Source organism: Dipodomys merriami, unplaced genomic scaffold (assembly GCF_024711535.1).
Source record: "Dipodomys merriami isolate MVZ:Mamm:240054 unplaced genomic scaffold, mDipMer1.0.p SCAF_113, whole genome shotgun sequence".
Lineage (NCBI taxonomy): Eukaryota > Metazoa > Chordata > Mammalia > Rodentia > Heteromyidae > Dipodomys > Dipodomys merriami.
The window spans coordinates 2746395-2818483 of record NW_027202416.1 but is presented as its reverse complement, the minus strand read 5'-3'; the positions used below and the strand labels follow the sequence as shown (position 1 = coordinate 2818483).

The 72089-nt window shown below is 36.1% G+C and overlaps 2 pseudogenes; one reads left to right on the top strand and one right to left on the bottom strand.

Moving 5' to 3' along the window:
- Positions 1 to 30246: 30246 nt before the first annotated feature.
- Positions 30247 to 30343, bottom strand: LOC138822633 (U6 spliceosomal RNA; annotated as a pseudogene).
- A 17314-nt stretch (positions 30344 to 47657) lies between these two features.
- LOC138822638 (U6 spliceosomal RNA) lies at positions 47658 to 47756 on the top strand (annotated as a pseudogene).
- The last annotated feature ends 24333 nt before the right edge of the window (positions 47757 to 72089 follow it).

Sequence of the window (72089 nt, the reverse complement as noted above, 5' to 3'; positions counted from 1 at the left end):
CCAGGGTTCACAGCTTCCCCTTCCCCAGGGAAAGCCAGGAAGCTCAGCTGGGCCTGCAGGTGCTCCTCCTGTGGACTGGTCACTTCCAGGCACTTGAAACTGTCCTGCCACTTTGGGGGCACCACCTAGTCCCTCCATTTGGTCGGACCCTGCACTTGTTTCAGCTGCTCCAACTGCTGGGTCTGCTTCTGCAGGTTCTACAGCAGGACCTACTACTTGGAGCAAAGCTGCTCATTTGAAGTGATGTGCTGCTCGCAGGTGGCTCTGAGCTCCTGCAGCTAGGCCAGGGACTGCTCCTGCTGCCCCTGCAGCTCACGAGCTGCTTGGCCTTCTCTCTCAGCCACCTCTTTCCATTCCTCTATCTTCTCCTCTGAGCAGTCCAGCTGTTCCCGCAGATGATTCTTCACCTGCTGCACTGAGTCCACGATGCTGGTGAGCTCCTTTTTCTCACTGCTCACCCTGCAGATAGCATCCCGCAGCAAGGCCAGCTGTTCCTCCAGCTGTGGGTTGCACACACATGCATATCGTGGGGTCTCGGGGATCTCCTGCCGATCTTTGATTTTCTCCTCTAGTCTTCCCAGTTGCTCCTGCTGCTCCGCAATCTGGAAATGGAGACTCTGATTTTCCTGGACCTATATGTGAAGTTGTTTCTCCAGGTTTTTCAACCCCATCTGCGTGCAGTAGGCATGGGCCTGCAATTGCTGTTCCTCCTGAGATGGACCCTTGGGGGGCCATGGTTCTGCCAGCTTCGTTCTCAGTTCCCCCAACTATTCTCTAGGTGCAGCACCTACCTCGATCCTCACTCCTTCTCCTCTGTCAGTTGGTTTACGTGCTCAGTCAGCCACCAGGCCACCTCCTTCGGCATGGAACTCTCAATGCTCAGGTTCTGGGAGAAGGTGTCTGTCTCCAGATTTGCTGTGGTCACCATTCAGCTCAGGTTGTCCTGTAGCCTCTTTAGTACATCACACCTCTGCAGCACTTGTTGGAACTTGCAGATTCTGTTCTTCCTGTTGCTCCTCTATGTCCAGAGTGCTTCCAGCTTCTCCGAAAACTCTGTGTTCACTTGCTCCAGGTCATAGAAACTTCTGGTCTTTTCCTTGAGCTGAAGTGTTACATCCTTCAGCTGTTCAAACAACATTTCAGTATCCTTCTGTAAGTAGTAACCACAGAAGCCACCATCTCCAGCTCCCCCATGCACTGCTCTGCAGCCTGTAGGCAGCTGGTGAGAGCTTCGTGCTTCATTTCTCTGTCATCGGCCGCGAGCTGCATGTGGGCTGGTGCCGATTGTAAATCACTTTCTGCTAAAACCAACCACTGTATGGGTAGCTTGTGGATGTCTAGCTCTGTTCTCGGTGCTTTGTGAACTTGGGCTACCTTCTCCTTCTCTTTCGCTTGTCAATCCTGCAGGTCTTTCTTTTCCTGCTTCAGTGGTTGGATCTCGGCACAGAACACCTGGTTTCTTCTTTTGCTGCAGTCCAGGGAAGGCACCACATGTCGGTAGCACCTCTGCAGATTCTTGGTGGTATCTGGACCCTTGACACTCTGGACCCTGGTGGCTGTGACTGTGTCCAAAGGCAGGGGAGGCCTGTGGTAAGCATCACCTTTGGCCAGACCCTCCATTGAATCACCCTCCCCAGTGGTGTTTGTGTTTGGAATCCTTCCCTTTTTTGTATTCTTTGTTTTCTTGAATGTTGAAGGTCTGACGTGAGGATTCTTCTGCTGGTGTTCTGGCAGTAGTTTGTTGCCCGCAGCTCTGACTGAGAGTCTTGTTGTTTCAGACATCTGAGTGCTTTGATGGGAAAGATGGCCTGGCCACATTCCCAGGCTCTGGGAAATCCTCTATTCTCCCACTCACTTAATAGGTTGCCAATTTTCTATTTTACTCCAAATTCGCCTCTAGACTCTTGCTTACCACTCAGTTACCTCTACCTTCCGCAACTTCTGGTAGTGGTGTCAACCAACAGACAGCCGGATGGCTACACAGATTGTTGTGTATGTCTGTTTGTTGCCAGTCCCGGACATTGAACTGAGGACCTAGGCACAGTACGTGAGCTGCTTTTGCTCAAAGATACCCCTCTACCACTGGAGCCACATGGCTCTACTTCTGGATTTGTTGAAACTGAAGTTGGACAGGCGTCTCAAGTACTTTCCAGCCTAGGGTGAATTTTACCATGAATCTCCTTTCACAGCTTTGCAAGTATCATGGAGGACTGCTGAGAGCCACTGGTGCCTACTTAATCATTGGTCTTGCTGATATTCTTGGACAGACCAGTGAATTCCCTACCTTCGGGTTTAAGTGGTGGGAGCTAGAGCCCACAATTCGAATCCTGGTCCTTCCACCTCCAAATGGCAGGAAATGCTAAGAAAATCATTTTTTCCAGAAAAGGTGCCATAAAAATCTTTCTTTTTTTATTTTAATTTTAATTGTTTGTGAACATACTGTAGAGAGGGGTTACAATTACATGGGCAAGATAATGAGTACATTTCTTATAACGAATTGCAGCCTCCTCCTTTGTTTACCCTTCACATCCCTTCCCAGCCTTTCCACCACCCCCATTGCCAATCCTCCCCAACTCCCCCTCATCAAAGTTGTAAAGTTTGTTTTCGACATGAAAACTTGTACTTCTCATTGTTGCAACAAGTCCACCTGTATCCTTAAACAACTTGGTTTTCCCCATCTCCAGAAATTATACCTACATCAAATATAGTGAAAGCAGGGGTTATAGAGTGGGGGAGGGACATACAAAGAAACAAAGAAATAATCTTATAAATGTGTTAGAAACAAATGCATGAAAGAAAAAAAACATTAAAATACAAATCTAAGAGTTCATTTTCCTAACATCACATTATTTAACCTTTTCTCCTTGACTCATACATATACTACATATTACAAATAAGGTAAACCATGGTAACTATGTTTCTTTGGGCTTGGCTTACTTCACTTAATATAATTTTTTCCAAGTCTTTCCATTTCCTAACTAATGGGGCAATGCCATTCTTTCTGATGGAGGCATAGAATTCCATTGTGTATATATACCACATTTTCTGAATCCATTCATCTACTGAGGAGCATCTGGTTTGGTTCCAGATCTTAGCTATGGTAAATAATGCTGCAATACACATAGTTGTGCTGGTACATTTAGTTTGGTCTTGTTTGTAAACATTTGGGTAAATGCCCAAAAGTGGGATTGCTGGGTCGTATGGGAGCTCTATGTGAAGTCTTTAGAGGAAACCCCATTCTGCTTTCCAAAGTGGTTGAACAAGTTTACACTCCTACCAACAATGCAGTAAGGTTCCCTTCTGTCCACATCCCCTCCAGCATCTGCTGTTGTTAGAGATCTTGATTTTTGCCATTCTAACTGGGGTGAGGTGGTATCTCAACGTTGATTTGATTTGCATTTCTTTTATGGCTAGGGAGGTTGAGCATTTCTTCGTGTGTCTATTGGCCAACCTTCTTTCTTCTTTAGAGAAGTTTCTCTTTAAGTCTTTAACCCACTTATTTATTGGGCAGTTGTTTCTTTGAGGATTTGTTGTTGGAGGATTTAATTTTTTGAGTTCCCAGTATATTTTAGATATGAGACCCTTGTCCGTTGTATGGCTAGTGAAGATCTTCTCCCAATCCGTAGGCTTTTTATTGATCTTGCTAGCTATAACCTTTGCCATGCAGAAGCTCTGAAACTTCATACAATCCCATTTGTCCAACTTTTCTTTTATTTGTTGTGTTTCCCGGTCTCTATTAAGAAAATGTCGGCCTGGGCCAAGGAGACCTAGGGTTTCTCCTATCCCATCCTGTCGTGTTTTCAGAGTGTCTGCTTTGACTCCGAGGGCTTTGATCCATTTGGAGTTGATTCTGGTGCAAGGTGATGTATAAGGATCTAGCTTTAGTTTTCTATAAGTAGTTAACCAATTTTTACAGCACCATTTACTGAAAAGGCTGTCTTTCTTCCATTCTATTTTTTAACACCCTTATCAAAGATTAGATGGCTATAAGTCTGTAGGTTCATTTCTGGGTTTTCAAATAAATTCCATTGGTCCTGAGGTCTGTTCTTATGCGAGTACCAAGCTGTTTTGATTACCATGGCTTTATAGTAGAGTTTGAAATTTGATATTGCTACTCCTCGAGCAGTGTTCTTGCCGTTGAGTAGCATTTTAGCTGTTCGGGGTCTTTTATTGTTCCTTATGAATTTTTGGATTGCCTCTTCTATTTCCTTAAAGAATGAGGTTGGAATTTTTATAGGTATCACATTGAATTTGTACATAGCCTTGGGAAGTATTGCCATTTTCATGATGTTAATCTTTCCAATCCAGGATCATGTGAGGTTTTGCCATTTTCTAAGTTCTGTTTTGATTTCCTTTTTCAAGATTTTAAAGTTTTCGTCATAGAGGTCCTTCACTTGTTTGGTAAAGTTAATTCCTAGGTATTTTATTTTTTGTGGGGCTATTACAAATGGAGTTGCTTTCTTAATTTCAGCCCCACTTTTCTCATTGATGGCATACAGAAAAGCCATTGATTTGGGGGGTTAATTTTATACCCTGCTACTTTGCCAAAGTTTTGAATCAGCTTGAGTCATTTGGGAGTGGAGTCTTTGGGATTCTTTAAATACAAGATCATGTCATCTGCAAAGAGGGAGAGTTTTATTTCTTCTTTCCCTATTTGGATCCCCTTTATGTTTGCATCTTGTCTTATTGCTGTAGCTAGGCATTCTAATACTAGATTGAAGAGAAGTGGAGAGAGGGACATCCTTGTCTTGTTCCTGAGTTAAGAGGAAATTGTTTTAATTTTTCAACATTAAGTATAATACTGGCTGTAGGTTTGTCATATACAGCCTTTATTGTATTGAGGAATGTTCCATGGATTCTTAATTTTTCCAAAACCTTCATCATAAAGAGGTGTTAGATCTTGTCTAATGCTTTTTCTGCATCTATTGAGATAACCATGTGGTTCTTATTCTTGCTCTTGTTTATGTGATGAATAATATTAATTGACTTGCATATATTGAACCAGCTTTGCATCCCTGAAATGAATCCTGTTTGATCGTGGTGTATGATTTTTTGGATGAATTGTTGAAGTCGATTGGCCATAATTTTGTTGTGAATTTTTGCATCAGTGTTCATCAAATAAATGGGTCTATAATTCAATTTCTTGGATGAGTCCCTGCCTGTTTTTTGGATGAGGGTTATGATGTCTTCATAGAATGTGTTCAGTAGTGAACTTTCTCTTTCATTTTCATTGAAGACATGGAGGAGTATTGGTGTGAGCTCTGCTTTGAAGGCCTTGTAGAATTCAGCTTTAAAACCATCTGGTCCTGGACTTTTCTTAGCTGGAAGGTCTCTTATTGCAGTTTCTATTTCAATGCTTGATATGGGCCTGTTAAGGTGGTTTAACTCATCTTGGTTTAGTTTTGGCATGTCAGTATTTGCTAGAAAAATGTCCATTTCTGTCAAGTTCTCAAACTTATTAGCATAAAGTTTTGAGAAGTATTCCCTTATAATGTTCTTAATCTTGGTTGTCTCCATGGTCATGTTTCCATTCTCATCTCTGAGTTTATTTATTTGGGTGCATTCTCTTCTTTATCTGATAAGATTTTCTAAGTTTCTGTCAATTTGTTGATTTTTTCGAAGAAACAACTCTTTGTTTTTTGATTCTCTCTATAGTTTTTTTTGGATTCTAATTCATTTAATTCTGATAAGTCAGAATTAATTAATTAATTAATTTCCATCTACTGGATTGGGTTTTATCTTGCTGCTCTTTTTCAAGGAGGTTTAGATGTGTCATTAAATTGTTGGTTTCAGATCTCCCCAATTTGTTGATGTAGGAGCTCAGAGCTATAAACTTGGCTCTGAGTACTGCCTTTGCTGTGTCCCAGAGGGGCTGGAAAATTTTGTGCTCATTTTTGTTGAATAGCATGAACATTTGAATTGCCTTTTAATCTCTTCCACTCATGATTCACCAGTGTGTTGTTCACCCTCCATGTGTTACTGGACTTTTTTGGTGGCTTTTGGTGTTGAGTTCTAATTTTATTCCCTTGTGGTCCGAGAGAATGCAAGGTATAACTTCAATGTTTCTGAATTTAGACAAGTTTGCTTTGTGGCCTAAAATGTTGTCTAATTTAGAAAATGTTCTATGTGCTGCTGAGAAAAACGTCTGTTCTGATGTTGCTGGGTAAAATATTCGGTAGATGTCTGTTAAATCTAGTTGATCTATGCAGATGTTTAGATCTGCGGTTTCTCTGTTGAGTTTTTGCTGAGTTGATCTCTCTAGTGGGAAGAGTGGTGTGCTAAAATCCCCAACAATTAATGTCTTTGGATCTATGTGGGATTTGAGGGAAAGTAGTGTTTCTTGGATAAATTTGAGTGCTTCATTGTTTGGGGAACAGATATTTAGAATGGTAATATCCTGCTGAAGGAGAGATCCCTTAATTAGTATGCTCCTGAAGGCAGCAGACAGAAGGATGTTGTTTTTTTTATTCCACTAGACAGTCTATGTGGCTTAATTGGAGAGTTAATTCCATTAATGTTGATAGATAGGATTGAGTGGTATTTGGGAGTTCCTGCCATGTTATCCACCTTCTTGGGGGTTTCAAAAACTGGGTTCTTCCTATGGTTCTTGGATTCTCAGTTTGGGTGCAGTTTCTTAGTGTTTATTGTGGTCTTGTTGGTTTTCTATATGCAGGACATCTTTAAGAATCTTTTGTAGGGCTGGTTTGGTGGCGATGGATTGTTTCAATGTTTCTTTGTTATGGAAGTTTTTTATTTGGCCTTCAGTTATGAAGGAGAGTTCAGCTGGGTACAGTATTCTTGCTTGATAGTTGTTTGATTTTTAGGGCATGGCATACATCATATCAGACTCTTGTTGGATTGTCTCTGCTGAGAAATGTGAGGTGATTCTAATTGCTTTCCCTTTTTTGGTGATTAATCTTTTCTCCTTGATAGCTTTAATGATCTTTTCCTTGGTCTGAATTGATCCTGTGTGGATTATAATGTGATGGTGGGATGTCCTATTCTAGTCTGGTCTATTTGGAATTCTAAAAGCTTCTTGTATCTGAATAGGTCTATCTTTTTGCGTGTTTGGGAAGTTCTCTTCTAGGATTCTGTTAAACAAATTTCCTAGACCATTAACTTCTGTTTCTAGGTTCTCCTCTGCAACCATTTTCCTTAGATTAGGCCTTCAGATGGTGTCTTCCAAGTTTTGGATAGATCTATCATATTTCTTGGACTTGTCTTGGATGGTTTTATATTCTTTCTCTATAATACCTAGTATTTCTTCAATGCCCGAGATTCGATCTTCTGCGTGGTCTAACCTGCTGTCAAAACTTTCTACTTTGTATTTTATTTCTTTTCCTTCTAATTGGGCAGCTTTGATGGCTTTAAATTCTTTGTTGAAGCATTGTTTTAGATCTTGTATGAACTTCTTCACTTCCTTAATTTGGTGTTCACTGTTTATTCTCAAATCACTTACTTGATGGGCTATGGTTATCTCGTGCTCCCATTCCTTCTGTTGGGTCCATTCAGCATTCCCTTTGTGGTTTCCCTGACTTCCTTCAACTCTTTGTTAATGGATCCCTTGAATGCCTTTAGTGATCTTTGTGTATTCTCATCCTGTACTCTCAATTCCTGTATTACTCTTTCCTTAGGTTCCTCCCACTCCCATTCATGCCATTCCTATAGTTCTCTTTGAGTGTTCTCAGCCTGTTAACGCCATTCCTGCCTTTCTATTTGAGTATTCTCAAGCTTCTCATGCAAATCCTTTATCAGTTTTTGAGTAGCTTCCTCACGTTCATGATATTCTTGTATAAACCTTTGGATTGCCTTCTCTCTCTCCCTATCACGCTCATACAGAGTCCTTTGTAGGTTTTCAAACTTTTCCTGCATTGACCTTTTGTTTGCTTTCTCTCTCTCCCTATCACGCTCATACAGGGTCCTTTGTATGTTTTCAAACTTTTCATTTATCATGTTTGCCAGCAGTGTTTGTAGAGCTATTTGGGAACTCTCCTCTGGATTATTCATTATCTGTTCTGTCTCCTGCTTATCATGAGTGGGAGTTGAGATACCCGGACTTGACATTTTTCTTCTGTTTTTCTGGCTTACTCTGCAGATTTGGGATAAAAATAGCACCAGTTTTGTGCTAGAACACTAACTTAAGGCAAGCATCAACCAAAATCTGTATTTGCACGGTCAATAGTCTGCAGATACAATCTAGTTCAACAGATAAATTTATTCAACATCAGACAACTATATATTACTGGGCTATGAACCGCAAAGATGAATTTGGAAAACCAGAAATTATTAGGGTTAGGGAGAAATGTGGGTTAAAAATAGGAATAGAGTGATGTGGGAAGGCACAGGTAGAGTTAACTAAGTCCTAATCTCAAAGCAGGAAATAGGTTGGATAAGATGAAAGGAGAGAGAGAGAGAAAAAGAAGAAAGAGAAAGAAAAAAGAAAAGAGACCAGAAAAATAGAAAATAATAATTAATAATACTATGCATATCGAAAACAAACTATTCAGAGGAGAACATGAACATAATGGGAGAAGGGAAGGGATATAAAGGACATGTGAAAAAATTAAAAATAAAAATACTTAAAATATTATATAGGTATAAAAAGTTAGTACTGCTATTAGGCAATTTAAGTCTCAGAGGTTTTGAATTGAGTAATAAATTTGTGGGTTAAGTGTGTACTCAATGGGGGATAAGGTCTAATAATCAACTACGGGTTTATCTGAGCATGTGCAGGACAACAATTAAGTCACATAAAGAAGAACGAAAGAGAAGAAAAGGTGAAAAGAATAAGAAAGGAAGAAAAAAACAGAAGTCCAGTAGAGCTAAACAAAAAACAAAAAGAAAATTAAAAAAAGAAAGAAAACAAAGAAAGAAAAACACAAACACATATGTATCCCTGAAATAAAAATTATAAGAGGAAAATAAAGTTACTAGAAAACAATATTTTTCAAAAAAGGTAAAAATTATAGATTAAAAATTTTTAGAAAAGAAAAAAAATTTATAAAAAGTACCAAAAAGAAGAAGAAGAAGAAGAAGAAGAAGAAGAAGAAGAAGAAGAAGAAGAAGAAGAAGAAGAAGAAGAAGAAGAAGAAGAAGAAATAGTTCTTTAATTTTTTTGGGGAGGGGTGGGAAAAATCTTGTATCTCCCTTGTGTCCTTAATCAGCCTCTTGTTGTATTCTCTGGTCTGCTTTTGGTCCTGTGGCTTGGTTGGTTTCTTAAGTCAGTTTGTTCGAACAGGCAGAAAAATGCTCTGCTTTAACCAGTGTTTTGTGATCGTCCTCCCAGGGTAGCTCAATGGGAGTAGGATCTGCTTTGAGTATTACAAAAGAGGGAAATAGCTTTTTCCTCAAGTTTGGAGATACTGTGATGAGGGTAGGTTCTGAGTAGAGTTGAGGCACTTCAACAAACAGTAGCTTTTCCGGGGGATAGTTTGTGAGAAACTTACAGAGCCCAGCATAGAGCCATTCTCAGGGTTTCGGTTTACTTAATTTCAATTGATTGTCGAGGCTGCTAAAGGGAGGGACAGCTTCTGGATCTGATAACCCAGAGAAGAAAGCCACTCCTAGCTCTGCCACCCGAGCTGAGTGACTTTTGCCTGGGTGTAGCTGAGTCTGGCAGGTCAGGTTAAGTTCTTGTGACCTGCTAAATGACTCTAGTTTTATTCAAAGGCCTGAGTTGGAGCTAGCAGCTCCGTTGAGCTTTGTCGGTATCCAATATGGAGATCTCCGGTACTGGGGGGTGGGAGGGGTAGCCTTCCCTCCTCTGCTCCCTGAGAAGGAGTGAGGACGTCAGGCTTCTACTTACGCCGAGTCTTGGTTCCTGGGTTGTCTCTGGTCCGCAAACTGCAGGATGAAGATATCCCAAGGAACTCATTTTTATCCATATGAATACCAATGGAATGTGATGTATGTCATGATTGAATGGGCAATTCTTGAATGATTCTACGATAAAATTATATACAATTATATTCTAGGATACTGATTGATATTAATCAATACTTTATGAAGTGTTTAAAAAATTACTTTCATTAAAAGGAGAAATAATGAAATACCTAAGAATTGGTTGTCACATAGCATAGAGATGCCATTTTTTTCTGCCAGGACTGGGATTGCAACTCATGGTCTGGGTAACTCTGTTGCACTGTGTAGGAATGGGAAGCTTGCTTTCTTGAAGTCAAGAAATTTAAGTCTGTTCTTTACGCCTGAAATCGATCCCCACCACTAGCAAACATCCTATTTGTGTACATTTTAAATATATGATTTATATTTACATACATATATTGACTCCATATTGCATTCAGTGTAGTTATTCATTTTACCTTTTGTTTTGTTCATGTAGTAACCAGTTATTTTATTGAATAGTATGGCACACAGAATATTGATTACATTGATTACATAGGATATAGGACTGCATATGTATTCCACTTCATACCTGACACGCAGTATGTTCACAGAAAGGAAAACAAGTGTCACCATCTGTTTTTTACTCCACAATTCATTGTTTGGGAGTGCAGGCATATGAACTCATGGCCTACAGGGTCAAATTCATGAATGATTGAGTGTCAACATGCCATCCTGGGACAAACTGAGCTGACAGGCATTTCCCAGGACCTGAGATTGAGCCCCTTTGGTTGACAAAATAAGAACAGATTGGCACGCACATCGTAGTATGCTAATAAAAATATATATATTTATAGTGTGCCAGAGGTGTCTATCCATTATTCAGTAATATAGACCACATTCCTAACAATTCTTGGGTATTTATTATGCTTCCATATAATTAATATTATTGTTTTCATCCTTAATAAACTATTAATTAAATCAATGTCCTGAAATTATTGCGTCCCTGTAAGAAATACAAACAAGACCACACTAAAGCTCCCAGCACGCCTTTGTTTATTGCATCATTATTTACCATAGCTAAGATATGGAACCAACCCAGATGCCCCTCAGTAGATGAATAGATCAAGAAAATGTGGTATATATACATAATGGAATTCTATTCCTCCATCAGAAAGAATGACATTGCCCCATTTGTTCGGAAATGGAAAGACTTGGAAAAAATATAGTAAGTTAAATAAGCCATACCCAAAGAAACCTAGCTCCCATGGTCTTTATTTGCAGTAACTAGAATATGTCTGAGTCAAGCAGAATAGGTCAGATAAGTTGATATTAGGGAAATGAACCCTAAGATATGTATTCAAATGTTTTTTTTTTCTTTCATGGGCTTGTTTCTAATACATTTATAAGATTATTTCTTTGTTGCTTTGTATGTCCCTCCCCCATGGTATAACCCCTGCTTTAACTGTATTGATGTTGGTATAATTTCTGGAGGGGAAGGGCAAAAACAAATCGTTTAAATAGGGATACAGGTGGACTCATTGCAACAATAAGATGTACAAGTCATTATGTCGAAATCGAACTTTGCAACTTTGGTTGGGTGAGGAGGATTGGGTGGAGGCGTTGGGGGAGGATGGGAAGGGATGGATAGGAGAAACAAAGTAGGAGGCTAAAATGCTTGACAAGAAATGTACTCATTGTCTTGCACAGGTAATTTTAAGCCCTCTGTACAGTATTTTCACAAGAAAAAATAATAAATTTTAAAAAAGAAAAAAATCATGAAGATGTCATGATCTTGTATTAAATGGACTCCACTCCCAAGTTACTTGAGCTGATATGAAACTTTGGCTAAGTAGCAGAATATAATTTTGTCTCAATAAAACCAACCAAGAAAGGAATAAAAAATAAACAAGAAAGAAAGACACAGTTGGAAATTTGGGCTAATTTTGTCATTATGTTTTGAGAATTCAAGTTTCCTATAGAAATGCAACTCAAATATAATCCTCATTTGTGTTTTAAATGTTGTCTTAATTACATAACATTTCTAGTTGCAAAAGAGCTCATGATTCCCAACCAAAAATTTGAAAATGTAAGCATCATTCTGTTAGATTCCAAAGAAATGATGAAGAATTACAAAAGTCAAAGCCTGGAGAAATAGGAAAGTTCATTTAATATAGGACATTGTAGACTTGCCTAAATTAGAATTAGATTTAAAATAGATAATTTTTGTTTGTAATTTAATATTCTATAGGATACTTCAAAATTCTTTTCAAATAAAAGATTTAATTTACAAATTCACAAATGATTCTGGCATTGTAATTGACTAGAGTAGTCTTTCAAGTGAGGTATAATAAGAACTTAGTTAATAGATAATTCCAACAGTTCATTTGTAAAATGATGATGTGAATAATCTAGACAAATTGTCAACAAATTGATGATATTAATTCATAAATATAGGAAAAGAGCAATCTTTTGAGACTTTGGTGTAACATCGTATGAAGAGAGTAATTATGTGACATTTTTTTCTACCTTTACATAGCACAGGAAGTAATTTCTTAATTATGTACCTCTGTATACAATGAGAAAAGTGCTGTGTTTGAGGGGTTTTTAAATTTTGTTTTTGTTGTTTGGTTTGTCCTAGGGCTTAACCCCTGGCTTGGGCACTGTCCCTGAGCCTGTTTTTGCTCAAGGCTACTGCTCTACCACTTGAACCTCAGTGCCACTTTGGTCTGGCTTTTCCTTATGAGTTTATTGGAGATAAGAATCCAAGGAACTTTCCTGCCTGGGTGGGCTTTCAACCATAATCTTCAAATCTTAATATTAAGATATACAGATCTCCTGAATATCTATGATAGATAATATATATATATATATATAGTAAAATAAATATAAAATAAAAATAAAAATAAATTCTATTTGCAAGTGTTCTGATCTCAAGAATACCACTGTTGGGAAAATGATGTAGCAAAGTTAAGTGTATTATTCTTTCCACAATAGGAAGGGCATCACATTAGCAAAAGTGTAGTATTTTTTTCACAATATTGATAAACTAGTCATGATGTGAATTTAGGGAATTTTAATGTGCACCTTACAAGTTGGAAACTGTTGGGCTAGGATGACTTTATGGCATAAAAACTTGGGATTGATTGTCATAGAAATAATAGTTAATCTGATGAACAAAAGTTTACTCTTACAGAATTTTTATTGGAAGTGGCACTGTGGCTCAAGTGGTAGAGAGTTCACCTTGAGCTGCAGAGTGCAGGGACAGTGCCCAAGCCCAGATTTCAAGCCCCACGACTTACCATAAAAAAAAGAAATTAATTATTATAGTTACTTCATAGTTTTATCCTCTACAAGAATGTGTCTATTTTTTCTGTTGACTTTTAAATATGTAATGCCTCATTGAAAACTGCATCTATTGCAGAATTAAATAAAGTACAAACAGGTACTCTTTTGAATGTCTCTGGTATGGCATGTTCAGAATTTGAAAATGAGTAGTTAGTAGTCATAGGAATGTTGATGAACAGATATATTCTCTCCTCTTAACAATTAGTAAGTTTTCAAAGTTAGGAGTTTCCATAGAATTGAACGGTTTTCTGTTTTAATATGAGACAAAACTAAAAATAATGTTTTATTCCAAATAATGCCAAGTATATTCTGAAAATATTGTATAGTTTGATAACATTCCAATTGATGTCTGATAAAGAAACAGGTAATTCAAATTAGCAACCAAAATGTTCATTTTTAAAGGTAATAAACATAAAATAATATTTACTATACCAATACAGTGAAATTATATTTTATGTAGCTCATTTTTTAGCTTAATTTTATTGTCAAGGTGATATATAGACGGGGTTGCAGTAATTGTAAGCTATTGAATATATAACATGTCGAAATTTTTACCCCCTCCCTCATTTTTCTCACACTTTTCCTTCATCCCAATACCACTCACAAATTGTAATGTAAATTTCCAACATATTGTCCTGTGACTATTGCTATTGCATTGGTTTGCCTTTTGTCCTTAGTCTCGCCATTTTATTGTTCTGCTTCCCTTGCCAAATGAAGATAAATATATATACAATACAATTGTATTGTATTTGGATATTGAATCCAAATACAACAATGGACAAACCATAGGGGAAAACACAAAAGAAAAAAGAAATCACATAGTACATTAAAAACAACAACCACAAAGAAAAACCTCTCAGCATCATTTTATATGATCATTTATACATAGCTATTGATTCATTCTGCTCATCTGCTAAGACTATCAGATATTTCCTAGTTATTACAAATGAGGGAAACCATAAAATCTGTTTCTTTGTTTCTTGCTTATTTTTTTAGTAGGATTTTTCCATGTCTTTCCATTTCCTTATGAATAGAAAGCATAGAAGTACACCGTACATATATAACCATATTTTGGCAATTTATTCATCCACTGAGTAGCATATTGTTTTAAAACATGATTGCATGTAAGTATCACTTAATGCCATTCAAAAATGACAGCTGCTGCCTCAACAGATATACTAATATCATGATTTCTAGGTAAGATAGTATTTTATGGAGGTACAAATGTTGAGATATAGGATGAGCCTGATGTATATCTTGCACGAATTAGCCAGGAAGATATCCAATATCATGTAGGATAAAAATGGTAGTGAAAAAATGTTTCCCTTGAGAAAGATATAGGAGGCTGTCAGAAGTATGAAGTAGTTCAGATAAATTTGAAGAATTTAGAAATGCAAGCTCAATTATGTCTCTTGAAATAATAATTATGTAAATTGAAGGGCAAAAAAATGGTAAGAGAATAAAATAAATGACAGCAGATCATTATCCCAAGTTAGAGTACAAAAAGACATAATCTATAACTTCCAAGTTAAAGAGATACCAATATAATATGTCCCACTTAATTTAGGTACATGCAAAATATTTACTTGGCTTTTCCCTACTTAAATGCTCCAAAATAAATGAACACTTACAAGAAAAGTTATGTTATTGCCATTGTTTCAACACTAACTGTGATCAGCCCTCTTTTTCTCACTTTGCACTTGGTAAATTGATGATGTTGTGGCTGATTAGAGTCAGAATTAGGGGCTTCTACTTGTACAATTATCCCAGAACAGTTTAAAGCAGTTTTCCGCCCAAGATATCCAACTACATTGTCTGAACCTGTACTTTGAACAGACCCTCACACCTGAGCACATTATTTGAAATTATACTTTAGCTTTTCTTGGCAAATTCTACTTTGTGCCTTTGTCTTCTTTGCACATTCCTTTTGAGTTCATAGTTGATCTATTTCCATTTCATCTGTACAAACTGCTAAGAACATTGTTCAACTACCACTTCTTGTTTGTACACGCCCAGTCTAGAAGGTACTTTGTCCATGTTAAGCAATACGGTAATATTCACTCTCTGAGGAGAAAAGTTCCACAAAATAACCCTATGCCCACATTAAAGAATGTAGAATTTAAAGCATTTTGAGACAGTGATATTAGAATTGACAGGCTCCTTAGGGACATTTTCATGGAGTTCATTAGTTTACCCAGGAGAAATTTAAATATCCACAAAATTTGGAGCTAATTAGTAAGCATCCAAATTAACATTAGATCCTAGATGTTGTGTTAATACAAGTCACGATTGTCTTATTGTTAAATCAGAATTCTTCATTACTTGACAATGTGTATGAGAAAGTGAAAGAAAAGCATTAAAGCAAAAGGTCTTATCTTGTTAGGCATTTAATCATAGTGGTGAGAGTAATGTCTGAATTTTTCCATTCAATAAAAGCTTGAAGTTTATAAGAACATTTTCCTACATATAAGAATTTGTGTCAGGTTGGTTGACAGTGTTATTTCAGCATGGAGATATACCTAACAAGATTTAGATTTCGATAGTGTATATGGCAATTATGATGTGTCAATTGCTATTGAGGCATTTTCTATTCTAAAGAGAAATCAATTCCAGGAGTCTTCAGTCACATCATTAAAGCTGTATGTTCAACCTAATACTTGGTGTTTTTTTCCTACATTTATAATGAGTAGGCTGATAAGATATCCAAACATATCTAAATATATTTCAATAAAATCCCAAACTGATATGCATAGATGGGTCACTAATTGGAACTGTAGGAGAAATTAGGCTTTTTTGTGCTGTAGTTCAATCTATAATCTCCTAGCTAAATAAAGTTTTCAAAAATATTCACATAATACCACTAAGAAAAGTTCATGACAGTTATATCTGTATAATATTTCTAAGGTCAGGATTAAAGCATTTGTTCCCAACATTTAGAATCAACAGGATCTGTTGAATTAATCTATCCAGAATTTTGTCCTCATATTCACATCTCAACATTTTATCAATATAACTTTCACCAAAACACTGTTCTTATTGAACTTGTCTATGCCCTTTTACTTTTCAAATCCAAATAGTAGGTTTCCTTCAATATCTTCCTGAAAATTCTTTCCTTCCTTTTCTTCTGTAAATCTGTGTTTATTCCTTTTTTGTTTCCTTATTTATCACTTTCCTCCAATCTTTTCCACTCTGGTACTCACATTCTTCACACTTTCCTCAGAACATTCCTTTTCCTCTTCCCTTTAATAATGTCCCTGATTTTATTATTTTTCATATTCATTGTTATGAATATTTTGATGATGTCCAAACAGACCTATCTTTGCATCTGTTTAACATAAATCTTAGAACTATCAGAGAGTTTTTTCCTCTAAATCCATCTTTATCACCAAGATAAATCGATCTAAATCCATCCTTATCACCAAGAATGTAACTAACAGAGTTAGGAGACAGAGATGTGGAAAAACTTTAGATTTCCTCTTACTCTACCTCCATCCATTAGATAAGATGAATGACCAAGATTTTCTCAGTTTCTGTCACTAATGTAATTTCTATGTACTTCTTTTTATGACCCTGACACACCAGCCTATTGCAAATACTCATCACCAGTCACTCAGTCCTAAAACAACTGTTTACTAAGTATGCATTTCTCCCTAGTCTTTTCATATTGGTCCTCTCCATCACCCAATGAGTCTCCTTGTAAGCACACAGAGCGAAGAACTCAGACAAAAATTCTAGTACCATTAATTACTCACAACATTGAATGTTGGTCTTACATTTAATGGATGTAATCTGCCAGAAATATTGAAGAATATATTTGTTGACTTCTAGAGCAAGGAAAAAGAAAGTAAACAGTCCTTACATTTTCAACCTTAGCTTACAAATAAGGAAAGAGTCAAATTCAGTTTGTTGTTATAAAGTCAGAAATAGTTTCATGCAGAAATAAAAATGAATTTTAACTCCTGGCTCTGCAACTTGTGTCCTTTTATGGTAACTGCAGATATGTAAGTAGTATTATGTAAATTGTGTCATGTATTTACAACTGTAATGAAGAACATACTCTTAATATATCATTTGAAAACATTGGTTATTGAATGGTATCTATATGAGAATGTTATTTGAACTAATCATCACACTAAGTTGAAACCTACATCTTAGTCCATCAAAATGTGGAAATAAATGATTTTATTTATAAGAAAATAATACCACCAAGAACAGTGAGTGTATATACATTAGAAAGACTGCTGGAATAACATTAGGGTTTTTACTGTCTGTACCTGTTTATGTGATTGTAATTCTTGATATTCAAACTCTCCTTTTGTTATTCTGTTTTGTTTGGTTTGGTTTGGTTCGTCATGGGGCCTGGACTCTTGGCCTGGCATTGTCCCTCAGCTCTTCAGCTTAATGCACTCTACCACTTGAGCCACAGTGACACTTCCCACTTTTTCTGCTTATGTGGTTCTGAGGAATCAAACCCAGAGCCTCATGTAGACAAGGCCAGCACACTGCCACTGAGCCACCTTCCCAGCCCTCCTCCTCTTATTCTTATTGTATGTAATCCCACGCTGTTTATAACTATGCATTCAATGTGGGAAATCCAGCTTCAAAGATATCTACGTATTTTTTTTTCCTTTTCAATCACAACATCGTCATTATCAGGCTACACTGTGGTCATCAGCCTCCCCATCAAAATTATTATTAGCAACATAAGTGCTAATTATTGAATGTTGGATATGTGTCTATGATTTTATTATTTGTCTTTTGATTAATAATTTTAATGTTACCACTGTGCATGAATCCATATTGAAATTTTGAACAAATAAAAAAAACCCTAAACCATATCAGGTAGTTTGACTATGTGCTTATAACAAATTATGGAATAGATTTTTTGAAGCATTGCAATTTCCTAATCAGTATGAATTAACTTCTTCTCTTCCCCTAACTACAGAACCTTTTCAAGTAATATACTGTAAATGTTACTATAATATCATGTGTATATCTAAAATTCCCTTGAAAGTAATAAACTCTACTTTCTATTGAAATATTAGTTATTTTATTCTAGGAAACTTTTAGAAAAATAGACTGTATATCTTTGAAATGAAAAACGTCAAAAATAGTGTAGCATAAAATTTTTAGAGCGAATCTGTCTTCTCTCTCTTTCTCTGTCTATATCTGTCTTCTCTCTCTATATATAAATGTTATGTGTAGAATAGTATATTTTTAGAGATTATTTGTCCTCAGAAATATATACATATATCTAAATTTATGTGTAGAATGATATATATTATAGTGAAACAAGTATCTCAAAATATAATTAAAATTAAAAAAAAAAAAACTTCATGAAATCAAGTGCCGGTAACTCACCCTTATAATAAGAGCTATTCTGGGTGCTGAGATCTTAGAATTGTTTCCGAAACTAGCCCAGACAGAAAATTACTTGTTAGATTCTTATCTTCAATTAACCACTAAAAACAACACCTACAACAAAAAATGTAGCACATTAATTTCACAAAAGCATCTTTTAACCGCTGTGAACATTTCTTAGAAACATGAATACATACCCCTGGAAAATGTTAAGTAAAAATGTATAGAACATTTACGTCCATGTTAAAGACATGATTATTTAGATTGTTTAAAATATTTAGGTAATGATTAGAAGTTAAGAATAATGATAGATACGTCATATATTGGGACTGATTTTTTTATTCTATTTTACAATAGTAATAAAATGATATTTATAATGATTATATAAAATTACTCTTGCTTGGTATTTGAATTATCATAAGTGATAAATATTGTTAAATGATTTCCAAAGCAAAGGAGTGTCAATACTTTTTTTTAAATTTAATTTAATTTTATTTGTGAACATACTGTTCAGAGGGGTTACAATTACATGGGCAGGATAATGCACACATTTCTTACCAAGCATTGCAGCCTCCTCCTTTGGTTTACCCTTCACATCCCTTCCCAGCTTCCCCCCTCCCCCCCAATCCCAATCCTTCTCCTTCCCCCCCACCCCCTCCTGCAAAGACGTTGTAAAGCTCGTTTTGTACATGACAATTTGTACTTCTCATTGTTGCAACAGGTCCACTTGAATCCTTAAACAACTGGTTTTCCCCCATCTCCTCCATAAGTTATACTGACATCAAATATAGTGAAAGCAGGGGTTATACTGTGGGGGAGGGACATACAAAGCAATTGAGAAAATGATTTCAAGGCTGGTTCACTCTAAGTCTATATTTGTTTTCTTGTTCTAGTTTTCCTATGTTAGTAGAAATTAAAATTCCAAAAATTTAATGGACATTGGCATTTAGGAATATCTTCACATACACTAATATTGGAGTCCCTTCAGTGGAATTATTTTATTTCATTTGTTACTTTCACAAATAAATCAAGATGATTGTGTATTTTGTTATTTTCACTGCTTTTGGCTCTTATCTTGAGAATACGTTTTTCCTAGAAAACTAGAGATAAGTAATTGGATTGAGCATGTAACATATGACTTTCATAAAATGCAGATGCATAGATTTGTGTCTTTTGTCATTTGCTAAAAGTTTCTTCCAGAAAAGTTTCTCAATTACTTAGAAGTTTTACCCCTTCCCCTCCACAATTATACTGACATCAAATACAGTGAAAGCAGGGGTTATACTGTGGGGGAGGGACATACAAAGCAACAAAAAAAATCATAAATGTGTTAGAAACAATCGCATGAAAGAAAAGAAAACATTTGAATACCTACCTTCGGGTTCATTTCCCTAACATCAACTTATCTGACCTTTTCTGCTTGAATCAGACATATACTAGATATTGCAAATAAGGGAAACCATGGGAAAACAATAGGGATACAGGTGGACTCATTTCAACAATGAGATGTACAAGTCGTTATGTCGAAAAATGAACTTTACAACTTTGGCGGGGGAGCAGGGAGGATTTGGTGGGGGACAGGGGGAGGATGGGAAGGGATGGGAAGGGGAAACAAAGGGGGAGGCTACAATGCTTGATAAGAAATGTACTCATTATCTTGCCCATGTAATTGTAACCCATCTGTACAGTATTTTCACAATAAAAATAATAAAAAATTACTTAGAATTGATGCATAATTCCTAGGTATTCCAGTTATCACATATACTTTTGGATTGAGTTATCTCTGTATAAACCCAAACGGACAAAATACCCTCAAAATAAACAGAAATCACATCTTTGTTTTAAATGCAGTAGTTTACAATGAGTTTTTAGCCAACACCAAAACATCTTTTTAGTTATTCTGCATTTTGTGTGAAGAAGTTTAACAATAGTTTTTTTTTTCCTGACTTGCAATTCACTTACAATATATTATCTCCTTTTATTGTATACATTTTAGTGCTTTGGAAGTGAATTGTGCCTTCATAGGTTTTCAAAGCCCGATTTTCACAAACTTGCATTCCTTCAAATAGAAATGCTTTATATTTTAGAACAGACATTAAAAATAGATATAAAATTCAGTTACAGGAATTTGCCAAGCATACATCCTCTGTAGTGTGTCTTTTCAAAAACTTTTTTTGCGGATCATTTCCAGGGTCTCACACATACTATTCAAGTTCACTGTCAATTAACTACATTCTCTATCCAAAAAAGTTTTTTTACTTCTGTTTAATACATTCATAGAAGTGTAATGCCTGGATCCTATAAAATTCTCTTTCACCTTTTGAAGACTTGAAATCTTATTTGCTAAAATGATTGTAGTATTATACAAATCGATCACTATCAGAAGTATATCAATTTCTCCACAAATGCATTGCTATATTTTGTGTCCTCTTTTAATATTATGGACTTATTAGTGAGTTTTTATTATTTCTTAGACACTAAAAAGGAGCTTATTTCATATGCCCCTCCTATTGACTATTAATCTGCATATGTTATTTAATAAAATATACTATTCAGGAAAAAAATTATAGAATTAGAAGATATAAAAATAATTAAGTTTCAGGGGCTGGGAAGGTGGCTCAGTGGTAGAGCGATGCCTTGCATGCCTGAGGCCCTGGGTTCAATTCCTTAGCATCACATAAGCAAAAAAAAAGCAGGAAGTTGCTCTGTGGCTCAAGTGGTAGATTGCTAGCCTTGAGCTGAAGAGCTGAAGGACAGCGCCCAGGCCCAGAGTTCAGGCCCCACAACCGGACCCCTCCCAAAAAACACTTAAGTTTCAGAATCACTGTAGCATTAATATTGTAGCATTAACAAATATATGCCCTCTATCTGTTGGATATGGTTTCGTTTCTGTTATAGTGTCCTTGGAATTATGAAAGGTTATCACTTGATATAATCCAGTTCTTGCTTCTCTTTAGCTACTAATGTTTTCCATGTCAAATTTTTAGAAACCTTTACTAATCCGATGTCATGAATTTTTACATTTATGTTTTACAGGTTTTTACATCTCACATTTAGTTTGATAATCATTCTTTGTAAGGTTTGAGGTAGGCCAGGTGCTGGTGGCTCAAGCCTGTAATCCTAGCTACTGAGGAGGCTGAGATCTGAGGATGGTGGTTTAAAGCTATCCTGGGCAGGAAAGTCCATGAGACTCTTATCTCCAATAAACCACTAGAAAACTGGCAGTTTTGCTGTTGCTCAAGCGGTAGAGTGCTCACCTTGAGCTGAAGAGCACATGGACAACTCCCAAGCCCAGAGTTCAAACCCCATGACCGACATACATACACACAAAAAAAGGATTGAGGTAATATTCTAAGATCATTCTTTAAATCTAGAGAGGCAATAGTGCCAATACAACCATATAAGATTCTGTTTTTATTTCATAAAGTCTCATGGCATCCTTTTCAAAATCTGTGGAACATAAAACTAAGAATTAATTTTTGAAAAATCTGTTACCTTCTTCTATGCGTCTGTTCTTATAATAGAACTAGGTTATCTTCACTAAACATGGTAATACAATTCAAAGCTTGTATGAAGGCTCAAGCTACACCATTTTACAAGATTGTTATGAATTCCTTGAATTTACATACGGGATTATTGAGCAGGTGGACCAATATACTCCAGAGATATCTGGATGTTTGATAGTCACTCATAATTTGCACCTTGTGGAAACACAAACCCCTGATATTATATATAGATAAATGTCTTTAGAGATTGCTCAAACAACTAAAATTAATTTAGGAATGAGTTAAGATTTAGATAACATTATAGCATAATAAAGCTGAATGATAACGACTTGAGCTGTACTGCAGAAGAGAGAGAGATAGGGAAGAATGGTGGATCACATAGGAGCTGTATGTCATTGGTATTGTTTCAAAAAACAGAAAGATTTCAGAGAAGAGAAGGAGAAAAATAAAGTGTCCTGAATCAAGTTTCTTTTTAATCCACCTGATAGTTTGGACTGAAAGTCAGATAACATGGAAAAAATAAAATAGAAAACAAAGCATTGTATAGAGCTGTTACAATGTAAAAAAGTTGTAATAGGAATATAATTCATTTCCAAAGAAATAAGAGAAAGAATAAAACTAACAATTGCTAATGTGGATAGAAGATGGATCACATTTTATCATATATAATTTTGGAAAAGCATACTAGGAATGAAAATTTTAAAAAGTCATAACTTAAAACACAATTTGTATTATAACTAGACAGTATAGTTCAGTAATAAAACTTTGGCCTAACATATGTGAAGCAATTGTGTGATCTCCCAAGCATTACAAAGTACACACAAAGCACACACACACAAAACCCACATAAACACACACACACACATAGCACATACACACATTTGGAATATTGTTATTATCATATTAAACAGGGAAAATTATCACAAACAGTAAAAGTATTTTAATATATGAAATCATAATATTGCTCATACTATTAAAAGTTTAGTAGAAATAAAACAGTCACAAGATACTTGGATTCTTATAGATTAAGTAAATTTAAAATTAAGAAATAAAAGACATGAGAAATTTGCAAACAAGTTTTAAATAATAAACATTTTGAAACATGTATACTTTTATTTTGATAAAAGATTGATGTTACTGGTGTTTTAACTCAAGATTTAGTATATGATAACCAGGTGCTCTATATCTTGCTAGGCATGGCTATATCTCTAATCATTTCACTCTGGAAATTTTATAAGGTCTCAAAGTTTCCCAGTCTTTCCCAAATTACAAACCCTATTTACACTTCCCACCATAGTTAGTAAAAGGAAACCACAAATCACTATGCCCAGCTCAGTTTTTTTTTTTTTTTTTTTTTTTGGTCGGCCGTGGGGCTTGAACTCTGGGCCTGGGCGCTGTCCCTCAGCTCTTCAGCTCAAGGCGAGCGCTCTACCATTTGAGCTACAGCACCACTTCTGGTTTTCTGGTGGTTTTTATTGGAGATAGGAGTCTCACGGTCTCTTCGTGCCCGGGCTGGCTTTGAACCGAGATCCTCAGATCTCAGCCTCCTGCGTAGCTAGGATTACAGGCGTGAGCCACCAGCGCCCGGCTTCCAGCTCAGTTTTTTTTTTTTAATTCAACTATAAATATTTCCAAAAAGTGACCATGTAATGCAGCCTTTTTTAATAAAGTATGTGCTTCTTGAAAATACAGTATTCATTACCTGAACAAATATGTTTAGAACTTTAAGAAATTAAATTTATTTAAATTCATCAACCATATAAAATTTAAGAAAATATTTTTAAATATTCACATGTTAACTGTTTTGAAAGCAAAAAATATATCTCTGAATAATTTACATATGTTAAAATTATGCAAAACTAAATTAACTAATCCTATAACTCTGAAAAAAGAATAAACCTAAAGAAACAAAAGAAAATAATTAAATTCAAAATTTAGAAAATAAAATGAAGTGTACTCTTTAGTTGACTTAAATAACTGTAAGCCCTCTGTATATCAAGTTTATAATAAAAAATGCATGAAGAAAGAAAAGTACCCATTGGTCAATATCAACAGGAAAAGCATCAGTAGTTTTTTTTTTTGAGTGTGCAAAAAAATCAATGGAAGTGATAAATATGTTCCTTCCATAATAAATGTACTCATTACTTTATTTAGATAACTGTATCCCCTCTGTAAATTACCTTTACAATAAAATTAAATTGAAATTAAAAATAAACTAAATAATATACCAATTAAGAATTCATAGAGAGCTAAGAAGGTGGCTCAGTGGTAGAACTTTTGCTTTGCATGTTTGAGGCCCTGGGTTCAATTCCTCAGCATCACATAAACAGAAAAAAAAACTGGAAGTGGCACTGTGGATCAAGTGGTCGAGTGCTAGCCTTGAACTAGCCTTGAGGAACAGCGCCCAGGCCCAGAATTCAGGTCCCATGATCCGACACCCCCCCCCAAAAAAAAACAGAATTACTAGAAACCATTGGTTTAAAACTTTTTAAAAAACTGCCCTAAGTACCCAAGTAATATAATTTGATGATACTATTTAAATACTTCGACTTCAGCAGAGAAGCCAAAAGTTTAAAAACTGTTACATAGTAAATTAATAAATCTGAATATATTACTATTAATAATAATCATAAGATGAACTTATAGTAGTAGCCAAATAGGTAAGAAATGAGGCAATTTGCCATTCGTTGGATTTAATATGTGAGAAAGAATTTTCTAGGTTTCTTAAAATATATAATCAGTTTAATGAAGAAACTATTCTGTCACATCATATGATAATTAGATGAAGCTGATATTAGAGCAAAGAGCAGATTGTACTAAGTTTTTGCATGTTAAAGTATATGCTTATTTTGGTTGTGGGAAATTGTGTTCAATTTGGGTATTGTTTTTGTAGAGTGGTGTCATATCATTGGTTAATTTTAGGATATGGGTTCCCTTTCAAAAGAACATGCATCTGATCTGAATTTTTAGCCTTCCCATTATCAAGGGTATAAGGGGTGCACACCAAATTGTCTTGCTTCCTAACTTGGCTGGCCTGGATTCGGCAGCCCTTCCAATCTTAACATGTAGATAGTGCAGGATGGTGGAAATGATCCAATGCACCAAACTATATATTGAGAAGGAAGTCCACTAAACTTTTGGCCTGGGTTCTGTTCTCAAGCCTCCTCAGTAGTTAAGAGTTCAGATGGGAGCCCCTGGTGCCAAGCAATAAGAGTATTTCTTAAAGCAACTAGACATATATATGACTTAGGCATGTGAACACCTCAGGACAAGAATAAAAAAGCAGTGAAGTATAGAGGACAGGCCCAATTTTAACTAGCTACTTGGAGGCTGAGTAAGATTAGCTAGCTACTCTGGAGGCTGAGATATGAAGACCACTATTCAAAGCCAGTCCAATCATGAAAATACATGCGATTATCTCCAAAAAACCAGAAGTGGAAGAATGCCTCAAGTGGTAAACCACTATCCTTGGACACAGAATCTTAGGGATGATGAATGAATAAATTAGAACTTGCACATGAGCATGCGTGTATACACGTGCATGTACACACACACACACACACACACACACACACACACACACACACACACATGAGTATTTCAATGCGAAGTTCGTTTTTTACCTTGCTGTACCCTATTTCCCTGTATTAGTTTACAAATTAACAAAATCAGCTAAGCATCTATTTACATAGAACTCATCACGTTTCTCTAAAGTCAACTCTCTTTTTAGAAGCATGCTTTTATTTGACCCATATGTAAACTATTCAGGAGTTTGATTCTTCTCCCTCAATTCTGTAGAATTAGATGGTTGTTTAGCTTCCCCCTAGAAATACAATTTTGTGAAATCTTGCATCAAGCAACGTATTTCTTTCACTAGAACGCAAGCCTCTGTCAAACAATTAATAATAGGTTTTTCTTCTCTTTGCTTGCATCTGTAGTTTTATTATCTTCATAGATTTTATGATGATCTGTCTGTGCATGGCAAAGACTGCTGTGAAAATAAAAAAACCCATCGCAGCACTTATCATTTATGTACCATCCATAGATATGAAGATGTTTAAATATTACTGAAATTGCTTTGTAATAAATCATGTTCACCTTGACTATCATGAAAAAGAAGAATTGGTTTCTCAGCACTTTAGGTAAGAACTTGATTGAAAGAAACAAAAGGACAAGTGAGGAACAACTCAACACATACATTCAAATGAAACAACACAACCCAAGAAAACAAATTAATTTAGTAGTCAAGAACCTGCAGGAAATGCAAAGACTTAAAACAACATCAGCTATCACAAACTTATGAAAATCCTGACTACATGGGAGTCTACTCTTGAGGATAGAGGTTAAAGCCCAGACTGGACAGAAAAATCAGTACACAATGCCATGCACCTGTTATTCTAAATTCCAGGAAGAATAACATAACATGGACTGAGCCCAACGTCATACACAAGGATCTGAAAAATAATCAGGATAATTTAGAGCTGGGGACATAACAAAGTGGTAAGAACACCCATTTAGGGGGCACAAGACACTCAATTCAAACTCTAATATTTGGGTATGAAAGTAAAAAGCTATGATTTTAAATAATTGGAATAATTGTAAGATTTGAATATTTGAGTGGAAAAATGCATGAGAGAGATAGAATGAACCCACATTCCAATGCTTTCAACTTAAGTGAATATATTTTATGGTACTTCACACAAAACAGAGTTACCTTGCAAATGAGCATGGTTGTGCATTTGGGTGATGGAAATACTTTAATTACACAGGTGTAAATTAAATAGATTTTATTTGGGTAGATTGTACTTCTTAAACTAAGAACCTGGATGATGTCCCTGAGATTTTTCTCTCAAGGCTACCGCTATACTATTTGAACCACAGTTCCAATTCTGATTTTCTGTTGGTTGTTTGGTGATAAGAGGCTCCTGGACATTCTTGCCCAGGATGGCTTCAAACAATGATTGTCAGATCTCAGCCTCCCGAGTAACCAGGATGCCAGGCATGAGCTGTCGATAGTTTTAATAATTTAGTAAATTGTACAGTTACTGAAATTATACATTATCATTATAACCTGCATAATATATGTGAGTATGTATATATCAATGCATATGGATAGAAATATTTTAACATATTTTTGTATCTACAGTACATTTATGAAATCATCCATTATAAAATAAAATGGAAAAAATTTAATAAGGAGCAAAACAAAGGAAATTATCACATGTTTCTTGTTGTTGAATGGAATACGAATTCAAGAATCAGGTTGGGAAAATCATCTCTACGTTAACAAAATAGATAAGAGCTATTAATTCCAATCCATCTATTTGCCCATGTTGTGCAACCTCACACATGAGTGTCAAAATAAAACCACACTTTTTGCCTTTGCTTTTAACTCACCTGATATAATTTACGGGTTAGATGAAGTAATCAAATAAAGATTAAAATAATATTATGTGAGGCTATGAATTAGAGCTGAACATGATTTTAAATATGATAATAGCTAATTAAGTTGCATATTTCTTACGTTTACTCTGTCATGTCCCTCATTCCCACATTAGGAAAGTACATAGAAGGTTCTCACTAAATTATATGTACAATTATGAGAAAAATGTTTTGAAAGAATATGGGCACAGTGGTGTTTTAGCTTATTGAGACCTGTAGGGGTAAGTGTGTTTTTGAGGACTTGCAATTCAATGTGATGAAGATGAAGGGAAGGATGTTCTTATTCTGGGTAACTGGATAGAGTATTGCTCCCACAAAGGAAGTGATGAATTATTCCAAAATGTAACAGTAAAATCACTTTCACAATCATGTCCACTGCTGCACTATTCACCGTAGCCAAGTTAAGGAAACAGCCCAGATGCCCTTTGGCAGAGTGATGATTAGAGAAAGTGTGGCACATATACACAATTGGATTGAACCCATCCATTTTGAAGACTCTTACATTATTTGCAACGAAAAGGATAGATCTAAAAATATATTAATGGAACTAAGTCAGAGCCATATTTGGAAGCTAGAAATTTATACAAGTTTACACAAAAATATTAACCAAAGCGTGCTATTTGCAGAGGAGTATTTCAAAGGTGTAATTTCTTATAAAATTGAACTTTACTCCAACAAAATGAATACCAGGAAACTATCACTTGGAATATGTGAGTGGAAGTCAAAAGGAAGGAATAAAAAGAGATATGGAGGAAGAGAGTGAAGGTATAATATTCAATGCAGATAGTATGAAACTAGAAAAAATTAAAGTGGGGCGAGGTTTGGAAGGGTGTGGAAAAGTTATATAAAGATCCATTTTACTTAGAAAACTGATATGTTGAATGAAAATTCCCTTATACAAGTATTTAAGATAATAAAAATATAATTAAAAACAATGGAGATATCTGATCTTAAATTCTATTTCCATCTCTTTTAAAAAATGAATTTATTTGCTCTATAATTTGATGAGAGGGATGGATTTTGTGGCTAGCTAGATCATTGCACATCTGTCTCTCCCTCTCTCCCTTTCATGGTTCTCATAGGTAATATGATTGCTCCACAATTATCCTAATTTATTTTGCTTTTATATTTTTGGTTGCATCATTTCACTTTCTGCTCTGCCATATCCCAATTCATTTACATAGAATACATTATTTCCTGTTTTCTCATTCTTAGAATAAGCTGCACACGAAGAAAACACTGGTCCTCATTTTCAGTCTGTACCTTTAAATACGGAGGAAAATCTTTCCTCTGCTCTCTACCAATTCCCTACTCTCCAGTTCGAATAATTTAGAATAGTAAAAATGAAAAAAGAGAAAATAAATAATAGTGAAAAAAACAGATGCAGAAAATTCACCAGATTTTTCTGACCATTTCATCCAATGTGAACTATTGGGGAAATACATGGAGAGCTCATTCTCATTGGCACTCAAAGTCTCTGGTTAGGCAATTCTGATGAAGTTGAGGAACAAGATGAAAAAGTGAGAAATGGTATCAATTGCAAGACAAAAATGAAATAGTATCCAAGCAAATTTCTTCTTTGTTCTGCTGAAAATAATCGCCTTACTACAGTGCAGAGACTATTTTCCAAAAAGGCCACTCATGTGATTACTAGGGATGACGATGAGTATACCCCTCTTCATCGAGACGCCTACAGTGGACACTTAGATATTGTCCATGAGTTGGTGGCTCAAGGCAGATATTCATGTAATAACTGCGAATGGCTGGACATCCCTGCACAGTACTTATACATGGAATAATAACAGAGTGGCTTCTTTATTTCATCATGATGCAGATACCAATGGCCAAGTTAAAGGCCTCTTGACCCCCTGCATCTTGCTGCTGGGAATAGATATAGCAAAGATACGCTGGATCTCCTTCTGTTGAACCATTATATCAAGCCAGGTCTGAAGCACAACTTGGAAGAAACTGCATTTGATATTGCCAAAAGGATAAGTATGTATCACTACCTCTTTGAAGTTGTGGAAAGCTGTACAAATTGTTCTCCTAAGTCCTAATGGATCAGTTAAGTTTCTTAAATTTCAAAATTGCCAGTCCATCCTATCTGTCCATAGAAAATATTTTCACAATACAAAGCAACAGCAATACCTTACTTTAAAAATTCATGTATTCCATGGTATTCTTCCAAGTGAATTGCCTGACATTGATGTCAAAATATATTCGAGTTGTTTGTATACATCTATAATGATTTCTATAGAGTTTGTGATTTTTTAAATCAGAAATAATTTTAACTTATCTGTTGAAATGAGTAGTACAGAAACTAAAGATATTTCTGGTGCTTGTCTGAAAAAGTATATTTTAAAATATTTAGTATTCTGTTTGTATAATGTCCATAATATATTTCATTCGCTCCTATATATAATACTTTGAATTCGACATTGTTTTATAATCCATACGTTCATTAATACATGTGTTCTTTCAGATTGCATTCCATATAGAAACATTTTAAGATTCTTTTAATTCCTAGGTCCTTATAGAATTTTATTTCTTTGGGATAAAATGACAATGTTATCTTATTTCAAAAGTTTTATAAAGGTTATGCTATGTAAAGGCCTTTCTAAAACGGTGAAGATTGAATACACTGATGTCAAATTAACTTTTATTTCTATGAATTACACATATTATTACTCTTGTATATTTGTAATCAACTTTTGAATAACTGTTTTTCATTTCTTGCATCTGAATAATGAAAAATATGGAATACTTCACAAATTTTCATATCATCCTTGTGCAAGAGCCATATAAATCTCTGTATTGTAATTCGGTTAGACGTGCTGCTGAAGCATGTAGTATCCTATAAACTTAAGTAATTAATGATGCAATCTTAAGACAGGCATATATCCTTGGTTGCCTATTTATAACAAGGAAACCTTATTGTTCCCAAAATTGCTATTCATCTTATTTCTGTAAAATTCTGTGTATGGTGGAAAAAACTTATGTTGTTTGTTCGATTGCTCACATTTGCAAGTTTTTGTAAATGACTACTTTAAGTCTTTTTCATTTGAAATTTGATCATACTTTGAAGCCTTTATAGATAGGTGCAAAGGTGATGGATTTTCAAGTACTTGTTTATTAACTGATTTAGCTTTGTTGAGCTAATGGATTCAAAGTAAGCCTTGCTTAGAGCTACTTCTAAACTTCTGCAGCTTAAAATTTCCCAAATGAGGTCTTGCTGGCACAAATGTCTCCTTGACCTTTTACCCTTGCTTCATGTAGGAACAGCCCAACCAGAATGTCTTACCCTGACAGCATATATTGTCTTACTGGAGCAAAAATAATCTTAATTACAAGGGATTATAGAGAGACGAACAGTTCAGACAGAACTGTTCGGACTAGAAGGTATTTTTTCAAAATATAACTGCTTATTACACCCTACCATTTCAAAAGTAACTAAAGCCAAGAAGGTGAAAATATTGTTCATATGCATGATTACCTAATGTCCTGGCCTGACTACCATCCAACCAGACAGGAAGTTACACCACTGATTTTCTATCACCAAATATATTCCATAGCTCCAGGAGAAGTCCATATGTTTCTCCTCGTTATTAGGCCTTAAATTAGTAGTTTTTTAATCACAGTGTTTCCTCTTGCCTCTAAGCTGTACATCCCCGAATGGTAAAGCTTTAGTTCTAATTCTACCAAACAATGAGGTAGAGGTAATGGAATAATGCTTCAAAACAGTTGCCTTTGATTCCCTAACCACAACAGAACAATGCAAAACTTTTTCTTATAGATAATTATATATTTTATACGTATATGTGTTGATTTTATATTTCACACAGTGGATCTTACTAGAATTAATTGATAATTTGATAAATTAATTTATATTATTCCAATAAATAGATTGGAATATAAATAATCAGGAGTAGAATATATATTAGAATATAAAAAGTATCAATGCAAGGTTTTCGGTATAAACTTGTGATACTTTCTAAGTGTTCTTGGTCTTCTGAATTCACATGGCAAAAAAAAAAATGTTGTTTTCCTCTAATCTATAAGGGATTTTACTCTGCTGCTCTGTTTATTGTTTTAACTCGCTGGTCCCAAATTGTTTTTCTCCATATTTCTTTTTTTTTTTTTAATTGTATTTTATTTTATTTGAGAACATACTGTACAGAGGGGCTACAATTACATGGGCAGGATAATGCATACATTTCTTACCAAGCATTGCAGCCTCCTCCTTTGTTTACCCTTCACTTCCCTTCCCCGCCTCCCCCCTCCCCCCACACAATTTTACCCCCCTCCCCCCACCCAATTATACGCCCCTCCCCCCCCACACCGACATTGTAAAGCTGGTTTTGACATGACATTTTGTACTTCTCATTGTTGCAACAGGTCCACCTGAATCCTTAAACGACTTGTTTGTCCCCATCTCCTCCACATGTTATACTGACATCAAATATAGTGAAAGCGGGGGTTACACTGTGGGGGAGGGACATACAAAGCAACAAAGAAATAATCTTATAAATGCGTTAGAAACACATGCATGAAAGAAACGAAAACATTAAAATACATATTTAAGGGTTCATTTTCCTAACATCACATTATCTGACCTTTTCCGCTTGACTCATACCTATACCAGATATTGCAAATAAGGGAAACCATGGGTCCTATGCTTCTTTGGGCCTGGCTTACTTCACTTAATATAATTTTTTCCAAACCTTTCCATTTCCTAACAAATGGAGAAATGTCATTCTTTCTGATGGAGGCATAGAATTCCTTTGTGTATATATACCACATTTTCTTGATCCATTCATCTACTGAGGGGCATCTGGGTTGGTTCCATGTCTTAGCTATGGTAAATAATGCTGCAATAAACATAGTTGTGGTGGTAGCTTTAGTGTGGTCTTCTTTGTAAACATTTGGGTAAATGCCCAAAAGTGGGATTGCTGGATCATAGGGGAGATCTATGTGAAGTCTTTTGAGAAACCTCCATACTGCTTTCCAAAGTGGTTGAACAAGTTTACATTCCCACCAACAATGAAGTAAGGTTCCTTTCTGTCCACATCCCCTCCAGCATCTGTTGTTGTTAGAGTTCTTGATTTTTGCTGTTCTAACTGGAGTGAGGTGAAATCTCAATGTTGTTTTGATTTGCATTTCTTTTATGGCTAGGGATGTTGAACATTTCTTCATGTGTCTATTGGCCATCCTTCTTTCTTCTTCAGAGAAGCTTCTCTTTAAGTCTTTCGCCCACTTATTTATTGGGCAGTTGTTTCTTTGAGGATTTGTTGTTGGGTGGTTTAATTTTTTGAGTTCCAAGTATATTTTAGATATGAGACCCTTGTCCGTTGTATGGCTAGTAAAGATCTTCTCCCAATCGGTGGGCTTTCTATTGATCTTGCCAGCTATGTCATTTGCCCTGTAGAAGCTCTGCAATCTTATGCAATCCCATTTGTCCAACCTTTCTTTGATTTGTTGTGCTTCCGGGTCTCTATTCAGAAAATTTCGACCTGAGCCAAGGAGACCTAGGGTTTCTCCTATTCCATCCTGTAATGTTTTCAGAGTGTCGGCTTTGAGTTCAAGGTCTTTGATCCATTTGGAGTTGATTCTGGTACAGGGTGATATATAAGGATCTAGCTTTAGTTTTCTACATGTAGTTAACCAATTTTGCCAGCACCATTTACTGAAGAGGCTGTCTTTCATCCATTCTATTGTTTTAGCTTCCTTATCGAAGATTAGATGGCTATAGGTCTGTAGGTTCATTTCTGGGTTTTCAATTCTATTCCATTGGTCCTGAGGTCTGTTCTTATGCCAATACCAAGCTGTTTTGATTACTATGGCTTTATAGTAGAGTTTGAAATTTGGTATTGATATTCCTCCAGCAGTGTTCTTTCCGTTGAGGAGCGTTTTTGTTATTAGGGGTCTTTTATTGTTCCATATGAATTTTTGGATTGCCTCCTCTATTTCCTTGAAGAATGAGGGTGGAATTTTGATAGGTATCGCCTTGAATTTGTAGATAGCCTTGGGAAGTATTGCCATTTTCATGATGTTAATCTTGCCAATCCAGGAGCATGGGAGGTTTTGCCATTTTTTTTAAGTTCTCTGTTGATTTCCTTTTTCAAGATTTTAAAGTTTTCATCATAGAGGTCCTTCACTTCTTTGGTTAAGTTAATTCCTAGGTATTTTATTTTTTGTGGGGCTATTACAAATGGAGTTGCTTTCCTAATTTCAGCCACACTTTTCTCATTGTTGGCAAATAGAAAAGCCATTGATTTTTGGGGGTTAATTTTATAACCTGCTACTTTGCCAAAGTTTTGAATCAGTTTGAGTAATTTGGGAGTGGAGTCTATGGGATTCTTTTAATACAAGATCATGTCATCTGCAAAGACGGAGAGTTTTATTTCTTCTTTCCCTATTTGGATCCCCTTTATGTCTGCATCTTGTCTTATTGCTGTAGTTAGGCATTCTAATACTAGATTGAAGAGAAGTGGAGAGAGTGGGCATCCTTGTCTTGTTCCTGAGTTAAGAGGAAATGGCTTTAGTTTTTCACCATTGAGTATAATGCTGGCTGTAGGTTTGTCATATACAGCCTTTATAGTATTGAGGAATGTTCCATGGATTCCTAATTTTTCCAGAACCTTCATCATAAAGGGGTGTTGGATCTTGTCGAATGCTTTTTCTGCATCTATTGAGATAACTATGTGGTTCTTATTCTTGATCTTGTTGATGTGATGAATAATATTAATTGATTTGCGTATATTGAACCAGCTTTGCATCCCTGAAATGAATCCTGTTTGATCATGGTGTATGATTTTTTGGATGAATTGTTGAAGTCGATTGGCCAAAATTTTGTTGAGAAGTTTTGCATCAATGTTCATCAAAGAAATGGGTCTATAGTTCTCTCTCTTTGATGAGTCCCTGCCTGGTTTTGGGATGAGGGTTATGATGGCTTCATAGAATGTGTTCGGTAGTGAGCTTTCTCTTTCAATTTCATTGAAGAGTTTGAGGAGTATTGGTGTGAGCTCTGCTTTGAAGGCCTTGTAGAGTTCCTCTGTAAAACCATCTGGTCCTGGACTTTCTTAGCTGGGAGGTCTCTTATTGCTGTTTCTATTTCAATGCTTGATATGGGCCTGTTAAGCTGGTTTAACTCATCTTGGTTTAGTTTTGGCATGTCAATATTTGCTAGGAAAAAGTCCATTTCTGTCAAGTTCTCAAACTTATTAGCATAAAGTTTTGAGAAGTATTCCCTTATAATGTTCTGAATCTTGGTTGTTTCCTTGGTGATGTTTCCATTCTCATCTCTGAGTTTATTAATTTGGGTGAGTTCTCTCCTTTTTCTGATAAGGTTTGCTAAGGGTCTGTCAATTTTGTTAAGTTTTTCGAAGAACCAACTCTTTGTTTTGTTGATTCTTTCTATAGTTTTTTTGGATTCTAATTCATTTAATTCTGATTTAATTTTGATTATTTCTTTCCGTCTACTGGATTGGGGTTTATCTTGCTGCTCTTTTTCAAGGAGGTTTAGATGTGTCATTAAATTGTTAGTTTCCGATCTCTCCAATTTGTTGATGTAGGAGCTCAGAGCTATAAACTTGCCTCTGAGTACTGCCTTTGCTGTGTCCCAGAGGAGCTGGTAATTTGTGTGTTCATTTTTGTTGAATAGCATGAACATTTGAATTTCCTTTCTAATCTCTTCCATGACCCACTCATGGTTCAGCAGTGTGTTGTTCAGCCTCCATGTGATACCGGACTTTCTTTGGTGGCTTTTGGTGTTGAGTTCTAATTTTATTCCCTTGTGGTCAGAGAGAATGCAGGGTATACCTTCAATGTTTCTGAATTTAGACAAGTTTGCTTTGTGGCCTAAAATGTGATCTATTTTAGAAAATGTTCCATGTGCTGCTGAGAAGAACGTGTATTCTGATGCTGCTGGGTGAAATGTTCGGTAAATGTCTGTTAAGTCTAGTTGATCTATGCAGCTGTTTAGATCTGCGGTTTCTCCATTGAGTTTTTGCCGAGTTGATCTATCTAGTGGGGAGAGTGGTGTGTTAAAATCCCCAACAATTAATGTCTTTGGATCTATATGGGATTTGAGGGAAAATAGTGTTTCTTTGATAAATTTGGGTACTCCATTGTTTGGCGAATAGGTATTTAGAATTGTAATATCCTCCTGAAGGAGAGATCCTTTAATTAGTATGTAGCGACCTTCTTTATCTCTTCTCACGAATTTTAATTTGAAGTCTATTTTATCTGATATTAGGATTGCAACCCCCGCCTGTTTATGAGGGCCGTTTGCTTGGTAGATTTTGTTCCAGCCTTTAACCTTGAAAATATGTTTGTTTTTACGGGCAAGATGTGACTCCTGCAGGCAGCAGATAGAAGGGTCTTGTTTTTTAATCCAATTAGACAGTCTATGTTGCTTAATTGGAGAGTTCAGTCCGTTAAAGTTAAGAGATAGGACTGAGAGGTATTTGGGAGTTCCTGCCATGTTATCCACCTTCTTGGGGGCTGTGAAAGCTGGGTTCTTCCTAAGGTTCTTGGATTCTCAGTTTGGGTGCAGTTTCTTGGCCTTTGTTGCGTTCTTGTTGGTTTTCTATGTGTAGGACATCTTTAAGAATCTTTTGTAGGGCTGGTTTGGTGGAGATGTATTGTTTCAATTTTTCTTTGCTATGGAAGGTTTTTATTTGGCCTTCAGTTATGAAGGAGAGTTTAGCTGGGTACAGTATTCTTGGTTGATAGTTGTTTGTTTTTAGGGCATGGCATACGTCATTCCAGGATCTTCTTGCTTTGATTGTCTCTGCTGAGAAATCTGAGGTAATTCTAATTGGTTTCCCTTTATAGGTGATTAACCTTTTCTCCTTGACAGCTTTAAGGATCTTTTCCTTGGTCTGGGTTGATCCTGTGTGGATTATAATGTGACGGTGGGATGTCCTATTCTGGTCTGGTCTATTTGGGGTTCTAAAAGCTTCTTGTATCTGAATAGGCCTATCTTTTTGTATGTTTGGGACGTTCTCTGCTAGGATCCTGTTAAACAAATTTCCTAGACCATTAACTTCTGTTTCTAGGTGCTCCTCTACACCCATTATCCTTAGATTGGGCCTTCTGATGGTGTCTTCCAGGTGTTGGATAGACCTATCATATTTCTTGGACTTGTCTTGGATGGTTGTATGTTCTTTCTCTATAATATCTAGGCTGTCTTCAATCCCTGAGATTCGATCTTCTGCATGGTCTAACCTGCTGTCAAGACTCTCTACTTTGTTTTTTATCTCTTTTCCTTCTAATTGGTCAGCTTTGATGGCTTCAAGTTCTTTGTTGAAGCTCTCTTTTAGGTCTTGTATGAATTTCTTTACTTCCTTAATTTGGTGTTCAGTGTTTGTTCTCAAATCACTTAGTTGATTGGTTATGGTTTCTTTGGACTCCCATTCCTTCTGTTGGGTTCCATTCAGCATTCCCTTTGTGGTCTCCCTGACTTCCTTCAGCTCTTTGTTAATGGATTCCATGAATGCCTTTAGTGATCTTTGTGTATTCTCTACCTGGTCTCTTAATTCGTGAATTACTCTTTGATTAGTTTCCTCCCTTCTGTGGGATTCCTGCAGTTCTCTTTGAGTGTTCTCTGCCTGCTCACGCCATTCCTCCCTTTCTCTTTGAGTATTCTCAAGTTGTTCACGCAAATCCTGTATCAGTTTTTGAGAAGCTTCCTCATGCTTATGATATTCCTGTATAAACTTCTGGGATGCCTCCTCTCTCTCCCTATCACGCTCATACAGAGTCCTTTGTACATTGTCAAACTTCTCATTTATCATGTTTGCTAGTAGTGTTTGTAGAGCTATTTGGGATCTCTCCTCTGGATTATTCTTTATCTGTTCTAATCCCTGATTATCAAGGTTGGGAATTGAGATACCCGAATTTGCCATTTTTCTTGTGTTTTTCCGGCTTACTCGGCCCATTTGAGATAAAATTGCACCAGTTTTGTGCTAGAACACTATCTTAAGGCAACCATCAACCAAAGTTTGCATTTGTACAGTCAATAGTCTACAGATACAATCTAGTTCAACAGATACATCTATTCAACATCAAACGACTATATGTTAAAGGACTTCGAACCGCAGAAAAGAATTTGGAAAACCAGAAATTATTAGGATTAGGGAGAGATGTGGGTAAAAATTGGGAATAGATTGGTGTGGGGAGGCACAGGGAGAGTTAACTATGTCCTAATCACAGTGCAGGAAATGGGTTGGGTAGGATGCAAGTAGAGAGAGAGAAAAAAGCAGAGACGGAAAGGGGAATAAAGAGAGACCAGAAAAAGAATAGAAACGTAAAAATTAATGTTATTATAGAGGTTAAAAGACTGTCTATTTAGAGAGGAATGTGAATATGTTCAGAGAAGGGGAGGGACATAGAGGAGATGTGAAAATCTTTAAGGATGGGAAAGGGAAAAGAAAAGATCAGAAGTTCAGTAGAGCTAGATAAAAAACAAAAAGATAATTAAGAAAGAAAGAAAAAGAGAAAGAAGACAAGAAAAGAAAGGAAAACTCTCATTCACGTATTCCTAAAATAAAAATTATAAGATGAGAAAAAAAAAAGTTACTGGAAAACAATTATTTTTTCAGAAGAGGCAAAAATTAAAGATTAATAAAAGTTTTAGAAGGGAAAAAAATTTATATATATATATATATATATATATATATATATATATATATATATATAAGGTAACAAAAAACAAAAAAACAAGCAAAAAAAAGAAAAGAAGAAGAAGAAGAAGAAGAAAAAAAAAGAAAAAAAAGAAAAAAAAGTCTTTTGATTTTTTTTGGGGGGGGGGAGTGGGAAGAATCCTGTATCTCCCTTTTGTCTGCAACCAGTCTCTTGTTGGAGTCTCTGGTCAGCTTGAGGTCCTGTGGCTTGATTTGTTTCTTAAGTCGGTTGGTTGGATGAGGCAGAAAAATGCTCTGCTTTACCCAAGATTTTGTGATCCCCCTCCCAGGTTAGTTTTCTGGGAGGGTGGTCTGCTTTGAGAGTCACAAAAGAGGGGGATGTGGTGATGAGGCTAGGTTCTGGGTAGAATTGAGGCCTTTCAACAAACAGTAGCTTTTCCCTGGGGCTATTTTGTGATAAAGCTCACAGAGCCCAGCCTGGAGCCATTCTCAGGGTTTCTGTTTTTCAATTGATTGTGGTGGCTGCTAGAGGGAGGGGCAGCCTCTGGCTCTGGTTACCCAGTGAGGCAAGGCACTCCGATGTCTGGCGCCTGAGCTGGGTGACTTTTCCCTGGATGGAGCTGAGTCTGGCCGGTCACTTCGGCGTTAAGTTCTTGTGACCTGCTAAATGACTCGTTTTATTCCAAGGCCTGAGCTGGAGCTAGCAGCTCCTCCGAGCTTTGTCGGTATCCAAGATGGAGATCACCGGTGCTTGGGGGGGAGGGGTGGCCTTCCCTCCTCTGCTCCCTGAGGAGTGAGGATGTCGGGCTTGTACTCACGCCGAGTCTTGGATCCTGGGTCGTCTCTGGTCTGCAAACAGCAGGATGAAGATGTTCGCTCCTTGTCGGTTCTTGTTGGTGTTGAGTTGGATCCACTCGTCTGCTGCGTCTGGCTCCTTCGTCCCGACTCTCTGTGTCTCAGGTATGACTCCGCGGCGGTGGTTGCCGCCGCGACCCCGCCGCCGGAGCAGCAGCTGATGCGTTTCCTTGGCTTCCCCTCTCTTGTCTAACTCTCTGTCCTGTGATGGCACACTTGGTGTGATTCTCTGGCTTAGGACTGTTCACTGGAATTCTAAAACTACTTTCTATGCGAGAGCTTGTTCAGATTCCAGCTTCTCCTCCGCCATCTTCCCAGAACTCTTCTCCATATTTCTGAAGCATTCCTACTGATTATACTCAAATTTTGCTGATATGGTGTCTAAAAGGTATTATTCTTCTACAGGATCCATGGGTCCTAGGATCCCAGGTCCCAGTTATCCGCCTCATCAGATAACTAGGGCAGAAGTTCCCACTATTGCCCATGCAACATGCCAAGAGAAAGTAATTGAAGACCCATCTCAATTTCTCATTTCTTATATTTCAGGGCCCCAATTCCTTGAAATGCAGGAATTAGCAGTGAGCAATTGGGAAATGCAAGGCAACTTAAAATGCAAGATGAAATCACAAAATGTGAAAGTACAGTAATTCAAACTTTCCGTTTTCAGATGACCATGCCATATGAGTGAAAAAGACCACAAATGTCACAAGATTATTTGTAATACCCTTCTCCTAATGATTAATGAATGATTTCAGTCCAGTATCAGCAGGCAAAAAAATAGTTCCTGAATGATAGATCCATAATTGGTCTACCAATGTTAGGAATACTTGAAATAGAGGTCAAATATAATTCAAAAAACATTAATTGAGAAGATCCTTAGTGCTTCAAAACACTGGTACTTCAGTAAACTTGGTTCTGTAGTATAAAATGTTGTCATTCTCAAACAAATGATAACCTACATTTAATCTGCTGAAAGTATATTCTTTTTCAAATAAACTTTTAAAAATCACATTTGACAAAATAACACTATACAAGTGATGATATTTAGTGAGGTTACTAGTCTTTCAAGTGTAGGGAGCAAGTTTCAATAGAGTTGATTTATTCACCCAGCACTAATGCCAAACAGGTTCAACCATTCATTAAAGTGTAGGAATAGTACCCCCCACCATTTGTGTTTTTCAGTAGGTGCCTTTGAAAATTTGTTAAATAGATCAGCCTCCAATATTTCAAACCAAAACATTAGCTAATAAATAAATTTCATCACATAAGTACATTTTAAAAAGTCATGAATAGTTGCCTTATCATATGGTGTTTTATGTTTTCCCTATATGTCTAATATAGTAAGAAATATGACTTTAAGTCTTGAATATCGGTACTCATCAGAGATTTGACAAACATACAATCTGTCTTCTATTTCTATCATTTTCCTCTACAGTAGTAAATTTTCTTTTGCCAATACTTATAGGTAGTTGAAAATATTATCCCATGTAAAATAAAATAATCACACACCACTCTACAAAGCCATTTATAAAAACTGGTATTTAGGAATATATTCTAAGCCATTTTTAAACTTTCTTGTTGACTACAGATTAATCTTCCAAATGGAGGGCAATGAAATCATGTCTAGGTGCTTCATGTCTCCAGTTTTGCAAATTGTTACTTCAGATGAATGAATTATGGAAATATGAGCTGACATCAGTTCAAGTATATGCAGAATTGAAACTCCATGGAATGTATATAAACCTTTCAAAGTACTAACAGACAGTTTAACAGAATGACTATCAGGAAATTGAATTAATATTAATAATATTAAAGAAATAATAATAAAGCTATAGAATGAACGAAGAATGGAACAAGGGGCAAGTACAGCTAGAATATTTAATATACACATGTGAGAAAGGAAGTGGTAAATCGGAAATAAATCTTGTAGAAGGGGTTGGTTGAGAATGATAGAAGGAATGACTCTGATCCCGGAACATTGGACAATTAGATGGACATTTTTGTAACACACTTTCACAACTTTTTGAAATTCAGTGAAAAAACACAACAAAAAACAAAAACACACAAAAAGCACAACCAAACAGCAGTCTCTATAGAGTACGATTATGACCTCTCAAAATTTTAAATAGGTAATGAAGGACAATCTTGGGAAAAGCATACAAAGCTGTTCGAAATGAGCAATTTGGGGTAGAGGAGAATTTTTTTTTTGTTTTTCTTTTTGCTTATGTGGTGCTGAGGAACCGAACCCAGGGCCTCAGGCATGCAAGGCAAGCGCTCTACCACTGAGCCACCTTCCCAGCCCATAGAGGAGAATTTTTAACAGATTTAAATAGATTGTTTAAGGTTATAAATCACCTACATATGCTGCAAATATTTTCTTCTGCGAGTTCTCTTGGTCTGAACTGGATATTCCAGTCCTGAGCCACACTTGATAGCTTGTGAAGATAGAATGGAAGAAACAAGATCAAAAACCCATTACTCCATTGGAGAGGAAACAGTCTTCTACGTTTTCTCTAATTTATATTGACTACTTTTATTCATAAGTTTAATTCAAGTGATTTGAATTAAATATTTCCTTCTTTGTTCTGGCAAAGTAATTGGTCAAAATAATTCACTAAATATTATAAGCCATTTTTTTATCATGCTGTTTTCTTGTCCAAGCGAGTCCATTAAACTTCCTCCTTGCATTTGGTTGCCACAGAAACCCAGCATCAATGTTAATGAGGACAATCTCTAATGTAAAACTTTGTCTCCAAAATACCAGTCCAAGTATCTGTGATCACAAATATTTACCTATACATTTTTCTTTTTTCTTTTACCTTGAAAGTCTTCTTGTGTCTAAAGTGCCCTCAAAAATAAGTACTCTGCCAATTTTTGGATCAATCACTTATAACCTCAAAGATATTTGATAACAAGATGCTTAGAGGAAACAGAAGAATACTGCACTTTTATCTTCTCTCTTAAGACTCTCCTTAGATACCATATCAGGAACAGTGAAGTTATTCTTTGCAAAATTATTTCAATAGATTATTTTTTTCTCTTCATCTTGCATTTGTTCAACAAGATGTATGGAGAAGAATAGAGTTGAATCACCCATACCATGGATGACAGTGTCTTTTACAAAAGGACAATGCTCCTATGTCCTATTTCTCTGTCCTCCTCTTAGCTCTTGCCTGATTTCCAACTAATCACAGATTCTTAGCTTCAAGTCTAATGAAGGTGAAGGACTATAAGGCCTCCCCCGTTGCTACATTGTAGGGCTAGATCTCCGGCAGGAGGTAAGTGTGAACGACGCACTCAAGGAACACACGTTGGGAGAACAGGCTTAAGCAGGTCTGGTTTATTTCTGCACAAGGGTTGGGATTTTATATGCCCAGCTTTCCCAACCTCCTGAGTCCTTCCAAGCCAATTACTTAGCGGGGAGTTGATCATGGGCATTGCTTGGTGACAGGCACTGATTGGTCCCCTGGGGGAATGTAGGGAGCATGGACAGCTCATGGCTGTAAAGCTAGGCAGACGTGCCTGTGGGTCCCGTCTCTATGAGCAGGAAGTGTGCTTCAACTGCTACTCTAGCTGACTCAACCAGTTCTGACTGGCTCTACCCACAAATTTTCCCTTTTCTTTTAAAAGGACCGTCATTATGGTGACCCGTCATTGGAGGCATTTTTGCCGGGAGTGCAAGCATTTAATAATTCCTAAGAGAGTAAGCCCTACAAGTGCACGGCCTCCCCAGATGACCAGAGAGGATGGCGAAAACCATTGTTGTAACTTTTTAAGCACATCTTCTAAAAAGGAGACAGCGGGAATAAGCTGAATGGTGGTCTGGTTTAGGTGGGTAACATCATGCAGCAGGTTTTGGTTGAAGTTTAACTACTTAAGGGACTTAGGGACTTTGATGTAGTTACTAAGTTCAGTGAAATTGGGTGCGGGAGTGGAAAGCTGACAGACAGAAGTAGTCATAGCATTACATAGTCCTCCTTGTTGTAATCAAAGAAACATAATCTGTTCTTGGAGCAAGTCTATTTGTTGTTGGAGCACAAGGAGGCCTCCCTTAAGATGATTGGCAACTTGTAAATGTTATAATTCTATGGATGACAGTTGAGGGATGAGCTGGTTTATCTGTTGCACGGTGGACACGCTTTGGGACAGCAATATAGCGGCGGTGGTAGCTGAAGCCACTGTAGCGATGATTGCGCACCGATTGCAAGGATCAATCCTACTGCTCTTTTAGTGCACGGATGAATCAATTGAACCTGGGAAAACTGAGAGTCATTAGTAGCCAGAACAATAAATGGAGGAACACGTACAAAACCTGCAAAAGGATATGAGTCATTGGGTTGCCAGTGATTGCTGAGAGTGCAAGTAGCAGAGGAGTTGTCTCCTAGACAAAAAAAGAACGGGGCTCTAACCACTACCATTCCTGACACCTGGTCATATCCAGATCAGTTACAGCAACGAATATTGGCCAATAGGAAAGGGGACAAACCGAGGCAGGAATGTGATGATCAAACGATTGGCATGGGGGGTCCTAGGTCTCCCAATCGTCCTCCTGAAGAGTCATAAAACTCCTTTAGATTTTGAGGTTTGGGATCTTTTTCAGATTGGTTGTATATAGCTGGGTCTCTACCCTTAAAAGAGTTTTAAAAGAGAAACTATGAAGATGAAGCAGTGGGTGAGGCTTCAATAGCCAAGAAGCTGTGTTTAATTGGAAATCAGGAAATTGCTGAGAGGAGGACATAGAAGTAGGACACAGAAGCATTGTCCTTTTGTAACAGACCTGTCTTCTAAGGTATGGGTGATTTACCTCTATTCTTCTCCATACATCTTGGTGAGCAAATGCAAGAACAAGAGAAAAATAATATATTGAAAAAGTTTTGCAAAGAAAAACTTCACTGTTCCTGATATGGTATCTAAGGAGAGTCTTAAGTGAGAATATAAAAATGGAGTATATTTTGGCTTCCTCTAAGCATCTTGTTAGCAAAATATATCCTTGAGTTTAGAATTGATTGAAAGAAAAAGTGATGGAGTACCTATTTTTCTGGGCAATTTAGACACAAGAAGACTTTCAAGGTAAAGGAAAAAGAAAAAAGTTAGCCAAGTATTTGTAATCACAGTTTCTTGGACTGGTTTTCTGGAGACAATTTTTACATTAGATTTGTCCTCATTAACATAGATGTTGTTTCATGGCAACAAAATGCAAGAGGAAAATTTAATGGACTTGATTAGTCAATTAAACAGCATAATCAAAAAAAGTGGCAAATAACTTTTAGTGAATTATTTGACCAATTACTTTGCCAGAATAAAGAAGGAAAATGTAATTCAAAATGAATTGACCTAAAAGTATGAATAAAATGTAGTGAAGAGAGATGAGAGAAAAAATAGAGGATTGCTTTCTCTACAGTGGAGTAATGGGTTCTTCATCTTGTTTCTTCCATTACATATTTCCAAGCTATCAATTGTGGCTCAGGACTGGAGTATCAAGTTCAGAAAGATAATATTTGCAGCAGATATAGGTGATTTATAACCTTAGATAATCTATTTAAATCTGTTCAGAATCCTCCCCTACGCCAAACTATCCTCTTTGAACATTTTTGTTTGCTTTTACTAAGACTTTCCTCCATTAACTGCTTAAAATTTTTGAGAGGTCATATTCATACTCCCTACAGATTGCTGTTTAGTTGTGATTTTTATGTGTTTTTGTGTTTTTTAACTGAATTTCCAAAGGTTGTGCAAGTGTCTTACAATTAAATTTGTCCACCTAATTATCCATTGCTCCTGGATCACAGTGACACCTTCTATCATTCTCAACCACCCCTTCTCCAAGATTTATTTCCGATTTACCACTTCCTTTCTCAAATGTGTACATTAAGTATTCTAGCTGTACTTGCCCCTTGTTCCATTTTTCATTCATTTGATGTCTTTACTATTATGGCTCTCTGGTTTCAACTTCCTGATAGTCATTCTGTTAAACTGTCTGTTAATATTTGAAAGGTTTATATACATTCCATGGAGTTTCAGTCCTGCACATACTTGAACTAATGTCAGCTTATATTTCCATAATTCATTCATCTGCAATAACAATATGCAAGACTGGAGACTTGAAACACCTATACATGATTATATTCTCATCCATTTCAAGATTAATCATTTGTCAACAAGAAAGTTTAAAAATGGCTTTGAATGTATTCTTAACTACCAGTTTTTATAAATGGTTTTGTACAATATGTGTGATTATTTTATTTTACATGGAATAAAACTTTCTACTACATATAAGTTTTGGAAAAAGAAGAAAAGTAACATATACTACTATAGAAGTATATGATAGAAATAGAAGATATATTTTGTCACATCTCAAATGAGTACCCATATTCAAGACTTAAAGACATATTTCTTACTGTATTAGACAGAGGGAAAACAAAACAGCCTATGATAAGGCAAGTATTTGTGACTTTTTAAAATGCCCCTTATTAAGTGATGACATTTACTTTATTAGCTAATGTTTAGGGTTGAAATATGGGAGGCTGACCTATTTAACAAATTTCTGGAAGGCACCTACTGAGCAACACAAATGGTGCGTGGTACTATTTCTAGACTTTAATGAATGGTTGAACCTGTCTGACATTAGTGCTGGGTAAATGAATCAACTGTATTGTAACTTGCTCCCTACACTTGAAAAACTTGTAATGTCACTAAGTGTCATCTACTTATCAAATGTTATTTTGGTAAGTGTGATTTCAAAAAGTTTATTTGAAAAGGAATACACTTTCAGGAGATTAAATGTAGGTTGGTTTGAGAATGACATTTTTATACAAGAGAACGAAGTTGTACTCAAGTACCAGTGTTTTGAAGCACAAACGATCTTCTCAATTAATGTTTTGCTGAATTACATTTAACCTCTAAGTCGTTTTCCTGACCATGGTAGATCAATCACGGATCTATCCTTCCAGGAACTATTTTTTGGGCCGACTAATGCTGGACTGAAATATTACGTTAGTCATTAGGGGAGGGGTATTAAAAATAATCTTGTGACACTTTCTGATCTTGTTCACTCATATGGGCTGGTCATCTGTAAATTCAGTTTGAAATACAGTAATTTCTCTCCATTTTGAGACTTCATCTTTCATTTTAAGTTGCCTTACATTACACAATTGCTTGCTGCTAATTCTTGTTTCTCAAGGAATTGGAGCCCTGAAATATAAGAAATGAGAAATTGAGATGGATTTTCAGTTACTGTCTGCTGGCATGTTGCATAAGCCTAGTTGAGAAGTCTTGCCCCTGTTATCTGATGATGCAGGTAACTAAGCCATAAGATATTAGGACCCATGGGTCTATAGAAGATTAGATATCGTATTAGGACAATTGGAGTATAATATGTAGGAATGCATCAGAAATATGTAGAAAAACAGTTTGGGACCAGTGAGTTAAAACAATAAACAGAGCATCAGAGTAAAATCTCTTATAGATTAGAGTAAAACAACATTGATTTTTAACAATGTGAATTCAGAAGACCATGAGCAATTAGAAGGTATCGCAAGTGTATACCGAAGACATTGCATTGATACTTTTTATATTCTAATATATATTCTAAACCTAATTATTTATATTCCAATTATATTTATAGGAATAAATAAATATCACTTTATTTGTCAAATTATCAATTGATTCTAGTAAGTTTCACTGTGTGAAATATAAAATCAGCACATATAAATATAAAATATATAACTATATATAATATAAAAAATGGCACATGTTTTGCATTGTTCTGTTTTGGTTAGGGTATCAAAAGCAACTCTGATTTAAAGTATTTTTCCATTATCTCTACCTCAGTGTTTGATAGAGTTAGACTTAAACCTTTAACTTTTGTAGATTTACATACTGGAGGCAAGGGGAAACATTACCAATTTAAGGCCTAATAACAAGGAGAAACATATGGACTTCTCCTGGAGCTATGACAATATTTGGTGATAGAAAGGCAGTAGTCTAAGTTCCTGCCTGGTTGGAAGGTAGATAGGCCAGGACATTAGGTAATCATGTATATGAACAATTTTTTCACCTTCTTGGCTTTAGCTACTTTTGAAATGGTAGGTATGATAAACAATTATATTTTGATAAAAACCTTCCAATCTGAAAAGTTCTGTCTGAAATATTCATTTTTCTATGATCCCTTGGAACTAAGATTTATTTTGTTCAAGTAAGACAATTTACGCGATCAGGGTAAGATATTCTGGTTGGTCTGATCCTACATGGAAGAAGGGTAAAGTGTCAGGTAGACGTTTGTGCCAATGAGACCGCATTTGGGAAAATTTCAGCTGCAGAAGTTTAGAAGTAGCTCTTAAGCAAGGCTTACTTTGAATCCGTTAGCTACACAGAGCAAACTCAGTTGAATAAATAAGTACTTGAAAAAGCCATCCCCTTTGGACCTAACTAAAAATGCTTCAATGTATGATTAAACTAAAATGAAAAAGATTTAAAATAGTCATTGACAAAAAAATTACAAACTGAACAATATAATTATTTTCCATTATACACAGAATTTTAGGGAAATAAGATCAGTAGCATTGTTAGGAACAATAAGGTTTCCTTGTTACAAACAGGCACCCAAGGATATAATCCTGTGTAAATATTGCATCATTAACTACCTAAATTTAGAGGACATTACATGCTTCAGCAGCACATGTACCCAAATTACACCAATACAGAGATTAACATGGCAATTGCAAAGGATGATATGAAAATCTGTGAATTATTCCAGATTTTTCATTCTTCAGACGCAAGAAATGAAAAACAATTATTAAAAAGTTGATTACAAAATTACAAGTGTAACAATATATGTAATTCATATAAATAAAAGTTTGACATCAGTGTATTAAATCTTCACCTTAGAAAGGCCTTTATATAGCATAATCATTATAAAACTTTAAAATTAGACAACATTGTCATTTTATTCCAAAGAAATATACTATAAGGACCTAGTAAAAAAGGAATCTTAAACTGTTTTGGTATGGAATGCAATCTGAAAGGACACATTTATTAATGAACCTATATATTATAAAACAATGTAGAATTCAAAGTCTTATATCTAGGAAAGAATAAAATAGATTATGAGCATTATACAAACAGAATACAGAATATTTTAAAGTATAATTTTTCACATAAGCACCAGAAATATCTTTAGTTTCTTTAGTACTCATTTCAACAGATAAATTAAAATTATTTCTGAATAAAAAAAGCAAAAACTCGAGGGGGTCCAAGACGGTGACGGGGAAGTAGGGGAATGCCACAGCTCTCCAAAACCAAAAAGATAGTTTGAGTTCCAACGTTTAATCTCCCCAAGAGACCGACAACAACAACAAAAATAAACATCCAGAGAAAAACAGAAATTGAATAGAAGAATTTCACAACAGAGAAACTTGAAGAGGCCTCCCCCAACGTCTATTGGCCACAAAGCAGCGTGCCAAGCCATGGCCAGCCCAGCCTGGTGGGAGCTGCCGGTGGCCCAGAGACACAGGGAGTTGTCTGCAGATCACCCGCACCAAAGACCCCTGAGGTAACAGTGTCAGACTGGCTGATCTTGACGAATGAAGAATCCTCTGAGCAGGGAACTTACACAAAGATCCCACCCCTTCCCATCACTCTCCATTGGAGCAGAGAGGCTCCATCCCACCAAAGCCACTCAGCCCCATGGCAGGAACCTCAGAGATACATGAGATGCCCACAGAACACCAGAGCAGAACTGAAAGGAACTGGTGCTGATCCAGAGAGCGCAAACAGAGACAAACCCCAGCAATCAGTACCTGCACAGAGGCCCTCCCCACCCCTCGGGTGGAGGCCGGAGGCCCATCCCGTGGAGCGGACCCAAACAGTGTCAATGGAGGCACTGACAGAAAAGAAACACACAGAGCCACCACCTCTCAGCCTATCCCACAACCACCTCAATTGAACTGTGACTGCAATGGCAACCAACAACCTACATCACACAGAAACAACTAGCTCCAGGGTGATTACCCTGCAGGGGACAGTGTATTCCTCAAGGGAGACAGTGTATTCCTCAAAAGCTTGTGGGAATCCCCAGAACCCCTACCCCAAAACCTGCACCACAGGACCCACTAAAACTAGAAACTTTTCAAGAGCTCCACCAGCCCATGGATCACACTCAGCTGGCCAGGCTAGAACAAGAGAGACCCTGGAAGGAAGCGTTAACGCCCAAGCCTTGAACAGCACCACTGGGTCAAGACACCCAACGGTGGAAGAAATTTGAACTGTGTACTCCAAGCTGCATAATCTAGGTGGGATACACAGCAGCACAGGTCCAACAGGTGTGCCCAGGCTGGGGTCTGGGACCAGGCCTGGGGATCTGGTGCCTGAGCAACATAACCAACTCCTCCCAACTGAAATCAGAAGCTGAGCATACGCCTCAGCAGAGGGGAGAAAAACAGGGAACTGCACTCCTGGTAATCATGCCTGTGACAGCAAAAGATGCAGGGGGTTCAGGACAAGAGAAGCTCAAACCCCACAAGAACCTGACCCATGTATTCTAGGCTAGGAATTGAACAACACAGGCCTCCAGCACCCGATAATAGTCAGGAGCTCAGGCTGGTAATGTGCTCAGCAGTACAGTGATTGCAAGAGGCCCTGGATCTGATTCCTCAGCAAAACATAAGCAGAAAGGGCCAGATGTGGTGCTATGGGTCAAATGGTAGGGTTCCAGCCCTGAGCTGAAGAGCTGAGGGACAGCACCCAAGACCAGAGTTCAAGCCCACAAATAGCCAAAAATATAAAACAAAACAAAACATCAGGAGACCATAGCAGACTCCAGCATCTGGGAGAGTACATCCAGCACATCCGAACTTGCCAAGAACACCTGTAGGAATAAACAGGAGCAGTCTAGGCTGCTCATCCCATGTAAAGGCGGGAACTGCCAGTGATCTACAGCAGAGAGCTGAGAATCCTGTGTGGGTCAGACCAGCAGCTGGAGGTCGGCCACCAACAGAACCGAGATCAGGTACAGACTCTCTCTACCAGCACAGAAACAGTAACCAAGCAAAGACAGACACCTATTGACCAAAACAAAATTTCAGATTAGTCTGCAATAATCCCTGAATAACCATGAGAAAATCACAGAGAAATATTACAAGGTTTATCAACACCTAGGATAGCAAGCTATCTCTAAAAGCCAGCAGCAACCCAGGGGAGAGCCCCACTGGGAGCAAAGCAGGAATGGAAGACAAACACTACATCCAAGACATGCTGGAGGCAATGACTCAAGAAATAAAGTGAGAAATAGACGAGAATTTGAAAGAACACCAGGTCGAAATACCAAAAGAGGTGCAGGACATCAAACAGGAGATGCATGCAAAAATAGAGGTAGCACACACCTCACTAAGCTAAGAGATAAGTGACAAAATAGAGGCAGTGCACACCTTATTAAGAGGTGAGATTAGTATTTTGAAAACCAACATTGAATCCATTGAAATCAACAATGAGTCCATTTCCTCCATGCAAACCACAATGGAAGCCACAGTTAACAGAGTGAACAAAATGGAATACAGAAGACACAGTACATCAACTGGAACAAAAAAATGACAGATATGGAAAAATCACTTAAATTATACCAAAGGGAAATTCAAGGGCAAGCAGATAGTGCCACGAAATTCAACCTTCATATAAGAAGGTGAGGAATATCAAAGCAAGGGAATGCAACAACTATTCCACAAGATAATCGGTGAAAATTTTCCCCATCTCAAAAAAGAACATCTTACCCACATAACAGAAGCATATAGAACACCTAACATGCAGGATCCCAGGAGAAACACTTCTAGACATATTATAGAATAAATGATAGATCTGAATGATAAGGAAACAATCTTGCATGCAGCAAAATTGAAGAAGGAGCTATACTACTATAGGAAAAATATTAGAATCACTACAGATCTCTCCACACAAACACTGAATGCAAGAAAGGTCTGGGAAAGTACCACATGAGCCCTGAGAGCCAATAACTGCCAACCCAGACTGATATACTCAGAAAAGTTAGCATTCACATTCGATGGAGAACTGAAAATTTTTAATAGCAAAGAAAAACTAAATTAATACATAAACATTAAGCCAGCATTACAAAGACTACTAAGAGGTGGAACACAACCTGAGAAAAGCAACCAGGAACAGGGACCTGCACCCAGACAGGCATTAATAGAAGTCTATCTGAGCAAGGACAGAGGAAAGGAAAGAAGAAAAACAGTGACTATAATGCATCTCTCTATACTATCTCTTAAGATTAACGGGCTTTCTTCACCAACCAAAAGAAAAGAACTGCAGTTTGGATCCTAAAACATGACCCATCCATCTGTTGCCTTCAGGAGACCCACCTCTAAGCCAAACATGCAAACAAATTCAGAGTGAAGGGTTGGAAAAGGATCTACCAATCAAATGCCCCTAGTAAGAAAGCAGGCGTAGCAATCCTTATATCTGACAAAATAAACTTGTCATTAAAATCATTACAATGTCAAACCATCCCTGCATCTCTGGGATGAAGCCTAACTGCTCATAGTGTATGATTTTTTTAATGTGTTTCTGGATTCTTTTAGCTAGAATCTTGTTAAGGATCTTTGCACCTGTGTTCATCAAGGAAATTGGCCTGTAATTCTCCTTTTTGGTTGGGTCTTTGCCTGGTTTGGGGATGAGTATGATATTGGCTTCGTAGAATGAGTTTGGGTTAGCTCCCTCCTTCTCTGTTTCTCTGAAGAGCTTGAGGAGTGTGGGTATTAGTTCTTCTTTAAAGGTCTTATAGAATTCTGCTATGAATCCATCTGGTCCTGGGCTTTTTTGGTTGGAAGACTTTTGATAGCATCCTGTATCTCATAGGATATTGGCTTATTCAATAGGTTTCTTCTTTGCTCAGTTTGGACAACTTGGATTTCTCTAAAAATGCATTAATATCTGCCAGGTTTTCTTCCTTTAGAGATTAATTTTTGAAAATAGTCCATTAGGATTATTTGGATATCTTGGGTACGTGTTATGATTTTTCCCGTGGCATCCCTAATCTTGTTAAAATGGATTTCCTCTCTTCCTTTTTTAATTATTCTTGCAAACAGTCCATCAATTTTGTTTATTTTTTCAAAGAACCAGCTTTTTGTTTGGTTAATTTTTGCTGTAATTTTTTTTTATTTTCTAATTGGTTAATCTCTGCTCTTAATTTGGTTATCTGGCTCCGTCTAGTAACTTTAGGTTCCATTTTTTTAATGTATTTCTAGCTGTTTTAATTGCAACATGAGATTATTTACTTGGTCTGTCTCCATTTTCTTGATGTGGGCAAGGAGGGCAATAAATTTGCCCCTCAGGACTGCTTTTGCTGTGTCCCACAAGTTTCTTTGTGAGTTTTTTTTCATTTTCATTGAGTTATAGGAAATGTATTTCTTCTCTGATCTATTCCATTACCCAGGCATTGCTAAGGAGTGTGCTGTTCAATTTGCATGTATTAGAGAAATTTCTTTGGTATGCTTTGTTACTGAGAACTGGCTTGATTCCACTATGGTCAGATAGGATACAGGGGATTATGTTATCCATTTGTATTTGCTTAAGTTTCTTGCATGAACTATGATATGGTCTATTTTGGAGAAAGTTCCATGAGCTGCTGAGAAGAATGTGTACTGTGTTGTTTTATGGTGAAATACTTGGTATATGTCAGTTAATTCCACTGGATGTATGGCCTCACTTAATTTGGTAGCTTCTTTGCCTGTCCTTTGGTGAGAGCGGTGTGTTGAAGTCTCCTAGTATTATCATATTGGGACCTATTTTATTCTATAAGTCAATAAATGTAATCCAACACATCAACAGAGCCAAGGTCAATAATCACATGATTTTCGCCACAGATGCAGAAAAGGCCTTTGATAAAATTCAACATTCATTCATGCTAAAGGCTCTGGAGAAAACAGAAATAGAAGGATCATTAAAACAATAAAACCATTTGTGACAGTCCAATAGCCAATATTATACTTAATGGGGAAAAGCTACAACCAATTCTCCTAAAATCAGGAAGAAGGCAAGGATCCTGGAACCCTTAGCCAGGTCAATAAGGCAAGAAAAATACATGAAAGGGATCCGCATAGGGAAAGAAGAGGTTAAGCTATTCCTTTTTGCAGACAACATGATATTATACTTTCATGATCCCAAAAACTCCATCCCCAAACTCTTAGAAATCATAAATCACTTCGGCAAAGTAGCAGGATACAAAATAAACCCACAAAAATCAGCTGCCTTCCTGTACACTGCCAATGTACAAGAAGAGAGGGAAATAAAGTGAGTAACCCTATTCACAATAACATCCCCCAAAATAAAATATTTAGGAATTAACCTAACCAAAGATGTAAAAGAACTATTTAATGAAAACTATAAAAGGATAAAGAAAGAAATTTCAGAAGACACTAGGAAGTGGAAAGACCTCCCATGCTCTTGGATAGGCCAACTTAATATAGTGAAGATGGCAATACTGCCAAAATTAATATACAAATTCAATGCAATTCCTATTAAAATTCTAATGACTTACATCACTAAAAAACAGAAAACAGTCCAAAAATTCATATGGAACAACAAAAGACCTAGAATAGCCAAACCAATTCTAGGGAATAAAGACAAAATGGGAGGGATATCCATGCTGCACTTCAAACTATACTACAGAGCTATAATAACAAAGATAGCATGGTACTGGCACAAAAACAGACCAGAAGACCAATGGAACAGAATAGAAGATCCAGAAATAAATCCACAGGCCTACAACCAGCTGATATTAGACAAAGGAGCCCAAGATATACAATGGAAGAAACACAGCCTCTTCAACCACTAGTGCTGGGAAAACTGTGCTGCTACATGCAGAAAACTAAAAGTGGACCCCAGCCTATCACCATGTACCAACATCAACTCAAAGTAGATTAAAGATCTTAACATTAAAACTGAATCTCTGAAACTATTGCAGGACAGAGTAGGAGAGACACTTGAACTAATAGGCACAGGAAGGAACTTCCTGAACAGAGTCCCAGGATCACAACAAATTGGAGAGAGACTCAACAAATGGGACTACTTTAAAATAAAAAGCTTCTGCACAGCTAAATCTATTGCAACCAAGCTAGAAAGACAAATAACTAATTGGGAAAAAATATTTACCAGCAATATATCGGACAAGGGGTTAACATCCAATATATACAGGGAACTCAAGAAACTAATCCCTCCTAAACCTACCAAATCAATTACTAAATGGGCAAGGGAAGTAAAGAGGGACTTCTCAGAGGAAGAAATAAAAATGGCAAAGAAACACATGAGAAAATGTTCATCATCCCTGGTGGTGAAGGAAATGCAAATAAAGACAACCATGAGATACCACCTTACCCCAGTCAGAATGTCCGACATCCTCAAGTCAGCCAACGACAATTGCTGGAGGGGATGTGGAGAAAGAGGAACCCTATTACACTGCTGGTGGGAATGTACACTTATACAACCACTTTGGAAAGCATTCTGGAGGGTCCTTAGAAAGATAAAGATTGATCTCCCTTATAACCCAGTCATACCACTTTTAGGCATCTACCCTGAACAACAGGAACCAATATACAATGACACGTGCACCTCAATGTTTATTGCAGCACTGTTCACAATATCTAGGATATGGAAACAACCCAGATGCAGCACCACAGATGAATGTATCCAAAAATTGTGGTATCTACAAACAATGGAATATTATGCAGCCATTAGAAATGACAAAATAATGGCATTTGCAGGGAAATGGATGGAGCTAGAAGGTGATCATGTTGAGCAAGGTAAGCCAAGAGCAAAGAGACAAACAGTACATGGTCGCCCTGATAAGTGGATGCTAAATCCAAAATGTTAGGTGATACGACAAACTTAACAGGACTTAAGAAACAAAGAACTCCCACTCATCTGGTCGAAACACTACTAAATATCCCAATACTGCGGATCACATGTATGTTGTATTCTGTACACCGTTATATGTTATAAACTGTGATAGACAATTTGCTCCAGGAAAGTTAGAATGAACTTATGACTTTAAATGAGCATCATTATTTCACAATACTGTGAAATTTGGAAGTTATGTAATCACTTAATCACAACTAAAATGAAAGAACCTCAGGGAAGTAAGGAAGGAAGGGATGGTAGGGGGAAAATAATAGAGGGGGTAACAATGCTCAATAGGAAGTGTACTCATTACCTTGCTCATGTAACTGTAACCCTCCGTAGAGTATCTTTACAATAAAAAATTAAAAAAGATCCAATCAACAGTAAAAAAAAATAAACTAAAATCAATACAAAAAGACAAGGATGGACACTACATATTAATACAGGGAACAATACAAGAGGATGATATTACCATCATCTACCTATCATTCCCCAAACATCGGTGCACCCAAATATGTTAAGCAAATACTCTCAAACTTACAGAAAAAAATAGATCCAATATGATAATACTAGGAAACTTTTAACACCCCAATCTCACCAAAGGACAGGTCTACCAACCAGAGTATTGACAAAGAAGCTATCGAATTAATGAGGCCATACTTCAAGCAGAACTGACATTTACCAAGTATTTCACCCTAAAACAACACAGTACACATTCTTCTCAGCAGCTCATGGTACTTTCTCCAAAATAGACCATATCATAGTTCATGCAAGAAACTTAAGCAAATACAAATGGATAACATAATCCCCTGTATCCTATCTGACCATAGTGGAATCAAGTTAGTTCTCAATAACAAAACATACTGCAGAAATTACTCAAATACATGGAAATTGAACAGCTCACTTCAAAGCAATGCCTGGGTAATGGAAGTGATTAAAGAAGAAATTAAAAAATTCCTACAACTCAATGAAAATGAAAATACCTCGCAAAAACCTTTTGGGACACAGCAAAAGCAGTCCTGATGGACAAATTTATTGCCATCAGAGCCCACATCAAGAAAATAGAGACAGACCAAGTAAATAATCTCATGTTGCAATTAAAACAGCTAGAAAAACATGAAAAAATGGAACCTAAAGTTACTAAACAGAGCCAGATAACCAAACTAAGAGCGGAGATTATTGAAATAGAGAATTGGAGAATCATAGCCAAAATTAACTAAACAAAAACTGGTTGAAAAAATAAATAAAATTGATAGATATTTGGCAAGATTAATTTACAAAAGAAGAGAGGAAATCCATTTTAACAGGATTAGGGATGCCACGGGAAAAATCACAACACGTACCCAAGATGCCCAAACAATTTTAACAGACTACTTTGAAAAGTTATATCCTCTAAAAAAAGAAAACCTGGCAGAAATGGATGCATTTTCAGAGAAATACAAGTTTCCCAAATTGAGCAAAGAAGAAGTAAATCAATTAAATAAGCCAATATCCTACAAGGAGATACAGGAAGCAATCAGAGGTCTTCCAACAACAAAAAAAGCCCAGGACCATATGGATTCGCAACAGAATTCTATACGACCATTAAAGAAGAACTAACACCTATACTCTTCAAGCTCTTCAGAGAAACAGAGAAGGAAGGAGCTATCCCAAACACATTCTATGAAGCCAATATCACATTCATCCCCAAACCAGGCAAAGACCCAACCAAAAAGGAGAATTACAGGCCAATTTCCTTGAGGAACACAGGTGCAAAGGTCATTAACAAGATTCTAGCTAACAGAATCCAGAAACGCATAAAAAAACCATACACTAAAACCAAGTAGGCATCATCCCAGAGATTCAGGGATGGTTTAACATACGTAAGTCAATAAATATAATCCAACACATCAACAGAGCCAAGGTCAAGAATCACATGATTATCTCCACAAATGCAGAAAAGGTTTTTGATAAAATTCAACATTCATTCATGCTAAAAGCTCTGGAGGCAAAAGAATAGAAGGAATATTTCTTAAAACATTAAAAGCCATTTATGACAGATCAATAGCTAATACTATACTTAATGGGGAAAAGCTACAACCAATTCTCTTAAAATCAGGAACGGGGCAAAGATGCCCACTGTCTCTACTCCTGTTCAATATAGCCCTGGAACTCTTAGCCAGGTCAATAAGGCAAGAAAAAGACATTAAAAGATCTGTATATGGAAAGAAGAAATTAAACTATCCCTTTTTGCAGATGACATCATACTATACCTTCACAATTCCAAAAATTCCATCCCCAAACTCTTAGAAATCATAAATCACTTCGGCAAAGTATCAGGATACAAAATAAACCCACAAAAATCAGTTGCATTCCTGTATACTGACAATGTACAAGCAGAGAGGGAAATAAAGGAAAGCAAGCTCATTCACAATAACATCCCCCAAAATAAAATATTCAGAAATTAACCTAACCAAAGATGTAAAAGAACTATTTAATGAAAACTATAAAAAATTAAAGAAAAAAATTACAGAAGATACTAGGAAATGGAAAGACCTCCCATGCTCTTGGATAGGCAGACATAGTGAAAATGGCAATTCTGCCCAAATTAATATACAAATTCAGTACAATTCCTATTAAAATCCCAATGATGTATTTCTCTGACAGAAAACAGTCCAAAAATTCAAATGGAACCACAAAAACCTAGAATATCCAAAACTATTCTAGCAAATAAAGACAACATGGGAGTTATATCCATGTCGCACTTCAAACTCTACTATAGAGCCATAGTAACAAAGACAGCATGGTACTGGCACAAACACAGACCCGAAGACCAATAGAATAGAATAGAAGATCCAGAAATAAATCCACATGCCTACAGTCAACGGATATTTGACAAAGGAACCAAAGACAGACGATGGAAGAAACAGAGCCTCTTCAACCACTAGTGCTGGGAAAACTGGGTGGCCATATGCAGAAGAATAAAAGTGGACCCCAGCATATCACCATACACCAACATCAGCTCAAAATGGATTAAAGACCTTAGTATTAAACCTGAAACTCTGAAACCTCTCCAGGCAGAGTAGGAGAGACACTTGAACTTATAGGCCCAGGAAAGAATTTCATGAACAGCGTCCCAGGGTCACAACAAATTGGAGTGAGACACGACAACATGGGACTGCCTTAAAATAAAAAGCTTCTGCAAAGCTAAAACTATCGCAACCAAGCTAGAAAGAAAACCAATTAATTGGGAAAAAATATTTACCAGCAATATATCCAACAAGGGGTTAACATCCAGTATATACAGGTAACTCAAGAAACTAATCCCTCCCAAAGCTAACAAACCAATTACTAAATGGACAAGGGAACTAAAGAGAGACTTCTCAGAAGAAGAGATAAAAATGGCAAAGAAACACATTAGGAAATGTTCACCATCCCTGGTTTTGAAGGAAATGTAAATAAAGACAACCATGAGATACCACCTTACCCCAGTCAGGATGTCCGACATCCTCAAGCCAGCCAATGACAAATGCTGGTGGGTATGCGGAGAAAGAGGAACCCTACTACACTGCTGTTGGGAATGTACACTCATACAAGCACTTTGGAAAACAGTCTGGAGGGTCCTAAGAAAGCTAAATATTGACCTCCCTTATGACCCAGGCATAGCACTTCTAAGCATCCATCCTGAACAACAGCAACCAGTATACAAGGACACATGCACCTCCATGTTTATTGCCATACTTTTCGTAATAAGCAGGATATGGAAACGACCCAGATGTCCCACCACAGATGAATGGATCCAAAAATTGTGGTATCTTTACACAATGGAATACTATGCATCCATTAGAAATGACAAAATAATGGCATTTGCAGGGAAATGGATGGAGCTAGAAGGTGATCATGTTGAGCAAGGTAGGCCAAGAGCAAAGAGACAAACAGTACATGGTCTCCCTGATAAGTGGATGTTAAAACCAAAATGTTAGGTAATATGACAAACTTAACAGGACTTAAGAAACAATCTGATCGAATCTCTACTAAATAACCCCATGCTGCTGATCACATGTATGTTGTATATGTGTACAATGGAGGGGAACCAGGAAGACGACATAGAACTAGAGGGAATCAGGGAAAAATCCATCAGCTGCACTGGACATTGACCAAAATGAACTAAGCAAGTTAATGGCAGGGATGGGAGGGAGGAAACCCGTGGGAAAACAGGAACAGCTGATGGTATACAAAACAAAAAAATGTACATACCAACAAATTTGGAAGGAATAACTGTATCGCAAAGCTCATAGAACTCATAAATGTTATAGACTGTGATAGACAATTTGCTCCAGAAATGTTAGAATGTGTTTGTGACTTTAACTGAGCATCACTATTCCACAATACTGTGAAATTAGGGAAATTATGTAACCACTTAATTACAATAAAAATAGCAAAACTCTCCAGAAATCATTATAGATGTATACAACTAACTCTTGAATACATTTTGACATCAAAGTCAGGCAATTCACTTGGAAGACTTCCATGGAATCCATTAATTGTTACAATAAGCTATTGTTGTTATTTGGATTGTAAAAATATTTTATATGGAAACAAAGAATGCAATGGCATTTTTGAAATTTAATAAACTTAACCGAACCATCATGACTTAGGAGAGCAATTTTTGCAGCCTGGCAAAACTTCAAAGAGATAGTGATACATACGTATCCTTTTGGCAATATCAAATACAGTTTCTTCCAAGTTGTTTTTCAGACCTGATTTGACATAATGGTTCACCAGAAGCAGATCCAACATGTCTTTGCTATCTCTATTCCCAGCAGCAAGATGCAAGGGGGCCATTGGTATCTGCATCATGATGAAGTAAGAAAAAAGCCACTCTAGTATTATTCCACATATAAGCACTGCACAGGGTTGTCCAACCATCTACAGTTATTGCATGAATATCTGCCGCTTGAGCCAACAACTAATGGACAGTGTCTATGTGTCCACTGTAGGCTTCCTGATGAATATGGGTATACTCATCGTCATCCCTAGTATTCACGAGTGGCCTTTTTGGAAAGTAGTCTCCACAATGTAATAACCTGATTATTTTCAGCAGCCCAAAGAAGAAGTTTGCATGGATCCTACTACATTTTTTTTGCAATTGATACCATTCCTCACTTTTTCATCAAGTTCCTCATATTCCTAAGAATTGCCTAACTAGAGACTTTGAGTGACAGTGGGAATGAGGCGTCCATGTATTTCCCTAATAGTTCACATTAGTTGAACTGTTCAGAAAAATCCTGTGACTTTTCTGCATCTGTTTTTTCACCATGATTTATTTTCCCTTTTTACATTTTTACTATTCGAAATTATTCTAACTGGAGAGTAGGGAATTGATGGATAGCAGAGGAAAGAGTTTCCTCCGTATTCAAAGATACAGACTGAAAATACGGACCAGTAGTGTCTTCATGTGCAGATTATTCTATGAATGAGAAAAGATGAAATAATGCCTTCTATATAAATCATTTGGGAAATGGCAGAGCAGAAAGTAAAATGATGCAACCAAAAATATAAAAGCAAAATAAATTACAATCATTATAGAGCAATCCTATTATCTATGAGAAACATTAAAGAGAGAGGAAGAGAGACAGATGTGCAATGACCTAGATAGCCACAAATGCATGCCTCTGATCAATTTATAGAGCAAACAGAATTTTATGTTTTGAAAAAGATGGAAATAGAATTTATATATTTACTTGAATTTGGTAAATACATTTTTTACAGCCTACATGAAGAGACGTAGGTTTAATCTTATTGCAGACAAGAATCTAAATCCTTGATAATTCTAGGAACAGAACTGACTGAAATCAGTTGAATCACACTTTTCCTGCACAATGAAAGAAAAGATCCAGGCTAGGAAAGCAGCTAGAGAAGGCAGGCCGATTGTATCTGTGACAAAACTTTGTGGAAAATGGTATTGAGCATTACTTACTGTTGATCCACTTGCACTGGAAGCATGAATCTGAACAATTGCTTGCTGATTCTCAACTATTGCTTTGATCATTATATTCTCCAAAAAGACAAAGTGAGATTTAATTGATAGCAAACAACTACTAATGCATTTTTATTTCTCATTAAGCACCTTAAATCATTGAAACCACATGAAGAAAATAGACAGGCCTATTTTTTTTAGATGAAAACAAGTGCCTTTAAAAAAACATGGAATGTAACTAGTCATTCATGTAAAGGACATCTATTTTAGTACTACATTATACATTTTTTTTCTAATGTTGGGTACCAATAAATAATGGATCTATTAGAAAGTTCTTAAAGCTCATTTGTCCAATTGTGAGGTCTCTTATACTATATCATGGTATTTTTGAGTATGTTCTTAAGAAGAAATTTACATTACTAACTTGAATTTCTGACAGGACAAAATCATCATGTACATCTTGCTTCTATACTCTCATTTTTTAATTACTATCTATGTATGTGCATTAGATAACTATAGAGAAAAAAGCAGAAGCCACACTGGTGGCTCATGTCATTAATCCTAGCTAATCAGAAAGATGAAGTCTGAGGATTGTGGTTTGAAACCAGACCAAAAAATAAAAAAGTCCATTAGATTCTGCTTTGAAAGACACCAACAAATGCTAGAACTGGAGCTGTGGTACAAGCATTAAAATGATATCTATGAGAAAACTAAAACAAAAAAAATAACACATTCTGGGACAGAGACAGGCCCTGAGTTCCAGCCTTAGTATTAGCACCAAACAAATAATTGAATTAATTCGTTAATTAAGTAATTAAATATAAATTAAGTGGTCACATGTGGATAGGCATGTAAAATGTAACATCTGTGGTGACTGGATTGTGTATTTTTGTAGTAAGGCAAATTATTATTTGTAGTAATCATAAATTTTTTATTTGAACTTTTTTTGTACAATAAATCCTGAATTTAGCATGTATGTATAGGTGTATGTACATGTGTGCATATGTGTGTATGTGTTTATGTGTGCATGTGCTGTTGCAATGTTGCTTGCCAATGTGGACAGGGTGAGGCTGAAAAGAGTTAACTTTGTTGCAATGTTTTTCTTTATCAGTATTCTGTCATGTCATTTCAATTGGACCACTCTTTTGTACATTTTATTTGTCAAATAATATCATCAGAATCAAAGGATTTACCATATTAAGTTAGATAAAAGAGAATGCTTTCAGCTCTTATTATATGTTAGGTGAGAAGAATCAGACATATTTAGGTAGTAAATTAGTGCTGTATGATGACTGTCGGTACAAAATATGTATTTGATCTCTTAATTTTGTTATACTTTTAACATATGTTCATAGAGTGAGTTTGTCCAACTGGACCAAATAGGTATTGCTCTCTGGTTATACCCATGAAACACAAAGTAGATAAAATCGTTCTGGCTTTCTGTTGAAAATAACTATCTTTGTAAGATCATATCTATTCACACTAACAGGTAATCAACCCAATATTTATCAAGTTTGAATATCCAATCATAGTGACTGAAAATCGGTATTGTTGATATGCTTGTTAGATATTTCTTTCAAAAAACAAACGAACAAAAAGCATGAGTCATCTCCAGATAGTGGATGTATCTGAAGTTGTTTTGTACATGCAAAGGGCAAATGGCTCTTTTGTGGGAGTAACTATCGCAACTTAACAAATAAGGCTTTTTGAATATCTTTTCCAATATAAATAACATCCCAGAGCGAGTCTTGCAATTTCGGAAAACCCTTTGAATATTTTAGTATTATTTCATTTCATTGACTATAGAGCTAAAGACATTTCTGAAATAAATATAAAGATCTGAAAATGTAAGTGGGTATATTGGCTTTTTATGCATAATCTTATAAAAATCCAGTTTTTATGAAACTAAATGAAATAGAATATAAGAATGTAAGTGAATTTGGTAAGCTAATTATTAGTTTAACTTTGTTTTCTATTAACAGAGTCCTTTGAATGTAGATGATGCAGTTAAATTATTTCCTTTGTGTTTCTGTACTTCATTTATTTTTCATATCATTGTAGTTATGGGAGTGAATTTGTAGTATAAAGGTCCTTTACAATGATTCGGATTAATCTTGTGCTTTGTGTCCTACTCCCAAGAAAATGAGTTATTTTCAAGTGTTAATAGTTTATAATTGAATCTTCATTTCATAAGAAAATTTTAAAAATGCAGTAGTATTGATGACTTTTTAAACCAATTGTATTGACAAGGTTGAGAGTCTTTAATTCATGCTTAGGTCTTAGGTCTATGATTTTTAACCTCTTGTTCCTGACATTAATGATAGTTCAGACTGCATTTTTGGGGTATATGAAAGGTAAAATATTTATCTGGGGTCAAAGATGATTTTTATATCAGTCTTGCTTTAATAACATTTTATTTTATTTTATTTTTTGGTTGTGGGGCCTAAACTCCACTTCCAGCTTTTCTGTTTATGTGTTGCTGAGGAATCGAACCCAGGGCCTCATGCATGCAAGGCAAGTATTCTACCAATGAGCCAACTTCCCAGCCCTTAATAACATTTTAATGTAGTACATTTTCCTCAGAATGTTGTATATAAAAAGCAATCAAAATATTTATAATGGTAAACAACCTAGGTGAGCTACAATGTGGAAATTATTGGTCCATAACTCCTGCAATCTGTTTCCATCGAGAATTGGGCAGGACACTCTTTCGGTATGAGGGTGTTAAACAGAGATGGGGTCCCCAGGCAGTGCAGTGTTGAGTGAAGGGACAGAATATGATTTCTACTATTTTGAGCTATAAATCAAGAATGTTATACTTTAGCAGTTCCTTTCACCAGGGATGTTTAAATTGATTATGAGCTTGGAGTTTTCATATTACAGCTACCTATTTTCTAACAAAGATAAAGTCAAATATTATTAGAGTGTACACAATAATTCTGGGAAATTTTCCTAGAATTAGTAGACTAAGTGCTGGTATTTTAGTCATAAAATAAAATGAGGTTATTTGATAGAGTGGGAGATGGGCCTCAGGCTAACACTTACCATGTGTGCAACGCTGTACTAGTAATTCCAATTCTGAAGATTTCAATAACATCATCTGAGAATTAAAAATGGAAGTAGTTCCACTTTATGGGATTATTGTGAGGATTAAGTTAGATACCATAGGTAAAGTACTTGGAAAAACTATCATTCAGCATTTGATACTTTCTACCTGTTATTTTATCATGTGATGAATTCTAACATTTTTACTGTGATTTTTATATTGTGTCTATTTACAATTTGCAATGTGATATATTGATATTCATTGCATTGGTCAGTTTTTTGACATTATGAGGAAAATGCCTGCAAAGAAAATTTCTGAGGAGGAAACTATTATATTGATTCATGGTTTAAGAGAATGCAGTTAAAGATCAGATGTCTCCATTGTTTTCAACTATATTTTCATTAAATAGTTGTTCAAAAGAATTTCCATTCCACAAATCAGTTTATAAGTACAATGGATCTTTACATAACCTTCTCATACTCATCCAAACCTCACCCCACTTTCATGTTTTCTAGTTTCATACTATCTGCATTGAATATTATGTCTTCACTCTCTTCCTCCATAACTCTCTTTATTCCTTCCCTTTGACTTCCCCTTACATCTTCCAAGTGATAGATTCCTGGTATTCATTTTGTTGGATTAAAAGTTCAATTTTATAAGAAATTACACCTTTTAAATTCTCCTCGGCAAATAGTATGCTTTGGTTAATACTGTTGTGTAATTTTAACCCCTCTGTATGGTATTTTCACAATAAAAAATCACTGATTTATGGTCAATAGATTTTGAAAAGGATGCCATGACTTTATGAAATAAAAATAGAATTTTAAATGGGTGTAGTGGCACTATTGACTCCCTAGATTTAAAAAAAAATTCTTATAATACTACCTCAATCCTTATACAAAAATTTAAAAATTTTAAATAAAAATGATTAGCAAACTAAATGTGAGATATAAAAACATATAAAACCTAAACATAAAAATTCATGGCATAGGATCAGTAAAAGTTTCTAAAATATGACATGTAAAACATTAGTGTGTAAAGAAAAACAAGAATGAACTGGATAATATCAACTTATAATCTTTCACAATTCAAAGGACAATATAACAGAAGTGAAACATATCTAACAGATAGAGGACAAATATTTGTTAATGCTACAATGTTAATGCTACAATGATTCTGAGTCCAAGTATTTTTATATCTCCTAATTCCATATAACTTTACCCCAAATACATATTTACATATGTAAATAGTAGGAGCATATGAAATAAGTTCCTCTTTAGTATCCAAGAATAAATAAAGAGAAAGCTCACTAGTAGGACCATACTATAAAAAGATGACACAAATATAGTAATACACTTGTGGAGAAATTGATATACTCCACATAGCAAATGAATTTGTAAAATACTTCAATCATTAAAGCAAGCAAGTTTTCAAAAGGTCAAAGAGAATTGAATAGGTTCTATCCATTACACGTCTATGTATGTATTAAAGAGAAGTAAAAAACTTATTTGGACAGGGAATGTGGTTCATTGAGAATGCACTTGAATACTTTGTGTGAGACCCTGGAATTAATCCCAAAAAACAAATTTTGAAAAGGCTCACTATATAGGATGTATGCCTAACAAATTCCTGTAAATGAATTTTATATCTACTTTAATTTCTGTTCTAAAATTTGGAGCATTTCTATTTGAAGAATAGCAAATTTGTGAAAATTAGGCTTGGAAAACCTGTGATTGTACAATTCACTTCCAAAGCACTAAAATTCATACAATAAAAGGAGATTATATATTTCAAGTGAATTACATGTCAGCAAAAAAAACTTTTGTTAAAATACTTCACACAAAATGCAGAATACCTAAAAAGATATTTTCTGTGTTTGCTTAAAAACTTTGTAAACTGCAACATTTAAAACAATAATATGATTTCCGTTCATTTTGAGTATTTTTTGTGTTTATTTTGAGTTTATTCAGAGATAACTCAGTCAAAAAGTGTATGTGATAACTGGAATACCTAGGAATTAAGCAACACTTATAAATAATTGATAACCTTTTCTGGAAGAAACTTTTGGCAAATGACAGAAGACACAAATCTATGCATCTGCATCTTATGAAAGCCATATGTTACTTGGTCAATCCAATTGTTTTTCTCTACTTTGCTAGGGAAAAAGTATTCTCAAGATAAGAGCCAATAGCAGTGAAAAGAAACAAAATACACTATCATCTGGATTTATTTGTGAAAGTAACAAGTGAAATAAACTATTCCACTTAAGGGATTCCAATATTAGTATCTATGAAGATGTTCCTGAATGCCAAAATCCATTGAATTTTGGGAATTTTAATTTCTATGAATATATGAAAACTGGAACAAGAAAAGAAATACAGTCTTTGAGCAAACCAGCCTTGGAATAATTTTCTCAGTTGCTTTGAAATTACATAAGAATTGATATTCCTTTCCATTGGAAACATTTAAAAATGTTTATCATTTATTATAATTCAAATATAAAGCAAGAGTAATTTTATATAACCATTATAAATATCATTATATTCCTATCATAAAATAGAATGACAAACCACTCCCAATATATTACCTACCCATCATTATTCTTAATTCCTTATCATTTCCTAAATATCTTAAACAATCTAAATAGTCATGTCTTTAAAATAGACGTTAATATTCTATACGTTTTATTTAACATTTTCCAGGGGCATGTACTCATGTTTCTAAGAAATGTTCACAGCAGTTAAAAGATGCTTTTGTGAAATTAATGTGATACATTTTGTTGTTGTTGTTGTTGTTGTTGTTGTTTGAAAGGCCTGGGCATTATCCTTAAGACTTTTTATGCTCAAGGACAGCAATCTCCAACTTGAGGCACAGAGCTAATTCATGTTTTTAGTGGTTAATTATAGATAAGAATCTAACAAGAACTTTTCTGTCTTGGCCACTTTCAAACACATTTCTAAGATCTCATTACCCAGAATAGGTCGAATTATAAGAGTGAGTCATTTGCACTTGGTGTAATGTATTTTTTTTATTTTAATTATATTTAAAAAAATTTAAGATTTTTGTTTTGCTATAGTGTACATCATTCGACACATAAATTTAGATATATGTATATATTTCTGATGACAATCTCTAAAAATATATGTCATTCTACACATAACATTAATATTTATATATACAAATATTTCTGAAGACAGACTCTCTATAAAAAATTTTGCTACTAGCCGGGCGCTGGTGGCTCACGCCTGTAATCCTAGCTACTCAGGAGGCTGAGATCTGAGGATCGCGGTTCAAAGCCAGCCCGGGCAGGAGAGACTGTGAGACTCCTATCTCCAATAAACCACCAGAAAACTGGAAGTGGCGCTGTAGCTCAAGTGGTAGAGCGCTCGCCTTGAGCTGAAGAGCTGAGGGACAGCGCCCAGGCCCAGAGTTCAAGCCCCACGACCGACCAAAAAAAAAAAAAAAAAAAAAATTTTTGCTACTATTTTTGAACTTTTATATTTCAAATATATACAGTCTATTTTTGTAAAAGTTTCCTAGAATAAAATGATTAATATTTCAATAGAAAGTAGAGCTTTTACTTTCAACGGAATTTTATATCTACTTATGACATTGTAATAATATTTACAGTGTATTACTTGAAAAAGTTCGGTCCAAACTCTTAAATATTTGTGTGTAATGAGGGGGAGAGAGGAAGTTAATTCATACTGGTTAAGAATTAGCAATGCTTCAAAAATCTATTCCATAATTTATTATAAACACATAGTCAAGCCACTTGATATGGTTTAGTTTTCTTGTTTCTTTATTTGTTCAAAATTTTAATATGGATGCATGCACAGTTTTAACATTACAAATACTAATCAAAAGAAAATAATAGCAAAATCATAGGGACATATAAGACTTTCACTAATTAGCACTTATGATGCTAATAATAATTTTGATAAAGATGATGATGATGACCACAATGTAGACTGACAATGATAAGGTTATTGAAAAGGAAAAAAACTTTAGAATTCTTTGAAGCTAGAGTTCCCACATTGAATACAGTTATAAACTGAATTGGATTATATACAATAATAACAAGAGGAGAGTTTCAATACCAAGAAATAAAATTACATTAATAGGTAGAGACAGTAAAAACCCTAATGTTATTTTTGCAGTCTCTCTAATGTATACTCACTTTTTTATTGTGAAAATACTGTACAGAGGGGTTACAATTACATGGGCAAGATAGTGAGTACTGTCCTTATCAAGCATTGTAGCCTTCTCCTTTGTTTACCCTTCACATCCCTTCCCATCCTCCCTTCCCCTTCACCCAGTCCTCCCCCCACCCAAGTTGTAAAGTTCATTTTTGACATGACAGCTTGTACTTCTCATTGTTACAACAGGTCCACCTGTATTCTTAATTAAATGACTTGTTTTTCTCCTTCCCCTCCACCAATTATACCTATATCAAATACAGTGAAAGCAGGGATTATACTGTGGGGGAGGGACTTACAAAGCAACAAAGAAATAATTTTATCATTGCCTTAGAAAGAAATGCATGAAAGAAAAAACATTTTAAATACATATCGTAAATTTCATTTTCCTAACATCACCTTATCTGACCTTTTCTGCTTGACTCATACATATACTAGATATTGCAAATAAGGGAAATCATGGGACCTATCTTTCTTTGCGCTTGGCTTACTTCACTTAATATAATTTTTTCCAAGTCTTTCCATTTCCTAACTAATGGGGCAATGCCATTCTTTCTGATGGAGGCATAGAATTCCATTGTGTATATATACCACATTTTCTTGATCCATTCATGTACTGAGGGGCATCTGGGTTGGTTCCAGATCTTAGCTATGGTAAATAATGCTGCAAGAAACATAGTTGTGCTGGTAGCTTTAGTGTGGTCTTGTTTGTAAACATTTGGGTAAATGCCCAAAAGTGGGACTGCTGGCTCATAGGGGAACTGTATGTGGAGTCTTTTGAGGAACATCCATACTACTTTCCAAAGTGGTTGAACAAGTTACACTCCCACCAACAATTAAGTAATATTCCCTTCTGTCCACATCCACTCCAGCATCAATTGTTATTAGAGTTCTTGATTTTTGGCATTCTAACTGGAGTGAGGTGGTATCTCAATGTTGTTTTGATTTGCATTTCTTTTATGGCTAGGGAGGTTGAGCATTTCTTCATGAGTCTATTGGCCATCCTTCTTTCTTCTTCAAAGAAGTTTCTCTTTAAGTCTTTAGCCCACTTATTTAATGGGCAATTTTTTCTTTGAGGATTTGTTGTTGGGGGATTTAATTTTTTGAGTTCCCAGTATATTTTAGATATGAGACCCTTGTCCATTGTATGGCTAGTGAAGATATTCTTCCAATCCGTTGGCTTTCTATTGATCTTGCTAGCTATGTCCTTTGCCATGCAGAAACTCTGCAACTTCATGCAATCCCATAAGCCCAACCTTCCTGTGATTTGTTGTGTTTCCAGGGTCTCTATTAAGAAAATTTCGGCCTGGGCCAAGGAGACCTAGGGTTTCTCCTATTCCAACCTGTAATGTTTTCAGAGTGTCTTCATGACTCTGAGGTCTTTGATCCATTTGGAGTTGATTCTGGTGCAGGGTGATATATAAGGATCTAGCTTTAGTTTTCTACAAGTAGTTAAGCAATTTTGCCAGCACCATTTACTGAAGAGGCTGTCTTTCTTCCATTCTATTTTTTTAGCTTCCTTATCGAAGGTTAGATGGTTATAGGTCTGTAGGTTCATTTCTGGGTTTTCAATTCTATTCCATTGTCCTGAGCTCTGTTCTTATGCCAGTACCAAGCAGTTTTGATTACTATGGCTTTATAGTAGAGTTTGAAATTTGGTATTGCTATTCCTCCAGCAGTGTTCTTTCCATTGAGGCTCGTTTTGGCTATTCGGGGTCTTTTATTGTTCCATATGACTTTTTGGATTCACTGTTCTATTTCCTTGAAAAATGAGGTTGGAATTTTGATAGGTATCGCATTGAATTTGTAGATAGCCTTGGGAAGTATTGCCAGTTTCACGATGTTAATCTTTCCAATCCAGGAGGATGGGAGTTTTTGCCATTTTCTAAGTTCTGTTTTGATTTCCTTTTTGAATTTTTTAAAGTTTTCATCATAGAGGTCCTTCACTTCTTTGGTTAAGTTAATTCCTAAGTATTTTATTTTTGGGGAGGCTATTACAAATGGAGTTGCTTTCCTAATTTCAGCCCCACTTTTCTCATTGATGGCATACAGAAAAGCCATTGATTTTTGAGGGTTAATTTTATACCGTGCTACTTTGCCAAAGTTTTGAATCAGTTTGAGTAATTTGGGAGTGGAGTCTATGGGATTCTTTTAATACAAGATCATGTCATCTGCAAAGAGGGAGTTTTATTTCTTCTTTCCCTATTTGGATCCCTTTTATGTTTCCATCTTGTCTTATTGCTGTAGCTAGACATTCTAATACTAGGTTGAAGAGAGGTGGAGAGAGTGGACATCCTTGTCTTGTTCCTGATTTAAGAGGAAATGGCTTTAGTTTTGCACCATTAAGTATAATGCTGGGTGTCGGTTTGTCATATACAGTCTTTATTGTATTGATGAATGTTTCATGGATTCCTAATTTTTCCAAAACCTTCATCATAAAGGGGTGTTGGATCTTGTCGAAAGTATTTGTGCATCTATTGAGATAACCATGTGGTACTTATTCTTGCTCCTATTGATGTGATGAATAATATTAATTGATTTGCCTATATTGGACAAGCTTTGCATCCCTGAAATGAATCATGTTTGATAGTGGTGTGTATTTTTTGATGAATTGTTGAAGTCGATTAGCCAAAATTTTATTGAGAAGATTTGCATCAATATTCATCAAAGAAATGAGTCTATAGTTCTCTTTCTTTGATGAGTCCCTGACTGGTTTGGGGTGAGGGTTATGATGGCTTCATTTTCATTGAAGACATGGAGGATTACTGGTGTGAGCTCTGCTTTGAAGGCCTTGTAGAATTCCGCTGAAAAACCATCTGGTCCTGGACTTTACTTAGCTGGGAGGCCTCTTATTGTTTCTATTTCATTGCTTGATATGGGCCTGTAAAAATGGTTTAACCCTCATCTCTGAATTTATTTATTTGGGTGTGTTCTCTTCTTTTTCTGATAAGATTTGCTAACTGTCTGTCAATTTTGTTAATTTTTTCGAAGAACCAACTCTTTGTTTTGTTTATTCTTTCTACAGTATTTTTTGGATTCTAATTTTTTAATCTGATTTAATTTTAAATATTTCATTCCATCTACTGGATTGGCGTTTATCTTGCTGCTCTTTTGCAAGGGGGTTTAGAGGTGTCATTAAATTTTTGGTTTCAGATCTCCCCAATTTGTTGATGTAGGAGTTCAGTGCTATAAACTTGCCTCTGAGTACTTCCTTAGCTGTGTCCCAGAGGAGCTGGAAATTTGTGTGCTCACTTTTGTTGAATAGCATTGAACATTTGAATTTCCTTTCCAATCTCTTCCATGACCCACTCGTGATTCAGCAGTGTGTTGTTCACCCTCCATGTATTACTAGACTTTCTTTGGTGGCTTTTGGTGTTGAGTTCTAATTTTATTCCCTTGTTGTCAGAGAGAATGCACGGGATAACTTCAATGTTTCTGAATCTGGACAAGTTTGCTTTGTGGCCCAAATGTGGTCTATTTTAGAAATTGTTCCATGTGCTGCTGAGAAAAACATGTATTCTGTTGCTGCTGGATAAAATATTCGGTAGATGTCTGTTAAATCTAGTTGATCTATGCAGCTGTTTAGATCTGCGGTTTCTCTGTTGAGTTTTTGCCGAGTTGATCTCTCTAGTGGGGAGAGTGGTGTGTTAAAATCTCCAACTATTAATATCTTTGGATCTATGTGGGATTTGAGGGAAAGTAGTGTTTCTTTGATAAATTTGGGTCCTCCATTGTTTGTCGAATAGATATTTGGAATGGTAATATCCTCCTGAAGGAGAGATCCCTTAATTAGTTTGTAGCGACCATTTTTATCTCTTTTCAAAAATTTTAATTTGAAGTCTATTTTAGCTGATATTAGGATTGGCACTCCCGCCTCTTTATGGGGGCCGTTTGCTTGATAGATTTTGCTCCAGCCTTTTACATTGAAAATGTGTTTGTTTTTATGGGCAAGATGTGACTCCTGAAGGCAGCAGACAGAAGGATCTT